Raw genomic sequence first — 71,428 nt, forward strand, 5'->3', positions numbered from 1 at the left:
ATCATTTAAATAATAGATGTATTGATAATTCATTCAAGTATCTACATTTATTGCTTAAATGAATTACCAAAACATCCCTTATTAAATCATTTAAGTGAAGATTTCTTCTACAGACTTACAGAGTAGGGATTAAAAAACTAAAATACTCTCACTCATATTGCATTGGAAAAAGTGCAATGCAATATGGGTGATGGCATTTTAGTCTTTTAGCTAAGTTTGTCTGTCAATCAGTCTATCTCTTAAGAATTTTTCTTAAGTGAAAGATATATTAATAATTAATTGATAGGGTGTTAATATGGATGTCAACTTGAATTTACAACTAGTATTACTGTCTTTGCACATTTAGTTGGAGATGTGACGAAACTGAAATGGGGTTAAACAAAAATATATATATTACTTAAAATTAATAATTATAAATAAATTTATGGAGATCTAATTTAGCATAAACATTATTTTAGTGTAGTATTTGTAATTTTATATATTATATTTTTTAAATTAAAAATGTATAACCTTTGGATTTGTCAATATTTGGGTGTAATAAAAATAATTTAAGTAGCAAAATTATAAAAAAAAATATATAAATATTATTATTTTTTAAAAAATAATAGTACAGCCAAATAATAGTTTATAAGTTGTAAAGCTTTTTTTTCTTTAAGAATATGTTTGATTGTACATATTTATTATAAAAAAATGTGTAATTATTATATATATTTTTTATAGAAGTAATCAAACACTCTTAATTTTTCTATGATAAATATGTGTATGGTACAAGCATTTAAATTTTTTTTTCCATAAAATTCATTTTTTAAGGGGGTTGGGTAGTTTTTATTTTCTAGAAAATCATTACCTAGAATTTAATTCTAAGTAATGCAATCAAACACACCCTAAATGTTTGACAACCTTTGTCAGCTTAAAAGCTATTATATGAGCGTTTTGGAAAAATTTGGACTTCCTGGCTTTTCCACAACATTGGTTGAGAATTATATGCGTTGACCAATAAAATTACCTATTTGCCCTCACACAAATTTCATATTTCCCATCTACCTATCCCTTTTGTCTCCTAATCTTCGTCATCGCTACCTCTCTCCAGCTCCTCCTCGCCATTGTTGCCTTCCTCCATCTTCGGCCGTTGTCGTTGGTTGCCGCCTCCAACTCCACCGTCATCAGTGATCGTTGCCTTCAAATTCATCCACATCCCTATCGGTTGTCACCTTCAGCCTCAATTGCCGCCTCTTCCATGTCCGTCGTCGTCGTCCACCGCCTGCACCTCTATCGTCCACCACCTCTTCCATCGTCGAAGTCTCCGATTGCTATAAATGTTGTATATATATACACATGTAAGTGCATATATATATTGTCTATATATTAATCTAATTGTAATATTTTTGAAGGAAAAAAATAAAAGGTGTATATATATTGTATTAATATATTTTTTAATAATTATATATAATTTATTAATATTTAATGATAAAATTTTATATCATTCAATAACATATCTATTTTTGTCTTTTTATTAAGTTTTAATAGCTAATCAACTATTTCAAACTAAACATTTAACTATTAACTAATAATTTAAAATTATATTTATCTAAACATATTATCAGTTTAAATGTTATCTAATTTTTTAATTTTAAACTTAAAAGTTAAGGAGCGTTTAAGCTGTTAAAAAAAAAAAAAAGGATAAGCCTGACAACCCCTAAATTGGTTCAGAAGGTATGAAAGATTTGACATGACACATTAGCAGTGGCACAGTACAAGTTGATTTAATTAAACCGATCTTACTATAAATTACCTTATTTCACACACTTACTTTTATTCAATGTTTATTTAAATATTTTTATAATTAAAACAACAGTGATAACGTAAGCCTCTACTACCGTCATGTACACATGTACATGGGTTGTTTAGGAGAAAGGCAGATATCTGCCCTGGTCTCCATCAGAAGCAAAATTAATTAAGCTGTTTCATGAATATGAACAATTTTTGATCGACGCTCAAATCATTCGCCAATCATCAATTCACCATGTCAATAGCAATGCCATTCTTTGAACCCACCTTGACTTGGCCTCAAATTGAATCTCTCTTGCCACGGAGATTGCCGTCCGTTTTCATGGTTGAAATCGAAGAAGAAGAAGAAGACAGAGAAACCAGAGTAATAATCGGACCTTCTTTTCCAGTTAGGCGTTGAACAAGCTGCATGAATTCTTGAGAAGTGGTGTGGATGATGGTCAACGACCTCAAATGCATGAGAGCAGGCGTTCGACATCTCTTTAGTACGAGTCTCTTGATTATCGAGAAGTTCCTGTTCTTATTTGCCATGCTATGTTGGCGACAGCAGCAATGACTACAACAATGACGAACGACGATGGAGGCGTCGATGGCAGCGATAGTTGCATCAGAGGCGAATGGCAATGGAGGCATTCATGGTAGCTGCAACGGCGGTGAATGGCGATCAAAAGGATAGGAGAAGCCGCAACTGAAAAGGCAAATATAGAGAGAGAATGAGGAAAAGGGTTTTATAGGGAGTTTGCACTGAGACATGCCAACATCTTATTAGTTTTCATCGCACAATTATCGTGTGAGTTTTTTTGTTTCCCACATCAGAGTCATATCACCAACTTTGGTAGGGGCTTGTCGAAAAATTTAAAATGCGATCACTTTGCAAAGAAATTCAAACATTAGTGATCATGTTGTAAAGAATTAAAGTTTAGTGACCAAAATAGAAAAGACACCAAAATTTTGTGATCTTTGATGTGATTTACCGACCTAAGTTTAAGCTATTCTTGAGTTCCTCATTTATTAGCACAAGTAAGTGAAAAAATGCTTGTTGAAACTTGGGAAGGTAGTTATCTTCAACCTTTATACCAAAATATTTTCTCCAAAAGGTGAAATCTATCCTTTAAGATAATGCTTAGTACGCCTCAAGTAATTGTTTTTTTCAATTTGAATCATTTATTTTCAACAAGAGTTTTATAGATGGATTAATAGGTATTTGGCTCACAATTTGAATTTTCTTTCACTTGTTTAAACCAAATGGAAATGGAAGATTTTGTAATTTTGTCTATTTAACACTTAAAAGGTATTGTTTAAGTGAACTAATAATTAAAATGAGTCAGCTCACTCAATTTTAAATTTAATTAATCAATACAGGCTAAGGGTCATCACATCAGCAATTAAGATATGATACGTATTAAAAGGTGAGGGGTATTTTTGTAAATTAGAAGGGAAGTGATTCAAAGATTGAAATTACTATTTTGAAAAGAAAATATATAAGAGAGACTCTAAACTAATTCAACATTTTGAATATTCAAGCAAAATTAAACACAATTTATCTCTAGCTACCAATTATATTACACTATCCATCATTGTTGTTAAAATCGCGAGTCGACTCACACGATCCTATGATTTTATGAGTCAAAAGATATAAAATGAGTTAGCTTGAGTGTAGGATTGAGTTTAGGTGGAATAGGCCTAGGATCGCGATCTGACTCGTCAAACTCAGTGAACACGATAAACTCAAATTGAGTTTATCGAATTTACAATTTAGGTTATTTTCCATGTTAGATATGAAAATGTTTGTCTCTAATAGACCCATATATATATATATATATATATAACACTGTTACTCTACTTAGTACGATTTCTTCTCTTTTTGCAAACCCTATTCGGCTACTAACCCCTACAATTGATCGAGGTCTCCCTTGTTGTGAGCTTGCAACGTGGTTGATTGGCTTTCTTGATCGATGTTCTCCCCTGTAATTGTGTTTCCCTCTTGTTCCGACATGGTTCATTGGTAAGTTTTTTTTTTTTTTTACAAACCCTCACTACCAACTAAGTGTGATGTGTATTGATTGATAAGTTTGCTTCGACTATCCAACATGTGTTATGTATTGCCAATGATAATAGTGAATGTGCTCAACTAAGCTGGGTGTGTGTGTGTTTATTTGTTTTAAGAATAATGTTTGTTGACAATGATGGTAAAGTTTGTTATTTGAAATTTTGATTATAGATGAATGAGTGATAAATTAATGATAAATGATAGACTTAATATTTAAAATATTCAAATTATTCAAATTTTTAAAATTGATAGGTGAAGTAATTTTAAAATATGTACATATATTTCATTTATAATAACGATTATATCATTATAAATATATATTTACATAAATTAAAATATATTTTTAATTATTCATAAAATCTTACAATTTTACGATCTGATTTTATGAACTCTCTTATAATTCTACTTAAAATCTCGATTTTAATAAACTTATTATCATATTATAGTTGACTTAGGCATTTAAGGTTAAATTTAGATGCGGCTAAACAATTTGTTCTATTTTTATTTTATGCTTGCAAGTTATTTATAACAAAAAAAAACTCAAGTTTGAAGGTGAAAAGTCAGATTGGACCAATTGACAATTTAGATTCGACAAATTCTATTAATGTGAGATCTCCAACCGTACCAATTTATGCCCACCGATATTAAGCTTTTGGTATGATATAAAATCAATTAACAGAGGATAATGATTTTTTTTTATTTTCAAAAAATAGTAGCTTAGGTTTTGTTTACTTGTGGAAAACTAAAGTAGTTTTCCCAAAAAATATTTCTATAGACATAGAAAATTACACACTGTGTCCAATTTTTTTCCTAAAAAATTTGAGAATAGAAAGTAAGGCTGCCTTCTTTTTTATTTTTAATTTTCAGTTTTGAATTCATTTTTAATTTTTTATTTTAATTGTCAATTTTTAGAAAATTGAAAACACGTTCTTTTTGTTATTTTAAAAAACTATTTCTGAAAACAAAAAATTATAAAATATATTCTCTTTTAAATTTTGAAAATAAATTTTTAATAATATTTTATACAAAAAAATTTAATTATCCAGTAAATTAGAAATATTTAATATTAATATATTATTAAAAATATATATACATTTTAAAGTTAATGAATTTTGTAATATTTTTTCCCATTATAATAGTAAAATATGAATAAATACATAAATAAATGTGTTTTGAGTTTAGAGTTTGTTTTGAATGAAAACACTCAAAATAATTTTTTGTTGTTTTGAGTTTTCTTTATAATTTTTTTTTTATTTTCAAAAATACATTTTTAAAAATAACAAAGAGAATACGTTTTCATTATTTTAGAAAATTGAAAATTAAAAATAACTTGAAAACAACAAAGAGAACGTAACTTAAAATTTTTATTTTTTAAAATTATACTAGACTTTAGAAGCATTTTAAAGATATTCTCGAGAGAAAATATGTTTTTTTTAATTTGAGTCTTACTTCAAATTCTGTCAATAATAATTTCTTTTCTTTTACTTTCCTTTTTCTTAATGTTTTTGCATCCATCCACCTATTCATCACACTTTATTCTCTTATTATTTGCTGGCTTCTACTATTGTAACAACACACAATTGAGCTTTTCTTTTGTGTCTTCATCCCTATTATTATAAAGACAGACCATCGCCAATACCCTCTTCTTTATCTTTCTCTTCACTTGTCGTCTATATCACTCGACTAGCATTGTTATTTACGTTTCTCTTTGTTCTCAATTTATATATATATATTTTTTGGCATCATTTTAAACACATTCTTTTATTTTTTAAAGTCTAAAAGTGTTTTTTTTTATTTTATATAAAAAATAAAAATAAATAAAAAACAAATAATCTTTTTCACAAATGAACAGGCCTTTCTTTCCGGCAGAATAAACTTTTTATTGCCAAAAACGGCAAAAATGGAATTTCAACTTGGCAAAACCATTCGTCTCGCCAGACCAAGATAACCCACAGTTTTCGCTTAAAACAGGCAGTACATCACCCTGGCAATAGTCCGTCTGCCCTGGCAATAGTGCTACCCAGAATATCTGCGCTACATATCAATCCGTGCGACTATAAATCAAATCCAAACCACACCCATCTGACCATCTGTCGGCTTCCTTTACCCTCTTTACTTCTCTCCGCGGAATCGCCTGCAGGTATTATTAACGTCTAATTGCTCGATTTATTTGAGTTAATCTTTTAGGGTTTCGGGGTTCTTTCTCTGTTTTTGTCGTGAAATTGATCGCCTCTGTTCAGGGTTTTTCTTCGTATGTTTTGGTTCTATCGATGGGTTTTCGTATTCCTTCGCGTCGATTTTGTGTTCGGATTTGGGGACCTGAATTTCCCTCAAATTGTGCATGGTCTCTGTTTTTCTTTATATGCTTTTTCTGTTTGTTTGGTTCCTGATTATTTGCATGAGGTTTCTTGATTACCCGTATCTTTGTTTATGTAATCAGCTAATGCCAAGTTATCCGTTGATGTAAATATATGTGGTCTAGATGGTGGAAATAATAAACCTTTCCCTTTCTTTTCTTTATTGCTCGTTTTGGGAATTGTTTTAGGTATAAGATCGTGATAAAATTCTTGAGCTGCATAATTCCGAGGCATGAGCTGCAGATAATGTTCGTGTTTTATAGCATTTATTTTACATTATCTGGAAATTGCGGTTCATGTGCTAGTATGTATGTCCTATGCGAAGATAGACCAACACAAAAATGAGGATATAGACTGAACTCATAACACTAAAGAACATGGACCTTTGGCCATATAATAGTTACCCAAATTTTTTATGATACGAACTTGGCACCTTAGGATAGAAGCACCATGTTGAAGAGACCTGAATGGGGGTAATATGACCTTCTCTCTTCTCCTCACTATTATTCTCATTTTTTTCCTACACATTATTATGCTTATTTTATTGATGGAAAATTGTATAAAACTTGATTGAGTGAACAGATGGACCTTAGGACCCCCAAAATTTGAAATACACCTTAAGGGTTCTACCAATCAACAAATCTACTAAATTTGAAGCACTTAACCTTTCTAATTAAAGAATAAAGATTATAAATCTTTAACCGTACATGATTATATTTTCTAAGAGTTAATAGGAGTAGGAGGCTCATAATTTTTGTTGTTAAAGATTATGAAACCTCAACTTTGCATGAGTCTATATTTAAGAGTTAATTGGAGGCTCTTAATCCTCCACATGGAAGATTCATAAAGTATATTTTCCAAGATAAGATTCATGCACTTCATGCAAGACTATTCATGCATTGTGAGATTCATGTACAAGTAATGATATGTTTTTCCAAACAAGATCATACATGTACATGCATTATGAGATTCGTGATTCAAAAGTCATGATGTCCATAATATGCCAATACTATGACCATTTAACATTAGATATGTTTTCCATGTTGAATGATCTGGTAAGGAGGGTGCTTATTTTGTTCTAAAGAAGAAAGGAAAAGAGAAGAAGCATCTCATTGGAAATGAGCTTGAGACGGTTCTCTTCACATTTATAAAAAAAAAAAAAATGATGACGACAACAATATATTGAGTCTTAATTTTATTAAGCAGGGTCAGATACATAAATTTTTAATTTGCTAATTTACTTTATTTATGGCTATCATCTTTTAGAAGGCCATTATAACTCATATTATACCTTAAGAATTTTGTAGTCCTACCAAATTTTCTGTGTATTCCTTTGGTCTTTTGCTGTTGACTTCCACCATGCCACCTACTTTCCTCTCATGAGTTTTTGACTACTTTCTTCTCATATGTTCAAATCCATATTACTTGTGTCTCACACATCTTGTCTTCAATAAGCGCTACTTTTGATGTTATTATGAATAACCTCATTTTTAATTATATTCTTTTTATTTTGTATGACCACATTTACTATGACATCTTCATATTCATTATTTTCCTATTTACATGTGTTGGTGCTTTATTGTCCAATACTTCAAGCCATACAGTAAAGCTGGTATTGTAGCTGTCTTATAATGTTTTTTTTCTTTTTTATTTTTAACAGAATATTACTATTAATAAAAGTTAAATGCATTATATGTGAACCAATATGTTTTTTTTTGGGGGGGTGACTTGATAAGGTCGGATGTCCTCTAATGAAGATAAGATGCATCTGATACAATTAGAGAAATAAAGGCTTAATGCATATCTTTGATGCAGTTCAGATGTAATTGAAATTGTTTCAGTATCTCCTCTATTTTGCTAACACATGTTTCTTCTTAATGATGCGTGTCTATAATAACTTGTATATTAACAATTTAGACTCTTTTCTTCTCTAAAAAGTAAAACCCTTCATAGGATTTTTCTGAATATTTTATCGTAAGTTTTTTTTTCCTTTTTAATATATGAACAACATATATGAATAATTTTGCTCATCTCTAGATCTTTCTATTCGGTGTTCCACTAAGTATATTCGTTCCATTATTACAGCATGTTTGGTACACTGCCTTAAGAAATGGTATTACCACATGAAGTGGTAATACTTTGTTTGGAACCAAAAGTGAGGAGGGACAAAATAATCCCATGCCTGTGGGATAAAATTAACCTCCCACCACCTTGGATTAGTTAATCCAGTCTCTGTGGGATAAAACATTTGCTATTGTTGGACAATTTTACCCCTTCATCTCCTATTCTTGTTCTTCTTCCACCGCCACTGCCATTGCTACTGTGACTGCCAATGACCGCCACTGTAGGCCATCCCGCCACCGATCTCTCACCATCACCACCATTGCTTCTGATTTCTCTCTCTCTGTCTCTCATTCCAGTGAAAATAGATTGCCATTTACAGTTCTATGTATTTTTAGTTTAATATATAGACATTAGAAAATGTGTTTTAAAAATAAAGCATATATTTTTTTGATTTAAAAATATAAATTGTAATTAAAAATATATATATTTTTGGTTTGAAATTAGCTTTTAAATATACTTTTATGATAAAGGGCAGTTTGGTCATTTTTCGTTTAATGCCAAGTAATACATCATTCACATTTTCAAACACCAAACATAGAATAGTTATTACCTAGGTAATACTTTAAAATACCAAACGTGAAACAGTAATATTGAATCCCATCATTATTTTATCTGCAAACAAAACGACCCATTAATCTACCAGGCTTGAAACCAAATTAATTTTTCTGACACCTTAATTTTTTTTCTTGACATCTGCTCAACCAGTTTTTCTCAAAGTTTCATGGTGTAGTTTATTAACTTGATCCATCTGTAATTTCCACAACTTTAAATGTCTCCTTTGTTCATATAAGGATTACATTGAATAATTTCATTAACTACAAGGACATCTTCTACCATGCATTCTATGCCCCTATCAAAACATTATCCAATCCAACTATTTTACCATTTTTGGTCTTTTTTATGACTTGTTTTGTTATCCTTTTTGTTAACCAGAAATACCATACATGTTGGTCCTTACTGATCTTTACATCTTTTTTTTTTTCTTTGTTGTCATCACATTGTCTTTGCTAGAAGGTCCACATACAATTTTCTTTTCCATTAACTATCATCAGACAGAATCATGCCAATTCTAACTTTGTTCATTTGTCTGTAACATCTCTTGATTCTAATTCACCTTTTGTTCATTTGTTTGTTTATATATTTTTCTTTTTCCCTTTCTTGTTTATTTGATTTTTTATTTAGTCCATTTGGTTTTCTGCTCAATTTACTGTGAAGCTACTAGTAACTCACTGATCATGTCCAGGTCACAGAGTTGTTGCCTTTGTTGATGCTAGTTCAACTTCTATCTAATTATTTGTTTATTGTTTTTCTTGTTCTGCTCGTTAATTTTTAATTCTTCTCGAAAACATGTTGTTAGGGATTTTGGTTTTGAAATAGTTGTCTTTGTTGGATTTTCATTGTCTACTTAAGTTTGAATAATCTGGTCGTTTGTTGAGTTGTTGAGTTTCATCTGTTTTTGGTTTCAGCTCTCTACAAGGCTTATTATAGTCGAAGCAAATTACAGATCAGTACTCTTCCATTTTGAGAACAAGTTTCATGTCTGAACTAGACGTCCAGATTCCAACTACTTTTGGTATGTTATAGGTTTTTTTTACTCAAATGATTAGAAGAAGTTTGGACTCTCCATATATTGAAGTAATTGCCTTCTTGTGGCTTGGCTTATGGATGGTTGTGATGCCTTGAGCAGATCCTTTTGCTGATGCAAAGGCTGAGGACTCAGGTGCAGGGACAAAAGAGTACGTGCATGTGCGTGTACAGCAGCGCAATGGAAGGAAAAGCTTGACCACTGTGCAAGGGTTGAAGAAGGAATTCAGCTATAACAAGATACTGAAAGACCTCAAGAAAGAATTCTGCTGTAATGGTACCGTTGTGCAGGATCCTGAGTTAGGAAAGGTGCATTCCCCACCCTTTCACTTTTTTCATTTCCCAAGTTGTGCTATTTGCTCTTTGATCCCTTCTTAATTTGGTTAAGAAAAAATAAGTTACTTGGAGATCCTCATTTTGCAAATAAAACATATGTTAAGAGTGTGTCAATTTATATACTCAGAGAGAGAGAGAGAGAGAGAGAGAGAGAGAGAGTATTCTAGGAAAACCAACAAATTTTTGTACCCAATATGAAACGTGTTAATTTTGGAGTACTTCGATGCAGAAAACTAACTAAATGATAACTAACCCTACAATTATATCAACAGAGCAAGCAAAAGATAAAATCTAAATCAACTTCTCTGCGTTGATGCAGGTGATTCAACTCCAGGGTGATCAAAGGAAGAACGTTTCCACCTTCTTGGTGCAGGTGAAATTGCCAGACCGCCAGACTACTATATGCTATATGATGTCGTTTCTGGTTATTTTAATTTATGCAATGTTTGTTCCTGATCAACAGGCCGGGATCGTGAAGAAGGACAACATCAAGATACATGGTTTTTAAACAGCACGAGGACGCTGTCCCATGTGCGGTTCAATCGCCAGCCAACCTGTGGCAAGAGTAACGACAGGATCTGAAGTTGGACGTACTCTTCTAGTTTAGTATATCGATCAGCTCGATACAGCATATCTATCGATATTAGTGTCTCCGTTTAATAGTTCTTCCGCGACCCATTGTGCCGTTAAATGAGGACGGATACAGATTGTGGGTTGTTCTGAAACTTGTTATCATGATTGACAATGAAATTCTGTTCAGTGTTTCATTTGGTGTTTCTATGGATTGCCTTCCTTAATAATGCCGAAAGAAAGGAATTTGGTTCATCCATGGATTTCTTCTGCTGCTTGATGTATTTTGCAATCGATTTGCTAGTAAGGGAAAAAGAACTCTCGAATGTGGATCATAAAATATTCGGTATAACATTGAAATTATATTGTCTAAATGAAAAATAATTATGAAAAGTTGGGAAGAAGTGTAGGCATAAAAGGCTTGTTGTATTGTAATTGACAAATTATTATTATAATTAATAATCTCAAGGTGTAACACGTTCTGTAGTAAGACGCACACAAAGTGATGGTAGTTTCTAGAGGTGTCAAAAAAAAAAAAAAATCTAAAAATTGGTGGATCGGATCAAATCAAACCGATCCATGCCTTTTAGATTGATTCTATGGTTCAACGGTTAGGTTTTGGTTCTAAAAAATTAAGAATCGATATATTTGGTTTGGTTACTGATTTTTCTTTTTAAACCGTGGTTTGAACCGAATCGAAACTGATATTATACTTGTATATATATTATAATTTTTTTGATATATATATACATACACATAAATATATTATTATTTGTAATTTTAATCTGCTAGTTTTTGTTTATTTCTTTTTTGTTGTTGGTTATTGTTATTCATGAATTCTTTTATTTCTAAACTTTTATGCGCTATTGCTATATTAAATGGTCGATGTAATCTTATTTGATAAGATAGTCTATGAATTATTTTGTTCTACTTTTACTTCAAGATTTGAAGTATTAGTGAAGTTATGAGTTTATTTTAATTAACAAATTTGTTTTTAATTCCATATTTTGAGAAAATATTTAGAAGCTAAATATTAATTGGATAGAACCGAAACCGAATCGAAATCGATCCGATGTGACGAATTGGTCATAATTTGATTTTATATATGTAATGGTCCGATTATGATTCTTATTTTTTTGAAACCATTAAAATTGGTTCGGTTACTGAATTCTTATAAAATCGAATCAATCCGAACCGTTGACACCCACTAGTAATTTCGTCCCCATTGACATTAATTATTACTTGGAAGAGTTAAAAAGTGCCACCGCATATTCTTGATCATTTCGATATCTCCATTTAATTATAAAATGTATATATAAAAAAGAAAAAAAGAAAATGGATGGAGGAGTGAGCACTGGCTGAGGCTGGTGGGCTGGCGTGGATCCATGCTTCCGTTTCGCCTTATTTAAATTGCTTTCCGCCTGCTCAGAATGCTCTCCCTCTGTTCCTACCTGCCTGTCTGCCTTTTTAATAATTAGCTTCATTAATTAATTGATCTTGTTTAGAGGATGAGATCCAGCATCTACCATTACTCTCTCTCTCAGGTGATTTTATGAAGAGACAAGACAAACGAAGGGCAGGGCAGGGCAGGGCAGGGCCACGGGGGAAAATGAGACAAGAAAGGGGTGGGAGCAATGACGCGTAAGACGTACTCCTGTTTTTAACCAAATTGTTTGGTAGAGAATTGAAAGGGGATGGAGTTTTTTTATATTATATTTAATATTAAAATTTAAACACCAATTATTGATGACTCGGTCCCAACTACCCATCAAAGGGGGAGGACCCCCCCCCCCCCACTGTGGACTGCAACTACCATTCCTCCTTGTTTTTGGACTTTCTTCCAACTCCCATTCTTCGTCTCGTCTTTTTTTGTTCTTCCTTCCTCTCTCTGCCATAAACTTAATAAAGCATCTGCTTTTTTTGTCCTCTTCTTCTTCTTCTTCTTCTCCTTCTTCTCCACCTATAAATGCTGCTTCCACTCCACATCCGTTTTCAGCCCCCCGCCAACAGTGCTCCCTTGCTTTCTGAAGCTGTCTGTTAAATTAATCGGAGCTTGCTAATTTCTTCCATGGCCGACTCTGATCAATCTGTCTCTTTCGACTCTGGAGGTATTTATACATATATCCTTGGCTTCTCTCTTCTGGGTTACCCCCCCCCCCCTTCCCCTCTTCAGATTCAGCCTCTAATCTTCTTCTTCTTCTTCTTCTTCTTCTTCTCTCTCTCTCTCTCTGTGTAGCAGGCGATAGAAGTGAAGACTCTAAGCTTCAATTTTCGGAGGATGAGGAAGCTCTGATCGCAGTGATGTACAATCTGGTTGGAGAAAGGTTGGCTTCCTGCCATTTTCTTTCTCTAAACAATGAAATTTTTTATACTAACAATTAAAGTAAGGTTTGTTAACTAAGATCGGGAGTGTAAAACGTAAGATATGGGAAATATTTTAAATTTTTATTCTTTTAAATGTGTTTATTAGATTTCTTTGACAATTCTTAAAAAAATTATTACTCAGATAAATTTATTTTATCTTTTTCTAGATAAATTTATATAAAATTTTACATATAAACGTAAATTACTCATATATCCCTTGTATAAAAGCGTCGCCCATTTGTTTTCTCACCTGTACATCTTCTTTCTCACGGTTATTGTTTCACTGCTGCGGTTTATGCTTCACATCGTCAAAATAACGTGACATTTTAAATAAAAAAGTTGGTTCATTATGAACGACCCACCCTTTATATTTTTATTGGTTATAGATTATTATGGTTTGTGTTGATGGGGGGGTTGTGGTATGTGAAGGTGGTCTCTGATTGCTGGGAGAATTCCAGGAAGGACTGCAGAGGAAATTGAGAAGTACTGGGCTTCAAGGTTTTCCACCACCGAATGAAATGAAATGAATTGTCATCCAAGTACTTCCGGGGGCATTTTAGGCATGCCAGTATTTTTTGCAATGGTTCAGTCTCTTGTATATCATCTTCCCCTGCTGCCTGCTGCAATGAGCAAGACCAAGTGAACAACTATCATCAAATTTTCCGATTATTATTATTATATATAGTTTTTAGCGCTGTGAAATGTCAAGTTTACCCCTAGTATAGATTTGTATTATATTTGGAAAAATACCGAGTTGGCCCTTTAACTTTTTCCTAGCTTCTTTTGGCTCAAAATCACCTTGAACTTTTTTGAATAGCTTATTTATAGGGGAATTTGAAAAAAAAAATAACTAGCAGTTCAATTTTGAAGGAAAAAGTAAATCAAAAATTAACATTTTAAAAGTGAATTTGAATTAAATAAAAATTTAAGGGCTAGCTTGACAAAAATGGAACAGTTAAGGACCAATTTGGCCTGTTTATCCTTTTTATTTTCTTAATTTCTTTGTAACCAAACAAAAGAAAACTCAGCCCAATAGATATTCTTGGGCTTGTCCATAAATAGGCCGGGCTGAGCCCGGTGTGATCCAATGGAATTTAAAGCTTACAACCCAAGTATGAGCCTAAACCTAGCTCAAGCCCAAAAATAGTAGAGCCTTTATTGGGCCAAGTCAGGTCGCTCAGGCCATTGGGCCGAGAATGAACAACAATTTCTGTAATATACCACAATTTTTATATAAAAATGATCAAAAAATGAAAAGATAATGACAAGTTGGAGATTATAAATCACCAAATGCTTCATTTGTTCCAAATTAATAAACTCAAGACTATCAGTATCATAGCGTATTAAGTTGTAACAAAGTTTTGAGTAACGCTAATAAGTATTCCTGTCAAATTTGTTATATATATTAAATAAATTTTATTTATCTTTAATAGAGATAAACAGTAGTGGTATCAAAGTATTTGGTTAGCATTATAAATTTATTTAAAGAATATAAAAATTAAAATTTATTAATCACCTTTTTATCTTCTGTCACCTTATCGTTATTTATTTTTACTAAAGATAAATATCATTTCTTTATTTTGCATATTTCACGAAGAGGCAGCCAAGGCAATGGACACTTCACAAGCCATTTGCTTTGCTTGCCTTCTTCAAACACCATTTATATCAAGAGTTTTGAAAAAGGAAAAGGCTCGATTGTAAAATAAAATAATGTCAAAACACTTATAAATTAATAATTTTCTAATGAGAAAATTTAATTATTGAGGAAACCCAACTTATATTGATATAATTTTTTTTATAAAATTTAAATTTAAGTTGTATTTTTTTCTAAAATTTAAAAAATAAAGTAAAAAATAGGGATTTCTGGTAGAATAATGACTATATTTTTAGTCCAAATTGAAATTGTTGGGGTGAATTAATAAGAAAAATAAGATCATCCAATAAAGAGTCTATGAGATAAAGACTCCTCTGTACGTTTAGATAGGCAGAAAATCCAAACTCCAAACACATGGCAAATAGTGCGTCAGCTCATCCATCATTATCTTTCTCCCCTGTTGTGTCCTCTTCTATTTCTATTTCTATCCTTCTGACGTCTCATCCAAATCCTCCCATCTTATAAATAATAATAATAATAAATTCTCATATTAAATAGTTGAATCATTATAAATTAAAATTCGTACTCATAAATTGTGAATTCAATTCTTTATCCTATATAATAAGATAAAATTTTCACCTGTAATTTATCTCTTTTGTCAAAATTAAAGACACAAATAACAGAATTCGCACAAGAATAATCATTCTAATAATAATAATAATAATAATTAAAGTGAAGTGTTTAAATTTTTTAATTTAATAATAATAAAATTAAATTAAGGTGGAGTGTATAAGTTTTCAAATTAAATTAAAGTGGCTAACCACAATAACCTCAATCAAGGGCTTGTCAAGCTTTGGATTTAAAATAATAATAATAATAATAATAATAACTCAAAAGTGATCAAACAATATGATCAGGAGAAAGTAAAAGTTTAATTTATTCAAATTAATCAAATCGAATCGATCGAATTTATCAATTCAATCTAATTTTTTTCTTACATCGATTTAGTTCAATTAATTTTTTGGTTGAAATAACCGAACCAACTGAATCAATCGATATTAAAAGGTTATTATTTTCTTTGATTTTGTGTGTTTTTTTATCGATTACTTAAATTTTTTCATATTTTTTTTTATTTTTTCAATTTAATCGGTGTAGTTTATATAATTTATCTTCAATTTTTTCAGTTATCAACAATTCAATTTTTTTGATTAATCAGTTAGTTCGATTCAGTTTTATTCGTCGATTCAATTTAATCAATTAATAAATTTCGATCAATTACTATTTGCACACTCCAAAATATAGCATGATCAATGTATATTTTTAATTTAAAAGAATAAAGTAAAAATATGAAAATGGAACCTTTGTGAAATAATAATACCCCATAATAGTTGGAAACAAATGGGGCTTCGGCTTCTCACTTTGTGCACAATATAAAGTTCAAACTTAGACTGCTACCAAGGAAGTATCCAAAATGCTAACGCTCTCTTTATGGGGACTTGTAACTGACTTATCTTATTTTATTTTTTATTTATATTTAAAATTAGTAAAGATAAAAAATTTATCTTTATTAATTGTCATGTATTTAAGATTTGAATATATGATAATTTGTCATTAAATTGTGATATCACCTCAATGTAATGATGATGTAACATTGATAAGAATATGTTAAAAGAGATTTTATAAATAATAGAGGGTGACGCGTATTTTAGAAAAAAAGTTTTATGGCATCTCAAATTTTTAAAATGTCCTATTAAACACCTCTACTTAAAAAATATTAAAATTATTAAATATTTTTTAATTCATATTAAATTAAATATATCTCTGTATTTTTCTTAAAAAAAAATCTCGTAACATCCTAAGCTTTTTTAAAAAAAAATTAAGAAGTGAAACTATTAAACATTTTTTAAACAAGTTCTAGTGCCACATGCCATTTTTGGTAAAGTATAAAAGTGAATTTAATTTAATATAAATTAAAAAAATTTAATAATTCTATTTTTTAAAACTAGAGATTTCTAATGGAACGTTTTGAGAGTTAAAAGATTTTTTTGCTAAAGTATAAGGGTGCATTTATACCTTCACCCAATAAAGTATTTTTATTGTATTGTATGTTTTACATTATAAAATTTTGTTTTTAATATAAAACTTAAAATAATATAAACTTGTTCTATCTTATGACCACCTTTAATTTTATTTAAATGTGACAATGGAAACGTCACAAGTGACCGTGGGTTGACACTCTAAAAGCAAATGTAACTTATTAAAAGTTTTTGATCAAAATTTCTATTTAGCACTTAAAGTTGATGCTTGGCAACAAACACTACTCACTGCAGATCATAATCTGATCAACCCAAATGAAAGAAAGATAACAACTGTTGAAAATATTTTTTAATTTTTTATTGAATTTTCAATTAAAATAAAAAATTCAATTTTTTTTGTGACCCAATTCACGGGAAGTACCTTAAGTATTTGAAGTATTTTGAAGAAAAAAGGCACTTAATTGGACACTAAGAGTCCGTTTGATAGAGGTAAAAAATGAGGGTGGAATTCGAATTTCATTTAAATTTCAAGAAATTCTATCAAACAGCTTTTCAATTTCATGGAATTCAAATTCCATTTTAGTTCAAAAAATGAAATTTATTTTTGAAATCAAGGAATTAGAATTCTGAGGGTTGGGGTGAGAATTGAAATTCCATGAAATTGAAATTCATTATTATTTTTCATCTCTATCAAACGCACCCTAATAGTAATATAGAAGAGAGACCGAAAGACATAAACTGTTACCCCCAATTCAACAGGGTGAGGTCACCCATGGCAGAAGAGTACATTGGCCGCATTGATGGCCGGAAACCCGCCGCCGCCGACGTGAGGGAGAGAGCCCAATAGATAGGAGATAAACATTAGTAGTTGAAGAAATCTATCCCCTTTTCTTATCCATAAAAATGGGCTATAAATAAGGGGCCTATTGGCAGCTCCCTGCACTGAGCTTCTCATATATAGCTGTTGTGCAGACATATATATAGCTTATAAATTGTTTACACAACAGAACCAAGTGTTCCTGGCCATGGCTGCATCTTTTTCTGTCCCTTCAATGGTGAGACCCCAATTTCTTTCCCTAGCTAGCTCTCTCTGTACGTGCATTTAGAGAATAGCATAATCTCTATATCGCGTTATTAAATTGGTGTGGTGTCAAATATCGATTATCTCTTACCAAGCACATAAATTCTAAATATATGGCAATACATAATTTTTGTTATGTGTTTATATTCTATATGCATGGTGACACGTGACTTCCAAGTCATAGTTATATTAAATATTTCTTCACGTTTCTGTGTACATTTTAATTGTCCTTTATTTATTTATTTATCAGTAACTATATTTGTTTAGCTAGTTATTATAGACCATGCTATTGGTACTCGTTAGGCTACATAATGCATCATAAATGACAAAAATACTCCTCTTGCCTTATCACCCCTCATTGCTTTGGATAAAGAGTATTTTAGTCATGCGCTTCACCATCTCATCTCACCGCTTTGAGTGATGGGTATTTTAGATATTTTGCATTAAAAATTCATTTTTTTGTGTGACCCAATTCACGGGTAGTACCTTAAGTATTTGAAGTATTTTGAAGAAAAAAAGACAGGTAGTTGGACACTAAGAGTACGTTGGAGAGGAATGAAAAATGAGGGTGAAATTCGAATTCCATTTAAATTTTAAGAAATTCTATTAAACAATTTTTCAATTCTACGGAATTCGAATTTCATTTTAGTGCAAAAAATGAAGATTTTTTTTTGAAATCAAGGAATTAGAATTCTTAGGGTTGGGGTGAAAATTAAAATTCCATAGAATTGAAATTCTATTATCATTTTTCATTTTTATCAAACGCAACCTAATAGTAATATAAAAGAAAAACAGAAAAACAGAAGCTGTTACCCCAATTCAACAGGGTGAGGTCACCCAAAGCAGAAGAGTACATTGGCCGCATTGATGGCCGGAAACCCGCCGCCGCCGACGTGAGGGAGAGAGCCCAATAGATAGGAGATAAACATTAGTAGTTGAAGAAATCTATCCCCTTTTCTTATCCATAAAAATGGGCTATAAATAAGGGGCCTATTGGCAGCTCCCTGCACTGAGCTTCTCATATATAGCTGTTGTGCAGACATATATATAGCTTATAAATTGTTTACACAACAGAACCAAGTGTTCCTGGCCATGGCTGCATCTTTTTCTGTCCCTTCAATGGTGAGACCCCAATTTCTTTCCCTAGCTAGCTCTCTCTGTACGTGCATTTAGAGAATAGCATAATCTCTATATCGCGTTATTAAATTGGTGTGGTGTCAAATATCGATTATCTCTTACCAAGCACATAAATTCTAAATATATGGCAATACATAATTTTTGTTATGTGTTTATATTCTATATGCATGGTGACACGTGACTTGGAAGTCATAGTTACATTAAATATTTCTTCACGTTACTATGCAGATTTTAGTTGTTCTTTATTTATTCATTTATCAGTAACTATATATATTTAGCTAGTTATTATAGACTATGTTATTGGTACTTTTTGGGTTACATAATACATCATAAATGATAAAAATATTTCTCGCGTCCCCACTATCTTAGGTGAAGGGTATTTTAGACATTTTAATTATATTACGTAACACAAGGTGTAAGTCATGATGAACAAATAGAATTTTCCCTTATTATATGCCTAAGTTTTTTTTATTTAAATTTGTTTGATATTTATCCATCTATCCAGTACAAATACCTGTATTGATATGCTTAACAGAAAAAGGGTCGAGAAGACAGATGAAATAGTAACGTTATAGTAAATATAAAGTTAATACTAAATTTAAAAAATGTTTACTTTCTTATCCCTTTTAGCTGAAAAAAAAAAATTACGGTAGGAGGCAGTAGAATATATGTTGATGAGCAATACAACATAGAATGTAACAAAGATTTGTAGGTAGGCTAGCTCTTAAAGATTGGAGGTTGTGTGGACAGATTCTGGAGGAAGAAGGGAGGTTTGAAGCAGAGGTTGCAGAGGTGCAAGCCTGGTGGAACTCCGAGAGGTTCAAGCTCATCCGCCGGCCATATTCAGCCGGAGATGTGGTGGCTCTCCGCGGCAACCTCCGGCAAAGCTATGCCTCCAATGAGCTAGCTAAGAAGCTATGGAGGACTCTCAAGACACACCAAGCCAATGGCACTGCCTCTAGGACCTTTGGTGCTCTAGACCCTGTCCAAGTCACCATGATGGCCAAGCACTTGGACACCATCTATGTCTCCGGCTGGCAGTGCTCTTCCACCCACACCACCACTAACGAGCCCGGCCCTGACCTCGCCGACTACCCTTATGACACCGTCCCAAACAAGGTCCAGCAACTCTTCTTCGCGCAGCAGTACCATGACAGGAAGCAGAGGGAGGATCGGATGAACATGGGTCGAGAAGAGAGGGCTCGAACCCCTTATGTCGACTACTTGAAGCCCATCATTGCTGATGGTGACTCTGGCTTTGGCGGTGCCACTGCCACGGTCAAGCTCTGCAAGCTGTTTGTGGAGCGCGGGGCTGCTGGAGTCCACATCGAGGACCAGTCCTCCATGACCAAGAAATGTGGCCACATGGCCGGGAAAGTCCTTGTCGCGGTCAGTGAACACATCAATAGGCTGGTGGCTGCTAGGCTGCAGTTTGATATCATGGGGGTTGAGACAGTCCTGGTGGCTAGAACTGATGCAGTTGCTGCCACTTTGATCCAAACCAATGTTGACACCAGGGATCACCAATTCATTTTAGGCTGCACTAATCCAAGCCTCAGGGGCAAGAGTTTAGCCACCATTCTTAGTGAAGCAATGGCCGGTGGCAATGCAGGGGCCGAGCTTCAAGCCATTGAGGATGGTTGGTTGTCAACAGCGCGGCTGAAAACATTTTCAGACTGCGTTGTTGATGCCATCAAGAACTTGAACATTAGCCAGGCTGAGAAGAGGCAGCGACTGAGCGAGTGGACGACTCTTTCAAGCTTCGACAAGTGTCTATCCAATGAGCAGGGCAGGGAGATTGCTGAGAGACTAGGGGTTCACAATCTCTTCTGGGACTGGGATTTGCCGAGGACAAGAGAAGGGTTCTACAGGTTCAGAGGCTCAGTAGAGGCGGCCATTGTTCGGGGCTGGGCTTTTACTCCCCATGCCGACCTTATCTGGATGGAGACTTCAAGCGCTGACTTGGTTGAGTGCACCAAATTTGCACAAGGGGTGAAGTCAATGCAGCCCGACATCATGTTGGCTTATAACCTGTCTCCATCCTTCAACTGGGATGCATCACAGATGAACGATGAACAGATGAGGGATTTCATCCCCAAGATTGCCAAACTAGGCTACTGCTGGCAGTTCATTACCCTGGCTGGCTTCCATGCCGATGCCCTCATCACAGACACGTTCGCTAAGGACTTTGCAAGGAGGGGAATGCTGGCTTATGTGGAGAAAATTCAAAGAGAGGAGAAGAAGCATGGAGTTGACACACTTGCCCACCAGAAATGGTCCGGTGCCAATTACTATGACAGGGTCCTTAGAACTGTCCAGGGAGGCATCACCTCCACTGCAGCCATGGGAAAAGGCAAGTTATTAATTTCGGCAACTATGAACTGATTATCCAGTTGAATGCATTTCTAATTGCTCCTTTTCGCTAACTATGAACCCAATTATCAATCTGGGTTTAATTCATGAAGGTAGGTTAGTATACTGAATAAAGTTGGAAATTGTTCTTGCTCAGGAGTGACTGAGGAACAGTTCAAGGAGACCTGGACTAGGCCAGGAGCCACGCATCTGGGCGATGGCACCGTTGTGATTGCCAAGTCAAGGATATAGGAGAGATATTCCGGACTGGCGCCGGAATTTTCTGTTGTTCTGAATCTGTGGATCGGAGCAAGTATAACAATAAATATGCTTCAGTAATGCTATTGGTGATTCTGGGCATTTTCTGGGCATTTTTGAGCCTAGAGATTCCAGGATAGTTATTGTGTAATAGCTCTCTGAAAACTTCATCAAAGAACAAATCTTTTGGTATCTACTGTGTACTCAGTTTATGAAAATAAACTGTATTGTGAAGACTTCATTATCTTTTTGACTTGGTTAAGGAGAGAAGGCACTTCCAAGATCAGCATAATCATCACACAGCTTCCAAAAGCATAATCAAAATCAGTTTTTCATTTTGTTTATTTTATTTGATTTTTAGGGTTTATCAAAAACACTAAATGAGAAATGAGATTATAGGCAGTGAGGTTACAGTGGCATTTATTAAGAACAAGATGTGAGAAACTAAATTAAGATGATCTAGACATAAGAGAAGAAGACATTACATTAGACATCAAACTGTAAGATAAGTGGATAAACAAGGAAAGAAATTTATCATAAAATAGGGAGAGAAATTTAGACAAGAACACTTGTGCTCAATCTCTGTTCTCTTTCTTATGTTATTCCGCTTGTGTATTTTTGTTTAGTATTTGGTTTCACGAATTGTCGAATTTGGAAGTTGTTTAAGAAAAAACAAGCAGCCAGGAAACTGAACTGAAGCAACATAAATATATATATTTGTTGATGAAACACCCTCTAGTTGAATTTAACAATCCAACTTCCTAGCAAACATCCACTTAAAAACATCCAAAGTCATGAATGAAGAAAGGCTCTAGCAAACCTGTCGTCTCTAGCGGTGTTCTAGGACTTATCAAATGTAGTGTATTTCTTCTGTAGTTTTATTTCCTTCTTTGCAGGCTGGTCGTGTCCTATGACTATGAGTTTCCTGCTTGTGTGTTTGTGCGGCTATGTCAGTTCAGCATTTTAATTGGTTATGGATGCTATTGTTTACTGTGATTGATACATGCCTCTTGAAATAATTTAGAATCCCAGACTCATGGCTGTTATGTATTAATTTTCCTTCTATCTTTTCAACGCCATCTCATAATAACCCTTTTGTTTCACCATGTGGGGTCCTAGCATTTTACTTATTTATGTAAGGCGCTTACAAGTGTTTCCGATCAAGTTTTTCTTACTCTTTCTCTCTTTACAGGAGCCTCTTTTGACTGGGGGGCGGGGGACATCTCATAACAATAAAAATCTACTTTGGAGCAGTCTAATAATTAACAAGGAAGATGTCGTTTGATATTCTTTCAAGAAACACTAACCTTTCAGGTTATCATAAACCTTTAAGATGACACTTGCTTAGACTTGCCAAGGCTGCTGGATTTACTCGAGTAAGAAAGAAGATGACAAGTGAATGCAATCACACTTGCAAATAGCACCAATCCAGGTATGAACATCTTTTTTGTGTTTGAATGAATGAATGAATGAATCTTCATAAGCAAAGATTTATCCCACCTTCAAATCAACTTTCCTGTAATCATCTGGCAGACTCATGGTTGTCGAATCAAATATGCATGATGTGAAACGGCTGAGAATGTACTTCGGCTGTTTTAAGACAATGAAAAAAATAGCTCTGGAACTGAAAATATTGAGTTTGCATCGCGATCGAGCAACAAAAACACCAATTGTGAAGAAATGAAAGTCACTCCCGTCTTTCCCTCCTCTGCCGGTCACTTCTTCCACGGTTTCAGAACAGATAGTACGATAACGAGTGCAATAAGCAGGAGCAAGGTAATGGCGATCATCATGCATTTTCTTGATCTCTTTTGCAAGCTCTTGGCCGTCTGGAGGGCGTCTGTGCCCATGTGCACGTGTTCCACTGCGTTTGTTACCTGTAAAAGAAGCCAAGAGCAGGTACTGGTTGGTGGTAATTGATCACTGAAATTCATCCTTTGCTAATGCTACTCACAACAATGTCAATGTCATCTATTAATGTGAATCTGACTTTATACAAGTTAGGTACTTGCCAATGGAGATCATTGCCATTAACAAATAACAATGTTCTCATTCTTCATTCAGCTTCTCAACTTATCTGAACAAGATGGGGCTTATGGGGCATTTCATGGAGCTTGGACTTGTTTGTAACAACAATTACAAGTCTTAATTTTGCTAAATAGTGTGGACTTTATGCATTTTTGTTGGAATGTGTGAGATTTTTCTAATATGATTTTTTGCAGTCCAATTCTAGGAATTATGGTGAAGAATTCTAGTGAATGTGTGTATGTTCTTAAATCTAGGAACGTTGTCTAAATATCCTTAAATTTAGAAATGTTGTCTAAGTAAAGAAATGTTTTAGTTATTGTGTTAGGTAGATCTTGTCAATCAGCTATCATATATAACAGTCTTTATTAATGAAAAATTTGAAAAAAAAAGTGTATTGAATTTTGTTATCTCAATATTTTTAAAATTTTTGTCTTTTGTAAGTTGTGCTTGTTGTGTGTGAGATAAGATTCTAACAATTTTAGTATCAAAAGAAAATAAATCATAAAAAAATTGCTCTCGCATAGTAATGTTGCATAAATCTAGCAATGGGAATTACTAAAGTTGGTCTTTTATCGATCATTATGTATTTGTTTTCTTTCTCTTTTACTTTTTATGTCTTGTTCTTTGTTCATTTATATCTTTCTCTCAACTCCCTTATAAATGAAGAAAAGGAAGAAATCAAAGATAAACATAGAAATTAGAAACTTGGTGATCGTATGGGTGCAAAGCCCTATTAAAGCCTGAACTATCTCTATTCTGCCCTAAGTGTGTTGGGCCACAGCCCAAGATAATGGTGGACTCAAAGGCGTTCGATTGTGTAGAGGGAGGATGCTTATCGGCCTAAACGGGAAATGGACAAATGGTGAGAAACAAAACCCATGAGTCATGACAATCAAAATAAGACCCACTCAAAATTCACTATAAAAATTACAAGCACTTAGCAAATAATAATTGATATGATAGCAGCCCAAATGCATGAAAAGACCACATTGCCCTTGAGTGTTGATGCAGGGGCATTGTAGTCTTTTTAAGTGTTCCGATTTCCGTGAGTGTTAAATGGAAGGGTAATGTAGTCATTTAACGCATTTACCCCGCCTACCCGGTCAAAGACTCCGATTTCATTATCTTGCTATGGTAGAGAATTGGGCCTCTTATAAAAAAAAATATTTAATTTGATACAACTATAACACCTCATGACGTCGAATTTATTTTTAGAATTTTGGGCTTTAAGAGATTTAAAACATTTATTTTTTTTTTCAATTTTTGAATGCCTCTTATCATTTTCTAAAACAGAAGTATTTTGAAATTAATTTTTAAAAAATAGCTTGTTGCACCGTTGAGATTATTTAACTTCAAACTCAAAAACAGAGACTTCAAAGCCTTACCGCTGTTCTGTTAGAAGAAACATTTTCAATTTAATTAAATAATAATAAATTTAATTTTAATATTAAAAAATATTTTCTAAAAGCAAATGAAGGTTTACTAAATCCTATTTGGGTTACTATTACATGTCTAGTAAATCAGTTTAAATATTATGTCAAAATACAGAAATAATGAAAAACAATAATTACTAAAAATACAAAAACCACAGACAAAATCACTCTTAGATTAATCGTATGGCATGGCGGGCCCAAAATATGGCAAATAGTGTGAGGCCAATGGCTATCATTTTTACAATTTTGCCCCCTTCGCGAAGGACCAAATGATAGAGACATGGAAATGGGAGAGGCAAGAAGACACTTTTACCCCTGCACCCCATCCCCAATTTCGACATCTCTATCATTATTTTTTTATATAAAAACTTATGGATGATGGGCTCACACTTTTGACCCATTTTCTGGCCGTCGTATCAGCATTCAATTTTGTCATAACAATAACCAATAAATAGTTTAAAATATAAATAAATATAAAGCTCAAAACATTTGATTCCGACCCTAAATTAAGGCACAAAGCTCCCCCCCTTTGCATCATCAGACTCGTAAATGTGAAATAACATATAAAAATGCCAGTAACAATGATTACATCAGACCAAATGTGTAGCAAATCAAGCACCCCATCCCCCCCCCCCCCCACCCCCCCAAAGGAAAAAAAAAGGCAAAACACCATATAATATCTTAGTCCCAATTTCTCAACACATCCCTGTTACCAAACTGAACTTTACACTAAAAATTAAAAAGGGGAAATTAAAAAAAAAAGGAAAAAAGAAGAATTGCAATGCACATAATAAGCACACCATGCAAAGGCTAAAACTAATGATGCTTTCTCAATCAACTTAAGACCATGAAAATGCCACATTGGCAACGCAGATGAGAGCAACCAGAGGTGAAAAAGACTAAGAGCACCCTTAGCTACTCTTCCAAGGATGGAGGACGCCTAAGACTATGACTGCTACTATTATTAAGAGAATTATAATGGCAATGCACATCCATTTTCTGGAATTCTTCTGAAGTTTCTTTGCAGTCTGAAGTGCAGTTGTACCTGATTGGACGTGGTCGACTGCACTCGAAACCTGACACAAGCCTTCAGTTAAGACGCATGCAGGCGACGCAAAACAGTAGTATCCTTTCACAACATCCATTAGCAGGGTAGGGAGAGAGTGGGTGGAGAAGCATACCTGGGTCTCAATGTTATCTAGTATGTCTCCCTGAGCCTCAACTAAGACCGCCATGTCAAGGTAAATCTGAAATGAAATATCTTGTTAAGCAGGTTGGTGGGTTTGGAGGGCGAAGGATGGGTTTTGGTTCGGGTATACCTGATGTAAGTCCAGAAGCTTTTTCTCTAATTCCTTCACGGCATCATGCCTCTCCTGAATTTCTTCCAGAGTGTTCATTACCTGCAACCATGTCCGTGCATATTACAGGTAGACAAAAATGCCAAGTTCCTCCATGTCATTTTTTCTGGTATTGGAGTTTACTACTTTTAATCACTCTACATTCATCAAAACTCACAAGGCTATAAAATCCTATACATTATCGAGGACTCTAGAACATTACAATTAAAAAAGAAAAAAAGGTAAAGAGTTCTATTTCTGTTCAACCACTTGAATGTAGCAAGTATTCTAGATTTGAACTTTGTAAGTCAAACTGGTTAATGAATATATTCATGTTTCACAAATTTCCAGGTTTTTTGGTTGTTTTCCACTCTGCTTACCTTGTCATTGTAATTGACTGTCACGAGTTCTTTTGTGTGGCAATTTGGGCTAGAAATGTTTGCATGTAACAAAATAAACCATCCTTCTCTTAAAAGAATATATTACTGGTACAAAACTAGGTGGTGGAAAGTGATGGATGCTTGCCATGAGGAAATCCTGTTATCTGAATCAAATTTACTGTAAGGGAGCAAATTCATGGTTCACTAATCATGTAAAAAGAGGAATATCTTGTCTAAACATGTTATTGTCATCCTATGTTGACTACCAGTTGATTTGAGTGGACTACAGCCTTCAACCTTCCAAGAGGTGAAGGTAAATCATTTGGCAATAGGCAAAAAAAAAAAAAGATCATGTTTTAACCATCATAAACAATAGGAGTAATGAAGAAAAATTGCTTCTCCAGCCATTTGCTGGTCTCGCATAATAATGGCTACGTAAAGGCCACGCAACAAACATCCAATTGACATCTATCTCATGGGAAAAGTGGAAAATGACCAATTATTTTTCTGGTGTAGAGCTTAGTTTAAATAATTAAATATAAAGAAAAATTACACTTGCTGGACCACCTAGAGATTTTTATCATGAATAATATTTAGATTAATACAGGCAGCTCGAGAGAAAACAAAATATGATAAGAAGTTAATTAATCAAAATGGAAAATCAAGAATCACTAATGCAGTGAAAACATAGATTAATAAATCAAATGTTAAGGCAAAAATTCTACTTGATGGACAGAATAATTTTTATCCTGTGCAATTAAACGAGATGACAGGTTGAAAAAGAAAAAGAAAAAGAAAAAGAAGAGTGTGTGTGTTTGCGCGAAAGCATTGATAAGAGAATGTGTGCTTGCAAGTGTGCAAGAGTAAGTGTGCATGCAAACACAGAAAAAAAAAGGGATAGCCAAAGGTATATGGAGGTTTTATAAATCAAGTTGCTTGGAGAATCCATAAAGCTTCATGGAAAACAAAAGTAAACAACTTTAGCTTCTCATAGACCTAAAACACATATATTTGGCTAATACATTGTACAAAGTTCAACTAATGAAGGTATCAGAATAGATCCAAAAATCAGATGAAGATAAAATGCAAAATCTCTTCCCTGACATGAACTCAAATGTAAAAGTGTCCAGAGTCTTAAAACCCTTAAGAATGAGGAAATGGGAAACTAGGCTCTTTACTATTCTGTTCTTATCCCACCCTGAGTGCATCTAACTGAAAAGGAATAACTTTTGGGATCTAATAGTTAGCGAAAGGACATACTTAAAACTCCTTGTCTTTTGCACATAGAAGGAAATAGTTCTGATTAGACGTGCCCACAGGAGAAAGCAAATGCAATATGAGAAATGCAGAACAAATCAAAGTACCTGTCCTCTTCCCATTTCTTGCATAGCTTTCTGAAAGATTTGTTCACTGTTTCCAGTTTCTATCAGGTTGTCAATCGTCTAACACAGATATCAAATTGCCAGTTAAAATAACATAAATAGTTCCATGTAAATATTGCAACCCTGGTACTAATTTCAGCATTTTGGCTCACCTCTTCATCTGGTCTGGTTCCCGTGACTGCTCTCAATCATGAAAATTTAACACACAGAATGGAAGATAATGAAAAAAAAAAAAACTAGATCAGCCAGCAATAAGCAAGAAAATGGCACACTGAAGCCATCAGTTTGAGTTTTAAATTTCTAATTTTTGTTAACATGCAGAGATCAATATTTATACCGGTTATGACCCTTCTCTCCACCACCTCACGATATTCATCTTGAATCCTCTGCCTAAGAGTCTGGTACAAGGAAATTTGATGAGTGTATGAAGAGAAACTGACGACAAAATGAACATTTATCCAAATATACCTGAAATTCAATCATTAGGTCCCTGAACTTTTTGGTCAAGGCACTGCAGTTGAAGAAAATAAATAAGATTCTAAAACAACAAAAGTTCAATAATCTGAGACTAGATCATATACTGCAGAAGAAACAAACTTTGTCATATTTGTCCTTGATCGATCAACAGCTGATCCCTTTCCACATCCAGGCTTCTGTCGATTGGCTAAATTCTAAGGGTGAAGAAGATGAAATCAGTATATGCTGTTATACCAGGGTAACTACAATCAGATGCGTTGATGGATAGGGAATGAATAATACATCTTTACTTATTGCTTCAAGTCTTGTTTTGACATTCCGTGCAATCTTTCCGACTTCATCAACATCTTTTTCCATATGCTTTTTGATTGCTGAAATAGAGAAATCAGTACTCTCAGAGCTGTCACACAGAACTACAGTAAATTTGAGCAGTTGGCTAATTAAGCCTAAAATAAAATCTGTTTATTTATTTATTTTTTTGCATATCACCACAGGACAAGAAGAATTTAGTAGTTAATGTGATTGGTCCAACAGCATTTAAGTTGCTCTAGACTGATTTACTCAGCATGTGGCTGATGCACAGAACATCTGCTGTGAGATACACATTCATGATAATCAATTTGCATCCAGAAGATTTAATGTAAGGGTGTGTTTGATTGGCATGGAAAACATGGAAAAGAAAATATTTTCCAGCCAAATTCCAACTTTGGGTGTTTGATTGGAAACTTTTTCCATGGAATTTGTTTTCCACCCAAGTACAAAAATGGCACATTTTCCTCAAAATCAAGGAAAATCAATTCTTGGGGGGGGGGGGGGGGATGTTGGTTTTGATTTTCCTTGGAAGTTGGAATTTATTTTCTTTTCCACCTTGTGCAATCAAACACACCCTAAGGGTGAAAAGGACAAAGATAACCTTTCATGGCAGATGCTTTTGTAACAGACTTTGACTCCTCATTTGCATCCTGCCAAAAAAAGCCTCATATGTTGAGTCTGAAAAGCAGAAGCGTGAATGCTAGATATAAAATACTCATCCAGTATCACTTGGTTCTAGTGTAAGAATAAATGAGCATATAATCCATGCTAGCTCTTACTTTTATAAACCTCAATTGTAAAAATTGTGACTTGCACTACAATTACTGCAGTACGGAAGATTGAGAATATCAAATTCAGGTTTATTAACGTCTGCTAGACATCGAAAATCTTATTCTAATTCATGCTACCCCAAAACAAGAAGACATAATAATGCACCAAGAAAGTAAATGATAAATCCACCGATAAAGTCATATGGAACCCAGAGAAAATAAGAAGAAAGATATCCATCCATCTTTACTTCCCAATTCTGCTTTCACTTCCTTTCTCTTTTCATTTAATTTTTCCCCTGCCACAAAATAAATTAAAAATGTAACCCACATTCCAACCTGTAGTTGGTTTTTGAACACCCCCCCCCCCCCCCCCCCACAAGATGAGCCTAGCCTTCAGAATTCATTCAAAATTATGAGATAAGATAACAGATAATTCTATGACAGCTCCATTAGGAATTGGTTTCAATGTTTATATATTTCTTATAGTTTCTCCTTTTGATTCCAGTAAATTAACTCCAAAGAAGTTTTATAAAATTATAAAAGAAGTCCACAAATTCAGATGGATTAGGTATAATCTTATTTCGGACAGATTAGTTACTTTAGTTTGTTAATCATTAAAAGTAGTAATAAGTGCCATTGCTACTCTCTTTTATACTCAACTCCTGCTTTTCTTCTTTGTAACTCTCCCCTTAAATCTCCATATATATATATATATAATTAACGTCATTTTCCTTGGTAGCCGTCAAATATGATATGGTTTCCCATTACTTCTACTCCCTCTTGTCTTGTTACAAGCATCAAGTTCCAAGAGTATTGAGTGGCTAGAATAGCACTTATAACCAGTTAAGTTCCTGAAAACTAGCAAAATTTCAAGAACTCAAGGGCCATGTTTCAAATGCTTCCTATTTCAGCCAAGTGATAAGTACTAGTTACGGCTATATTAAATTATAAAGGCACAGAAACAGATCAAGCAAAACCAAAACAACTGATTGCTTGATGAACTCTTCTTAATTGCCCCAATCCACATAAATACAAAAATAAAATAATTCATTGGCATATCCCAAAAACCACAACTTTACCAGGGGACATTTCTTTATGTCAGGATGTAACATTACAAGGAGAAGAATCCAGTTCATACCTTAAGCTTCTGAAGTAACATGGAGACCTTATCTACTTGCTTATTAACATCTTGTATCTACAAAATAGTTAAAGAAACAACAAATAAGTTAGCAAAAGTGGCCAAATTTAGAAATAATATGAGAAAAGTAAACAGAAAAGAAGATCCTTAGTAACTTTAGCTTTCATGTGGCAGCTTTATGGTAATGATAGCTTGGTTGGGTTTCAGGCAGGCTGGACCCATTTATCAGAGACTTCTATTCGCATTGTAATCTCCTGAGTAATCAAATGCATCGCGGGTGTGTGTGTTGGGTTGGGGGAGGAGGAGGAGGAGGAGGAGGGGGGGGGGGGGGGGGGGGGGCGCTGGGCTATTGGTCATTTTTACATGGCTTGCAACCCCCTTGGTGCCTTTGTTGACAGATCAAGAAAAGGAAGAAAACATTTCAACAGATAAGAGCTCACAAAGGAAATGATTAATCAACAAATTTTTCAGTTGTATAGCAATCTGACTTCCTTCAAGTTATCCACAAGGCACCAAATACCATAATACAGCATCATGAGATGGTGTCTTCATTTCATGAGGATTTATAACATTAAACCTGGTTGGGATTATACCTGCTTATTGAAAGCTTCCATTCCCAAATCAGAATTACTCCTAGGGACCCGAGTTCCCATCTCAATATCTGGTTCTCTAGATGGCTGATCTCTGGCATCCCCAGCAAATGAATCCTGAAACAGATTAATATAAGCTTAAGCATGTGAGACACTTACTTAAGAAGGGGAAAATTAGTCAAATATTTATATTAGAAATGTTCAAAAATTGTAGAATAAAATTTAAAAGTTCACCATTAAAGGATGAGTTTGACACTTAAGGAGCTCAAATTCTAGATGGAATATTTACATCAGAGTACTAATGAATCGTTTACTTCCTTTTTCAAGGGCTACTCTAGGTGGGGGATGGAGGGGCAATGGATTTGGGGCAAAAGGAGTAGGAGGAGGGCTGGCGAGCACATTCCCCTGCCCCCATCCCTAGTTAGAGGTACTAAACTCATGAACACTTGAACTAGAATAAAATATTTTACAGGGACTCTAGTGAATGTGACTACACAAACCAATTCTATCCAAAGAAAATAAATTGGGAAAACATCTAAATGTCTGATTATTGCCGAATGGCCTCCAGATCTTGGAAAACAGCATCCCCCTAAAACCAATTATATTCATTTCCATTCAAGTAGATTAAAACTCATCTCTTTTTCTTCACAAGTGGAAATGAAGGAACCAGAAAAGCAGATCGAAGTCAATTTTACATACCCAACTATATGGAAATCTGAGAAATTCCAAAGATTCCAAAACACTTCAAAATAAATTAATTCGATAGGACTAAATGACCTACTGATGATCACTATTTCCAATCACAAAAACAGCAAACGTGAGACTCAAAAACCCTATTTTCCTAAAAAAATGCCCCTTATTGGCACATGGGTATTCTCAAAAGGCGCTCAAATGGCAAAAATATCACCCAAGCACTGATCGACAAATACTGAAGAACAATTATCAACCTTAGGGGCACCAAATTGAACCTGGGTAGTACCAATCCTATTTCTGGGTATTACAAAATCTGAACCAAACGAGCAAATTCACCTCTCAAACCATTCAATAACGTCGCTAATCAATCACACAGATCAGATGTCAATACAAGAGGTAGAAACAAAAACAGTTAACAATTAACAGGAATCAAGTTTACCGTGAGTAAGTCGTTCATCCTGATGGAACTAACAAGAGCTCTAGAGTGAGAGAAAGCGAAGGCGATGAGGTGATGTTGATTCGGAGAAAAGCGGAGCTTGCGAACAAATTTTGGGTCCGCTATTTATATCCGAAAACAAACCAACACAAATAGTTACAATTGGTTGGGCCGGCGACAACGTGAGACTAAGAAACGACAGCCAGGCGATGAACAGCAAATGCCTTCTCGCTGCTGCTCTCAGGCGTTACCAACAAACATAGAAGTCTTTGTTTCTTACAAACTTTTTTTCTCTTCTTTTCTTTTGGGGCTCTGTGCCTTCAATGTGGTTTTATTCTTGAGAATGTCACTTGCTTTGTTTTCCCCTCCCTTCTCTATTTAAGTATAATTAACGGATCTTTAAGAAAAAATAAAATATAATCAGAAACAAAATAATTGTGACATCAATTCACCATTGATTTTGTACATATTTTGGGGAAATAATCCTTTTATAAAAATAAGGGTGAAGTTAGTTAAAAAAATAATAATCTTTTGATTCTCGTAAAATAAAAGTAAGAGAGAGTTTTGTGTCATATTATAATGATTAATTCTTGAAAATGGGCACAAATTTTATATATTTAAATTATATTAGCATATGAAATTGTATAAAGAAATCCAAATGATGTATATATAGAAAAATTATAGAAAATCCTATGTTTAATTGTATACTAGAAACAAAAACATTTGTTTTACTTTAGTGGCATTTTTATTAAAAATTTACAAAAAAAAAAAATAATATTCATTTATTTACCCCAAAGTTGTGAAAGCAAAGCCCATGGGCTGCTTCATTCCTTTGTAGTGGGCCTCCAATTCCAGGAGCCCATGGGAATGGGCCAGGATGCTACTGGGCTAAATATGAAACCGAAAGGCAAAAACTAAAGACAAGTAATTTCAGTACCAATGCTAAATTAGCTCTTTTATTTTGTGAACAAAGTTTTCATAAATATATATGTATATATATATATAGAGAATTGATATGTTACCCGTATTGCCCGACACAAACTAGAGGGGGATTTGGGCCTCATCACACCCATGAGCCGATGCCGTCTCTTTCAAATTGCTTATATTAGACAATTATTATGTTGTTTGACGCAGATAATATAATAATTCTACATGTATATATAAATCTTAATAATTGTAAAGCATGGACTATCTTTTTAAAGTATAACAGTACAGATTAGAAAGTAATTATACACTAATTTGTCAACTTTTGCTTGTACTATTATTCTTGGCAAAAGCACCATTAATTTTGCTTTAGTTCTGAAATCAAGTGCCAACACCATTGGAACAATTCATATCTCCAATTTTTTGGAACAAAAAAAAATAAAATAAATTGTGCAACTCATGAAAAAGAAAAAAAGGAAAGTTGTGATATTATCAAAATACACACAAGTGAATGATTTTAGTAAATTACAACGATAGACGTATAATCAGGGGTGAGTAACATTTCGGGATTTATTAAATTACAAATCTTACCTTTATATTTAGATTTTTTATTTTTATTTTTATTAAGAGTGTGCATAATATTAGAACATTTTAAAGACAAACATCATCAAAAATACTATTATGCTTAAAATATTTGTTTAGATACGTACACAAACTTAGCTTCAAGATTTGCATTGAATGGTGACAAATTTTATGTAACTTTTATACCATTCAAATCATGATTTAAATTGAAAACTTTTAGTTTTTACTTAAATTAGATGATGAACAACTAGTTAATTAATATATGATGATGGACCTAAGTATATATTCTACACTAGCTAGCTTTCTATTAAGACATGACTTGAATAACATTTATTAAAATTTGTTAAGTTTGGAATACCCACATTACAATAAATTTGTCTTTTATAGATAAATAAGTAGAGTTAAATATAATTATTAGAGACAAAAGTTGATAAGTGTTTCTAAATGTAATATTATGTGACTCTCATTATTTAATATGTAATTTTAATAAAAATAAGTTATTAATAAAGGTACAATTAGTGATACAAGCAAGCAATGTAGATTATTTGCCATCTTTATTATGTATGAGCATATTTATTATCTCTACTTACGTTAGTGTCAGTTATTATTATTAGAGATGCTTAATATTTTATTTAAAGACATTTATTAATATTTATCTTTATTTGTCTCTAAAAATAAATTTCTTTTAATGTCACAATCCTACATGCACTACAAAACAAATTAGTATTTCGCGATAAAAAAATTTGTTGCTAAATGCCTAAAATTTCATTCGCTAAGTAATTAGTGACATAATTAACGACATATTTTAATTCGTTGCTATAATGGGTGTCGTTAATTATAAACGAAAAAAATTATTGCTAAAGCGAAAAAAATTGGTCACTAAATTGTTCATAGTACCGATCCAAATTTGATTTAAGAGATGGAAAAAAAGTCCTAGAGATGGAAAAATTCTATCACATAATTGAAAATTCTAACATGGTTCGCTTAATCATAGAGCTATGAACCCAATTAGTTACATATTCGTCTCAAATTATCAATAAGCTAATTTTTCCTACTCTTCATTATAAAATTCGAACTTCTCGTCTCACTCTTGATCCTATCACCAATTAATTAATTATTATTAAATTATGATATATGAAAAATATTAATTATTTTATTATGAAATAAAAAAATCCATAATATAGAGTTGAGATCTCTGAACTTTTCACATATAATAGAATATAAATATTGTTTATATTTATATTTTAAAATATAAGAATCAATTATTTTATATTCTAAAATATCAATTATTATTGGTTGTATGCTTTATATCCTAAAATATCAATTATTTTAATAAAACATCATACCAATTATTATTGTGCGCGCACTTTATTTTCTAAAATATTAATTATTTTATATTTTAAAAATACTAATTATTATTGCACGCATACTTTATATTTTAAAATATAAATTGTTTATATTCTAAAATATTAATTATTATATTATTACGCGCATGCTTTCACTTTTGATTATTTTTATTTTATGCTTTTTAATTTTCTACAAAATATTATATAAGAATGTCATTTTTTACAAATTTTTTATGTTGGAGGGCAGCTGTCTCTCAGGGTAGAGATGGAAATTATTCCGTCTATACTCTTTAACTTAGAGACAAAAATTTTCTATTTTGAAATCAAATATGGAAAAATTCTATCAATGGTCAAAGAAAAACATATAAAGACAAAAAATTTCGTCTCTAAGTAAAAAAAAAATAATTTAAAAACACATTATTTTCATCTCTAAAACCATTTTTTCAAACCGGTCTTTATTAGAGATTGAAAAAAATTCTCTCTTCAAAATTCGTTTTTAAAATCAATTTTTTTTTTAATTGATGTGATCCCAACTAAGGAATACAAGTTGATGAGATATCTCTTATATTGCCGTAATTAGATAAAAGAACTACCATACATAGTAAGCAAGTTTGTCTCTTTGACCACGTGAGGTAAGTTTTACACACCACTCTTTGAGTTTTTAACTAAATTGGATGGATCACTCTTTATGTTTTTTAAAATTACGTGCATCTCCGTTGACTTTCTAATTAACCTGCTTGTACCATTAACTCCTTGCATTAAAAAACCACTATTATTTTTAATTAAAATCTCAAAATACCCTCCATAAATGTCTGCATGATAATTATACAAAAACAAAAAAAGAAATTAAAAAAAAATATGGTTAGCCAATAGCTTATTTGGAAGAACCCAAGTTGATTGGGTTTCTTCCTCTATACAAAGAGAGAAGAGAGAGAGACCAACAATTTTAAAGAATCAAAATTTTTAAAAAATCCTTTGAACTTGGGTTTAAAGGCTAGAACTCGAACCTAACTCATAAAACCTTCAAACCTAGAAATATAGGTTGAAAGGGTTTCTTCCAGTTTGATTAATGCTTTAAACCCATGTCCAGGTTCTTTCCACACCTAACCATTCATGATGGGTCTTTGGTATGGAGAGAAAGAGAGGGAGACTTATGAACCCACTTTAAAAAAAATACTTGTCATCGGTACAATTTAGTCAAAATTCAGTGTGTAAAATCTAACCTAAATTATATTTAGATGAACTGATAGATAAAGACATGAAATTTGAGAACAAAGATTTTATGCTTTATTTTGTATGTTGTAATTGTGCTTTTGGTTAACATTGGAGGAGGCCGACAGGACCACGTGAACACATATGAAAATGAACATTGGATTCATACATATATAGGACAAGTGAGAAAGATTGGGATCAGATCAGATTAATGGCTTTGTGTTTTTCGTCACCCAAATTAATGAATTGAGAGGATTGTTCCTTCCTTGCTTGTCACGGGAATGAAGGCCTAATCTTATTCTTATTCTGTCTAGCAGCATTAGTTCTTTCAAGTCAATGCACAGCATAATCTATACACACAGAGACACATATATTAGCTTTTAAGACTAGAATTGTCCATTGTTAATGGTTAATACTAAAGTAAGTGCATACAAGTGGCATTTTGATGGGTTAATCAACGAAAATTTGCCCCCTTTGATGGGCCATTGGCTTCCCATCTCTTTTGTCAAATCCACAAATCACGCTATCTTTTTCTTCAACTCTCATGTTTTCATTACATAAAAGAGGGCTTTATACATTATTAGAATAAGTATCGACTCGGATGGGGTGCAAAAATAAAGAGACCATGCAAAAAATAAGAAAGATATGATACAACACAAAAACATAAATGTAATTTTAAAGGGATAGAATATACTTTAAGATCGTGTTTGTTAATTAAAATATAAATTAAAAAATACAACATATGAAAAGTATTTTAAATTTTTATTTTTTTAATATATTTATTAAATTTATTTGATGACCATTAAAAAACAAGTCATGTAACTTCTTATTTGGTATTTTTCATATAAACCTCTCTCCTCCTCCTTTCCTTAAGATAAACATATTTTGAATTTTACAGATAAAAAAAAAAACCTATATGTTCTCTAGTGTATTTCAAAAAATTTAACAAATAATTTGATAAAAATTTTGGAATGTTTTTCACCTTTATTTTGATCATTTCATATTTTAGTCTGAAAAATATTTTAATTTTATTTTACTCATTTTAACAAATACTATCTAAAAAGAATATATACACCGTTTTGAGTATTGTAAAATTGAGTAAAAGAAATTCTTTTGAAAGAGATGAAAATTATTGTTGATGTGAATATAATATTATATATTATTTTTAAGACTATTATTGTTTTGATTTTTTTTTTTTTGGGGGGGGGGGGTGGAGGAGGGGGGGAAGGGGTTACTTTAATTAAAATGGAAAATTTTTGCAAATGTTTCTTTTCATTTTGCAATGATTTTGGTGCTAGTTATATATAAGTAATATGGTTAGTTATTTTTTTAATTAACTTGGGATATTTTGGGCTTCACCCCCGACTAGTCTCTAAGAGAGGTAGACCTCATCCTAACCCAACCTTAATAAATCATAGTATAATCTTCATATACTGCCTCTAAAAAATTTCAAACCTAACATCTCATGAGGTGTAACATGATTAATTATTTAATTGCATGCATGTTACGGTGCTCATTTGATATTTCAATCGATTATGCAAAGATTAGGAGATGGAATTGAATTAAATTATCATAAAAAAAGAACTACACTAAAATTTGAAAAATAAAAAATATTGTTTAGCTGTATTGGTTGAATTATAATCAAAATTAATGGTGAAAATCTAATTACAATACTTGACCAAAAGAAATACAGAAATTGTTATGGCGGTGGTGGGGCCACAAACCCCCCCCCCCCCCCCCCCCCCAAGATCATCTCCCTATATATGTACATAAACTATATATAATTAGGGGTATCTTTTGTAGATTAAGAATCCAAATACTAGTGTTATGACTAAAACAAAAATTAAAAATCAAAGTTTCCATTCATTAGAACCATCAGTTATAGACTAACCACATCAACTAACATGGTTTCACTTTTATAATTTAAAGTGACCTTTTGTCATATATTTATTAATATCGAAACAGTAGCAAGTAAATGATTCAACCAATAAATTACAATCCTTTCTAGATGGGCCCTCATTTGGTTGGGAACAAAGACAGGCAAAAGCAATTTTAATATTAGGCCAACCATCAAATTCATTGATATTAGCAGCTTAGATAATTAGTGGTGGATGAGGTACGTGTATTATTTTTGTTAGAGTTCTTTTCATAAGATTAGTAGTTTTGTTGGTTGTAATGTAAGATCATAGTCCACTCTCTTAACATTTTAATTAATACCAAAAAAAATAATAAAAAAGTACTAACATAAAATTGGATCGTGACATTTAAACTAACAGTAGCACGGTGGAGTTAATTTTATGTGGTCAAAATTTTGACTTTGATTAAAAAAATGTGTAAAATAACAATAAAAATAAAATACATAATTATAGAAAAAAGGTGATTTGAAAATAAAAAATAAAATCAGAATGAGGCGAGGTTTGCCGAAACAAATTTCCTTAAGACAGATTTCGCCCATTGCACTAGTGCTAACAAGATCAATAGACGTCTGTTTCCAATGATATAATATTTTTTTTAATAATTAGTATAACACAATACTAACTTTGTCGGGCGAAGTAAAAATTGATTGTAATCTTCTTAATAAGAGGGAAGAAGTAATCAAAAACTCGTGCATTTAAAAAATAATTGAGAATTATTTTAGTAAGAAAAATATTTTAGAGAAGGAAAGAAAAAAATCAATTAATTTGAATTGATTTTTGGATGGAGAAAATGGAATCAAGGGGTTATATTTATAGATTTCAAGTGTCTAATGGTAAAAGATGATATTGTTTGATTCAGATTAATTTGGATTGTCAAATTGCTTGCGTTATTTTAGATTTGGGTTCAAGACAACTGTTATATTGCCCACTATCGGGCAACATAGCAGTGCCCTTGAGTACTTGGGTTCAATCTAGTGGTTCAAATTACACTTCCGGCGAAGGTCTAGTCTCTTATCATGCACCTTTTATTTCTAAACAAATGAAAAAAAAAAGAATTTTTTTTCTATATTTCTATTTTGAGGGTAAGGAAGGGTTAGTAATGACTTGTACAATCATCTTGTCAAGTGAAAACAAACACACAGTTCCTTTCAGTCCTTTCCGAATTCAACATCTCATAAAGCTAGTGAGGTAGAAAATGACAAGAGTATTTTCTGGTGGGATTATTAATTAACTTTTGAAACATTCATTGAAGGAGCTCGACTTGTTCAGTACAGATGCCATTCACTTGATTAGAACGGTTGCCCACTTTTCTAGTTAAAAGAAGTAGTGAACTCCGTCAAAAGCTCCATGGCTGCCAATGGCATTGCACTTCTGAACAGCCCTTTTAAGTGCGATTCCAAGTTTTGCTAGCTATGTATTGGTCCAGTTCAACTTATATTTGTTATTGATGAATTTTATGCACTGTTACAATCCAAATTAAATTTAATACCTCAACGGTGATACACTATTTAAATAAAAAAATTAAGATTTGCATTCTCTTTGCTATTTTTAATATGTTTTGAGTTTTTAAGTTTTCAAAACACTTAAAACGTGTTTACTTTATTATTTTCAAAAATATATTTTTGAAAATAAAATAAAAATTATAAAGAAAACTCAAAACAACTTTTGAGTGTTTTCAATCAAAATTCACTCAAAATGCGAAAAAGCAACCCCCCTTCCCTTCCAATCTCGCACACCCAACTTCTCTTCTCTTCCTTGGTCGTCGATCGTGCTCGCACTTGCCACCGCTACTGCCGTCGACCACGCCAGCCATCGATGATGCGAGCCCTTGAGTGTCAGGTTTTCGAGTATGTCAGGTTTTTGGAAAGGTTCTCCTATCTTCTATATTCCTTTGTTAGTTTTTTGGTATGTTAGTTGATGGCTCCTTGGGTGTCGAGTGGTTGCCTTTGATTAGAAAAAATCACCGGTCACGGTGGCCGATAGTGAGTAATAGTGTATGTATAGGCAGGTGGGTCAAACATTTAAGCTTAGATCAAAGGAGATTTGACCATTGGATCTTACTATTTTTTGGGTATATTGGTCGATGGGCCTTTGGGTGTCGGGTGGTTGCCTCTGATTGTCAAAAATCACTAACCACGGTGGTGACTGACAATGCATTTTGAGTTTTGTGACCAAAAATTAAAAATTAGATTTATGAAAATTCAGTCGTTAAATCTAACCTATTTTTGTACATATTAACCCCCTTGACTTGGAATTTTTAATGGTAGACTCTGATTGTGTGAATATTGAGCCAGCGGTGGTCACTGGCGAGGGAGAAAATGCAAGGTGCCGGAGAATAGAAGAAGAAAACAGAAAAAAAGAAAAAAATATTTTTAAATTTTGAAAATATAGGATATCTATATTATAATTAAAAATATAGGATAATATATAATATATTATTAAGTGTATTACACATATTATGTATAATAATATTTAATATAAGTTATTGCTAATATCAATTCAATAATTAAATTTATTGTTTTATTTTAACAGCGGAATTTTATTAAAAATAATTAATTTTATTATTTAATAATCAAATTCATTGAATAAAATATCACAAAATATATTTTTTTCAAAATAGCAAAGTAAATGCATTTTTCTAGTTTTTTGTTTTAAGAAATAATTTTTCAAAATGACAAAAAAAAGATACGTTTTAACAGACACTTAAAACATAAAATTAAAAATAAATTTAAAACTTAAAACTTAGACACGAAAGAAAAGGCAACATAAAAATTCATGCCGCTTGGGGAGGATGATGTCGATGTACACTATGTATGTGGGTAAGGTTAATATGGGAAGGTTTCCATGTGCAAACAATGAGAGGGCCAAATGAATATTATTGTGTAGAGGCCACGAGACAATTTGGAGATTTGATCCGATTCTGATGGAAATATGCATATCTATATATGTACACATATATCCAGTTTTGGAGCAGTGGAGGTTCAAATTGATTTTCAGAGGAGTGACTTTGAAAAGGGACAGAAGCCTGTTTGATTCCTTTATGAGAAGCAGTGGCTGTGGGGAGCGACATGGACAAGTGAGCTACCACTCTCCAAAAATATATGCGCGCTCCCAGAATCACACTGTTTTTGATGCATATATAATGAGACTGATTACCTAATTGATTTGTTAATCGATCCAATACTGGTGGTTTCTGAAATAATCTATGGGCTAGGCCCCAATGCTAATTGTGGGCATTAATTAGTATTGTACCACATTACTACATTTTCTTTCTTTTTATATATCTAATAGAAGAACTAGCTAGCCAACTTGTGGCTTAATGAATATGCAAGTTTGTGCGCTCTCTCTCAAGGCCTGAGCCAATGAAGGGATATCAACACAGTTGAGTTGGAGTGACCTTGTCATGCACTTGTTATAAAATAGTTAAAAAAATATCTTAAAAATATATAGTTTTCTGATGAACTCTCTCTATATTACTTAAAGTTAGTAATTATTGCTCCTAGAGCACAGATTAAATAGTTAGATTATAATAAGTTGGGATTTACACCAATAGGTTGTGAGTTCGATTCCTTATTATGTGCAGTGAGACAAAATCTCAACCTATGATTTATTTTCTCTGTCGAAATTAAGGGCACGAACGACGAAAGACCGCGTAAGAACGATAATCTCAAGTTAGTAATTGTCAAAATCTCCAAAAGAATAAAAATAATGAAATGAGAGTAGACAATTTAGGATAATCTATATATACATTTGAATCTCGTCTGAATTTTAGTTCAATTTTGGAGAATCGCATCTTCCAAATGTTCATTTCTAATTAGAAATTTTTTGTATTTAAACAAATTTTCTAATTTTATAGAAAATTGAGATTGTTTTCGAACAAATAAACCAACTCTATTATATTTTATCTTCTCGTATCGATGCGATTTTAATATGTTGGAATGCATCAAGCTTATCTAAAAGATTAAATCATACTAGCCGAGTTCAATAATTTAGGATATGTTGACCATATTTTTGGTGATAAAATGGCCTTAATAAGCAATAATCAATCTGATGCAAATAGGACTATATGTTAAGCATGATATGTTTCTTTAGGAAAGTAAACGTGTGCATCCATCTAATTATTAAATTTTCCCATTTTACTTAATTTTAGGAAGATTTGGTGACATGTTGACTATTTTTGCTAAACCTTTGATCCAGGAGGAATAGAATAGGGTTTTCTAAGAGAACCTTCCTCTTTTTATGAGTTTTATTAATCTAATTTGCTTTATAGAAGAGGAAATCAAACGAAATACGTAGCTTGTATAAGTTATTCCTTAGCTCACTTTAACAATTTTGTTAATATGTTTGTTTACAATTAAACTTAAGAGAATATTCGATACTCTTGCCATCATTCTTTCTCCTCGTCGCTGCCAATTGTTTCTTACTCAGTGCCCGTGTCACCATCAATTCTAGCCTCACTCCTCTCACCATCGTTCCTTCTTGTCATCATCATAGATTGCTTTGTGCTTAGTGTTCGTGTGGGAGTCGATTTGGTTGCTCGATAGTTGGTGCTTTATTCTGTTGGTACCTCTTGTTGCCATCGATTATGTTTGAACTATTTTTTTATAATTTTTTATATTAAAAATTATATTTACAAAAAACTCTTATAATTTTTTAATTTACACTTTATGTGGTGTTTTTGTTCCTTTTTTTTTAAAAAAAAAAATCATTTTTTTTGTTTTTATGTTGTATCGAAAATACTTCATGTTCCTGTTTCTATACAACCTAGACTACTAGCTCATTTCTCGTTTTGTGTTTGGTCGGGTCTAGGATTTTTTTCCTGTGTAATCAGTCGTCTTTTTATTATCTCTCTATTTGATTTAACTTCAATATTTTTATTCCAGCAAAGAAAAAAAAAGGAGTAAACTTTGCCTCCACTCATTAAAATTAAAAAGTCGATCTATAATAACTTTTAAAATATTTTTTTTTCTTTTTCAATCAAACTCTATCATTTGAGATTTAGTGAAAAAGTAATTAAGATTGGCAGGACCCAAAACTGTTGAGAGTTTAAATTCACCAATTTTACTACTTATCAATAAGATGTAACTCTTGATAATAACTTTTGAAATATTATTGTGACATCACTTAGATATATAGTTTTTTTTCGGGTAAATTAAACAATAAATTGTCTTCAATTGTCACCAGCTGTTTGAATGTGGGTATTTTTTTGCAATATAATACATAAATAGTAGCTAGCTAGCTAGGACCCTCAGAAATGATCCAGAAGAATATTTGTGATGGGAGAAAGAGTCAACCATGAGAGGGATTTATGGTGGGATAATTGCCGAATGTCCTAAAACAAACTGTTTGTTCTTCATCTACTTTTAGGGCTTTGGCACATGGAGGGGTCTTCCATTGCACCCCTTTTCTGAATATTTTAGAATGAATGGCCTGCCATTGTTGGAGATACGCCTATATTTAAACCTATCAATCTACTACTTCTGTTTCTTCTTAATTATTTCTCAGATAATTAAACTTCTCCTTCCCATGGACCAATTTCTTTGTGGGTACCAGGAACTTGAGCCACCATCCCCTTCGGATTCTTCTCTCCTCTAATATGGTTCTCATGCATTTAATCAGCATTAATTTCAAACCACTTTTTCTTATTCTTTAAGCAACATACGCAAGCATGTTCTCATAACATTAATGAAAAGAGTAATGTTAGAAATTTTACCTAATTATGGTGTATTAGTCATGTGTTATATTTTCATTAAAAGAGGTGTTAGGCAGATGATAATGACACATAATTTCTTTAATATCTTCTAATATTGGGGAGGTGTTACATAACTAATGACACCGTAATCAGTCATAATTTATAACATTATTCTAATGAAAATGTAAACTAACTAGCCTACCCCCAGTTCTTTGTGGGCGTAAGTGATTTGGTGCGTGTGACATGTTGATTATTAGATGATTTTGACTATGTCAGTCTAATTAAAATAACAAATTAAAGTCATGCAGACTATGAGAAAAGAACTATAATCAAAGAAATGGAAAAGATGAGGAGTAAATAAATTTCTTGGATACTTATGTAATTTTAGCAAGTAACGCGACTCAATAGGTAAGATTATACTAATTCAAAATCTAATCAAAGAACCATTAAGACTTGCAAAACTCCAACTTAAAATCATAGTCATTGATCAAATTAAGGTGCTTTTGAATCTGAAACTATATATATATGTCCTTTGGAGCTTCAAGCATATCCCTTGCCCAACCAATTAGCAAGGCTCATGCACCTGTGACAAGAAGATCAGCAGTTACATTAATTTCTCCTAGTCTTAATTAATTAGTTAGTCTAACTTGCCGGCAGCAATAGGTAGTGCTTGCCAAGCAAGGTGCTAGCTAGATTTTTGTCTTTTCACTTTGTACGCTCGAATTAACAGGCCCATCTTTGATGGCCCTATGGCCCTTTCTAATTATCTTACTACTTAACAAAAAGAAAAAGAATTAGCTTCACTAGTACTGCCATCTATTAATGGTTTGAGAAAATAATATATATTCACTTTCTTTGACACTATATATGTTTTAGATATTTTCATCAACATGATATTCTCAGCTCAGCCGGCCGTACAAGTTGTTCAATTATCATTGTCGATTTAATTACTTGTAATTATTATGAGTCTTGCCGTGCTCATCACCATTAACTTGATTGGTGATTAGAAATGACATGGGATCAAAAGCCATTAATTTGTCGCCTAATTAAACACAAAAGAAAATGCTTTGTCTAGACGGTTCAGTTCATCTAATCTTAATTACTTTCATTGCAGTCTAATCTAATCTAATCTAATCTTCTCTCTCTATCTCTCTCTCTCATTTATCTTCTTGGCCATCACTACTTTAGGTTTTGTTACTTTATGAAGAAGTTATTATGGGTTGCGCAAGCTCTATTCTTTCAGAGGTCTTTTCCGGTTGTTCTTTGAACATACATGTAGAGCTCTGATTCAAACAACCCATTCTCGGATGGATTTGTAATTTGCAACCTCGCTGACTAGACTGTCTCACTTTCGGTGTTTTGCTTAACAAAAAAGGAAAGGAAATAAAGGAAGAAACTTCTTTAATTTCGTTTGAGATAAATTAATGTACAGTAAATGTAAGAAAGGAAAATTAATTAAACGTACGGAAAAGGATTACTGTAGAGAAGAACAATTTAAAGATCCTGGGTGTTCATTAATTATTAATATATATAATCAGAGGGAATTTTCTTTGTACATTTGAACTATTCTTGCCATTGAGAGAGAGGGGGGTGGGGGGAGATTATTAACCAAGGTAGTTGACTAGCATGGAGAAAGGAACCAAGCACAGCCCTCTCTTCTTCAGTTCTGTATATTCATCAATGTTCTTGTCTTCATAAGTCATCTTGTTTTCTCGATCATCTGTGTAAAATTCTGAACAAAAACCAGAGCCGCCTCCTTTTCCCTGCAAGATGATAATTATTCAGAATTATCATGCACTTCATAATATCCAACCCTAAAAACTTAATTATTATCCTCAACAATAGTATACAACAATAAGAGCATATATATATATATATATATACACACCCACCCACCTTTAGAGAGCTTTCTATATTGTCTTCTCTCTTTCTGGGATTGCTCTCCACCGGCTTCAAGCTGCTAACCTAGATAAAATTTGAAAAACTTTATCAATATGAAAATTAAAAAAAAAAATGTGGATGAATGAATAAATACAAGCACCTTTTATATATATAAAATGTATATATATAGATGTATATATAGTTAACCTTGGGGCTGTTAACGGGAGAACTAGCAGTATCCTCCAAGGAATCATCTCGAGAAATCTCTTTGGTTCTTGTTTTCTTGAAACTCAATTGCTTTGGCTGCACTGCGACTTCAACGGGAGAAGATGAGAAGGCTTGATTGCTGCTTCTGTTGTTGTTGTTGTTGAGGATGGCGTTCCATGGCGCACCAGAAGCGGCATCAGAAACCAAAGAAGGGCTGCCAAAACTGGCATCAACCGAGAAATAAGTCGGCTCTTGTTGGTGGTCTTCATCTCTTGAGAAATCTTGCAAGTAGGATGTCCATCCGCTCTCCTCGGGAGCGGCATCTGGTGCGGCCATGGAGGCACTGGCTTTGTCTGCTGACGAATCCTCCATCAGCGTAAGAGAGAAGAAATCAGAGAAAGAGATTTGTTTTGCAGAAATATTAGAGGGCTTTTCCAAGAGACAGATATATAACAGAACGAAAAGGTTGGCCAGAGAGTGGAGAAAGGGACCGCCCATAATTCAGAATCTTGGGCGGGGACCAAGGGCAAGAGGAGAGAGAGGGAGTCGAGAGAGAGAGAGAGAGAGAGAGAGAGAGAGAACGTGCTGGGAAGAAAACAAACTAATAATTGGGCCCAGGTTTTGTGTGTTTTTTAACACACAAGTTTCAACCTTACGCACTAAATTGAGGGAATCCATTGCTGTTGGCGTGCATCCATTGATGGAGTTTAGAGGGGGGCTCGTTAAGTTTGTGTTTGAGTTGGCTTATGGGTCCAATTAAGATCATATTTTCCAACCCTTAAAAGATAAAAATTAAAAAAAAAAAAGAAGGAAATACCTAACTCTTTATTTGTTTATTTTTGACTTGAACCTGCCAAATATAAAGGATGGCTGCACTTAGACAAACTCAAGCCAACCCACGGACTAGGCTAACACAATTAATAGAATATTAACCCAACAATTAGACCTAATTAGCATCACAGCAACAAACTAAACCTCAAAACCTAAAACATATATAAAAGTTGAGTAACGCCATAAGAAGCAAATATATTCAGTTTTGGTGGTTCACCATTTGTATAATACAAGTCGCAATATTTAAATTAGAAACTCGTTCAAATTTTAATATTCTTTTTTAATAATTTAATTTGTGGATTACCTAATTAAATCTTCACACTCCACCTTGCACAAAATCAAACCCTAAGCTAGAGCCCATCGCCCCTACTTCAATCCTGGACGGGGTAGGTCATTCATGGGCTGGGCCCGCTGGGCCTAACAATCATCATTAAATTACAGGCTGTTTGGAACCTCAAAATGATTAGCCATATATATAATGCCAAGTTGAGTCCAAAAACAAAAGCTCATAAGTGTTTTTTTTTTCAAATTAAAATTAAATTAATCATTAATTGTATTCAATTTAAGTAATTGCAAATTCTCTTGCACAATAAGAATAAATTTATTTTACTATTTAAAGTTTCTTATTTTGTGATACATTTTATTAGTTGTTTGCTTTGAAATTTTTTCTAAGCAATTAAAATATTCTTTTATTTTACCAAGAGATAGGCTAAGTCGCGAATTTAGCTGCATATTTTTTTCAGAATTAAAAATAATTTTTATTTTTTATGTCTATGATGAACAATATATGTCTCATTGAATAAAGAACGTATTACATGTACTGACAGGATGACAAGCCCCATAATCGAATCAAATTTTATCCAATGATAAAGTCCAATAGAATTTCATAGATCGAACTTCATCATCGATTATCAAGGAGTCACGAATGAGAAAAGGCTAAACTTCATGAACCCTGATTATAAAGCCCGATTGGAATTGGAAGAAGCCCAATCGATCGAGCTTCATAGATCGAATGAAGTTCGATTTGGTCGTCAGGCTTATAAATGAACCCCACAGAGGCAGCAACGACAAATTAGGTGAGGACATTTTTGTCATTTGGTATTTTCGTTCATTCTCTCGGTAATCCAATTGTTTATACAAGTAACCATTTTTATTGAATAAATGATTTTTTTTTTTTACTTATAGAACAAAAAAAAGAATAAATGGTTTCGGTCTTTGATGAAAGGACGTGTCAATTGGATAAAAGATGTGTCCATTGGAAGATTAAAGGGTGTGTAGATTGGCTGCATGGACCCAATGGTTGCATTCGTTGGTTACTCTTTGCAACGGTTCAACAAAACGTTGCTAGCATGCAGACACATATATATTCAAAGCTTCCTACAACTTCAATGGCGGTTGGGCTTCCCTCATAACACCATACTCATTAATCAACAAATGGAAAGGAAGCAAGAATGTGGAGATGTCCTCTCCCGGTTGCCAGACTCGCTTCTCGTTGCCATCATCTCCTTCCTGCCATTCAAAGAAGCCGCAAGAACTTCTGTCTTGTCCAAGCGTTGTCGATACATTTGGCACGAGACCAAGAACATAGAGTTTAACCAGGCATTCTTTGGTAAACCAAATGAGAAATTCAATGAGACCCAACGAAGCGCTTTCATCAATTTTTCCTTACAGTGGATTGATCGCTATCGCAATTGCACCGTAGACAGATTTCGTCTGGCATTTGCCAACCCCCGAGGAGAGGAATTTCAACAATTGATTCAATTTGCCATGGCTCACAAAGCCAAGTGCCTGGATCTGGATTTCTCGGATCCAACTTGGGACGAAGAAAGCATGGAAAATCACGTTGCTTCATTTGAATTGCCATCGCCGGACGTTTATCAGCACAGGGAGTTGGAAGAGCTCAGGTTGTTTTCCTGTAACTTTAGGGTTCTTGAATTCAAATGCTTCAAAGCACTCAAGAGCCTGTCTTTGGGATGGACAAAACTGTCTTCTTCTTTTCTCACAACCTTGTGCTTAAACTGTAAGTTCCTGGAGAGTCTGAGTTTGAAGAAGTGTTGGGATTTGAAATATCTCGACATCTCTGGGTCGAAGTTGAGGACATTGGTGATCGACAGGTGCCTGGATCTTGACAACGGTGTCGTGATTGACGCTCCAAAATTGCAGTTCTTTAAGTACTCTGGGCGCTTGGTCATTTTTATGATCGAATACTTGAATGCCATGGTAGAGGCCGATCTTAACTTTGGGTTTGAGTTTGAGTTTGGTGAATTTGGTGACATTATTTGCGACCTCCTCAGAGATCTTTGGAGCATTAGGGTTCTTACTGTGTGCAGTTACATTCTTCAAGTATCATCTCTTCTTCTTCTTCTTCTTCTTCTTCTTCTTCTTCTCCTTCTTCTACAATTGCACGCTTTATTTCTTGATGTTATCTTAGGGTTTGAGTTTAATGAGATTAATTTTGATTTTGATTTGAGATTATTATTAAGTTTATCTCTTTTATAATCCCTTATAAATGCATAAACAGACCTGCAAATGATTGTATCCATCGCGATTAACTTCTTGTTTGTTGATAGGTAATTCCGAGTGCCGAAGAGTACCCATTACTTAGGCCCCCGCTCGAGGGCATCCGCGAGTTGACAATGAAGACAACATTGCATGCTCACGAGTTTCATGGAATATCATTCTTCCTTAACAGTTGCCCCCTCCTGGAGCGTCTCACCATCGACATCGGCAGTCGTCCGACAACCATATTTTCGGTTAGTGCGCCCAATAATTTTTGAAACCCTACCCTAAACAAATTAACCATCCATTGCTTAATATTAACATGCACACACACACACACACACACATCTATATGTTGTGTCGTTTAGGAACGTGGAACAACGCTTGATCTGAATGAACATGAATTCTTAAGCAAATACAAGTATATGATAGTGTACGGATGCTTGAGAACAAGTTTGAGGGTGATAGAGATAAAAGGGTTCAAAGGAGGGCCAAGCGAGGTGGCGGCGATTAAGTATTTTCTCAGGTTTGGGCTTGTATTGGAGGCGTTGTTCATCTGTGTCTCGAAAGAAAAGGGAGCCGACGGCGTGGACATGGAGCCACAGTATCGTGAGAATGCAAGAAAGTTGCTGCAGTTTCCAACAGCTTCGAAGTCACTTGCTATATTTGTTGGTTGATCGGAAAGACAAATTTATTATCTACAGCATGTGTTGTAATCCTGTAGACAAATTAAACTGCACATGCATACTGCATACACATGCTAATCTTCTGTATGGATTGTCTTTGCCAATGAGCAATATATCATCGTTCATGGTGAAGTAAAGCCATGATATATATATATATATATGGATATACATAATATACTTATGGATAAGCTAATTTTCAGTTTTCATTTTTACTGTCATGGTTGGTTTTAGTTTTTATTTAAAAAAAAAAGAACTTAACTACTTTAACTACCATTTTTTTTTCAATTTTGTGTTTATTTTTTTAATTTTAAAAAAACTTTTTCTCCTAACCACACATGCCACCGATATTACGTGATGTTTCAATGGCTTCTATGGCTGGTTTCAAAGGTGGGGGAATGGAAGAAAATGAAAACGAATTTAAAATTATGAAAATGCCTTTTTTGTTACTTTCAAATTGGATAAATTACGAAAAAAAAAAAACTAAAAGCTAAATCTAAAGTGTAAATACGTCGTGATATGTTAATTAACATATCACTACATGTCTTTTGTTTGTTTAATTGTGACAAAATATTTTGAAATTTTTATTTTGTCATTAGATTACTATTTTTATGCCTAATATGACTTATTTTTATGAAAAAAAATGAATTCATCAGAATTATTTTTGTCATTAAAATTATTTTTATCACAAAAAACTGAATTTCTTGTGACATATATACATATTTTTGTCATAATTTTTTTTATAATACCATGTTGTGACAAAATATTTTTATAGTAAAAATTATTACTTATTGTGACTAAAAAAATTTGTAATTAGATCTTATATGAATACATACTGTGACAAAATTTTTTGGTGACAATTATTTTGTCAATATTATGTAAGTTGAATTGACAGCAAAATTTTGGCTCCAAGTTGATGTGGCAAAATTTTGTAATAAAAATTATTTTATCATTATAATTATCTATCTCCTTATATTATAATAAAATATTATGTCAAAATATTTTTTTTGGTCACAACTTCACTCACTTTTTGAATTTTATATAAAAAAAATACTTTTCGTGACAAAATTTAATCTATCACAATTATTTTTTTCATAATATACTAAAATTATTGTAGTTAATTCGGTCTTTTATTGGATCATTTGATTTTTGTAGTCCCAGGGATTTTAGGGCAGTAGCTAGGTTGTCTTTTTCAATGTTCTTTTACTAGCAAGAAGAAAAAAAAGAGAAAAAAAGAAAACGCTTTTACTTCCATTAGAAGAGCTTTTAAATGTGGACAAAAACATGGTTAGGGAGGCGCGGGTACAAGGATGTTGAGAAGTTATTTTTGAAGCGATTGCTCTTAATTAAAGTGGTGGTGGAGGCTATCAATAATGTGGATGAACATTTGCTTTGGGCTTATTGGACTATTATTTATGACATATTCTTATTCAAAAAAAATCTCTTGAAAAGTTTTTTTTTTGTTTTGTTTTGTGTAAATAATAATTATATTAAGTGAAAAAAGAGAAATTAACAGTCACAAGAGTAAGGCGTACACCACAACAAATAACTAAAAAAGAAAAAATGTATCCTGAATAAATGAGGATAGCCACACTAACAAAGACACATGAACTACAAACAAAGAATAAAATTAGATTCAAGTTGGGTCTGTAATCAGAGGCCGACTCACAATATTAATCTGTTTAGCCCTGAGAAACGCATTAAGTTTCTTTTTCTCCCACTTTTTTTGAAACTTGGTCTTAACCGAAACATACTTAGATCCCAAGCTTTCAAGTCTGCTTGACGAACTGTCTTCATCTCCAATGCAATCTCGCTTACCATTATTATCATCAATTACCATATCTAGCTTCTCCAATACCCCTTTTATCTCTTGGCACCAGCATTAAGAATGAGTATTCATGTCCACCCCTAAAAGTGATGATGAGGTGATTAGTCATAACCACCTCATCATCACTAATTGGAGGGAAGTGAGGAGTGGTTATATAGTCTATCTTTTCATTCAAATGCTTGCAAGGAACTCTTTTACCACCTTAGCCATTTGTCTCATCTCAAGCGACTGTTCTCACACCTTGTCAATTTGTCTGTGCATCGACTGGGAAGGCTAGGTAGGCTAGTTTGGACATCTAGTTAGATTATGCCTAAACACATGACAGTGAGAACAAATAAAAGGAATCCACTGGTACTCCACAAGCATGCGCAACAGTTTGGGCTCGCCAGTGCTCTCATCAATTCCATGGTCCAAATTAATATGTCTAGGAAAACCAGATAAGGCGTCCATTTGAACACATACTCAGGCAAATTCTACACGATTCTTATCCTCCATCGTGAAATTCGCATGGATAGGCTGACCTAGGGCACTAGCAATCGTAATAATACCCTCCTCATTCCATCATTCCAATGGAATATTGAAAATTTTCATCCAAATTGACACTGACGAGTGAACCTCCTTTGAGAGATCGGTACCCACCTCCCAAATTTTTCAAAATTAATGGATATCGCGTGAAATGCGAGAGCCCCCATCAAACACTTTAATCATATTCGTCTCACTATCAAAATGAAATAAGAAGCAACCTGAATTATTTGAAATTACCTCAATAAGACCAAAATGTCTTAGCGAGCTAATTTCAAAATGAAAGAAGATACGAAAACATACAAAAGCAAAAGTTCTGCTTGTTTTGCAATTTGCAAGAGAGTGGAACAACAGAAAGTTTCCCAACTAATCCAGAAATTCAATCTGCCTGTCTTACATGCTTCACAAGATGTTTGTGTTTGATTGGATAGTGATGCATCATCAAGGGAATGAGGTTTTTCTGATTGGGCTAGACAGATTAGAAAGGAATATAATTTGTTGTTTGGTGATTAAACGTGGTTTGTCTTGATGCCATTATATATGGAATGGAGATTAAGGCTTTGCACTAACTTTAGCTAGGATCCTTTTGGATGCGTAAATTAAGTCTTATTTTCCCATGTGTAGTGTTGGTTTTCTCGTCGGGGCCTTGGAGTGAGCTTCTTGTCTACTTTTCGTCTTGGACGTCCTTTTGGGTGGACATATTGCATGTAAATAATTGATAAGATTGCACTAAAGACAATTTATGTCAATTTCAAAAATCAATGTGAGATTATATCCAAAACTAATGTAGGAGAAAAAAAAAACTAAAGAGAAAGATTGAGAATTCTAAAGAAGTGGAGAAGAAAATTGAAGAGCTTGGTATATAGGGCTATGTATGTGAATCCATATTTGATTTTTTCATATAGCCCCTTTTGTCTACTAATTAACGTACTCCTATTGTTATTGATTTCTTTATTTTGTCATCGTCAAAGTTCACATTTTTATAAAGATTTGTATTTTTTTTAGTACCTGTAATGTTGCATAATATTTTATGAGAGATCGACGACGAATAAAACCATTTCTTTTTAGAACAATTGGTAAAGTAGATTATGTACATAACCTTTTTTTTTGAAATTTTGATTTTTTTTTTATAAACACACGTTTTTCCCATTTACATTTTTCTAAACATATCAATTTTAAATGTCAAAATTGCATATGAAATAATTTAAAATGTGAGTATTTAAGATTAAAACATTTAGTTGATATATTTAAATAGGAGAATCTCAAAGAATACCATTTTAATAAATACATTTGGAAACATATATTTAATATTGATTATTTTAACCAATTAAAAATAAAATTAAGAAAATGATATTATTTTAAAACATATATTTGAACAAGAAAATTTCTAATTAAATACTCAAGTCCCTTATGCTTTCTTTTAAAATTCTTTTCTAAAATTTAGTTGATTGGATAAATAATTAAATATAAAATAAAATAATTCCAAATCAAATTATTCAAAAAATTAAAATTATATTTATTTTTCAAAATATAAAATCACTATAAGGACAATTTATGATATCTTTTCAAATCTAATAATTATAAAATTAGTAGCGTTAAATTATAAAATTTAGAAATATGAAAAATATATTGTCAAAGATCTTTCATATTTTCTCATAAAATAAAAAGAGCTTTCATATTTAAATTTATCCAATATCTCCAATAAAAATAAAATAAAGAAATCAAAACCAAAGATTTAATGGAGAAGGGAGGAAACTACTCAATGAATATACATGAAAAAAACCAAAAACAAAATCGATAATTTATGAAAAAAATTAGAGAAATTATTTCATTACAAAGACCCAGTCTGAATTTTAAAAGTGACAATTTTTTGAAAAAAACAACAAAAATAAATTATCCAAGGAAACATCATGCATTTCATGGATCAAATTTGGAAATGGTTTTCTTTAGTAAGTTTTAAATGATAGAGAGTTAAATTGTTCAAGAAAACATCGACACAACCCAACAATCATGAACTTGATAACTAAAAAACCTTGCAAAGTAGGCCTCAATCGAAACAAAAGGTGATAACAAATAAAATTTGGCATTCATTTGCTGAGAATTGATATGTTACCTGCATCAGATAACATAACGTAGATCATATGAAAAGTGGCTGAGGTGGGGTGACGCACACGACAAAAGAGTATTGGAGTGGGGGTGGGGCCACGTAAGACAACATATCAATTCCGTTCGTTTACAATATTTTAGTTAAAACAATATATTACTACCTCCATAATTGGTTCTAATCATCAAAAGAAGTTATATTATATATTTGTTTTATTCTCGCATCAAAACTAATTGAAGTTGAAAGATATTTTAAAAAAGAAAAATTAAATATATTTACTATTTGTAAAGCTGATTATATTTCCCTGCATTTTTGGCTAACAAGACTTCTTGTTTAAGCTAACTCTTGCTAAATTGTTGTTTTGGGGGGCAATTCCTTTTCTTTATCAAGCAAAGATAATATTTATACATACACATTATTTGACCAAAGTTCTTAATTTGTACATAAAACTTTAAAAAATCATGCTACTTGGATAAAAAAAAAATGAATACTTCAATGATTTTTTTTTAATTTTTTTTAACCATTTAGCATAATAGTGCATTTACTAGTGAATTTATTAGGCCCTGACAAATTTACAAATTTTCTTCTAGAGAGAAGCTTATCCTCATCTTTGACTTTTGCTTGTCCTTAAAATCTAACTAATCAAAAACACAATGTGTTACATTCTACTTAATATATTTAGCATAATAGCCATCCATGGCATTTAAAAGATGCCTATTAAATGTTTATCTCTATTTTTAAATTTTGTCTATGTTAAAAATAGAGATGATCTGACAATGTGTGCCTTTTTAACTTAGTAAAATTAGCATAATAGTATCTATGACATTTAAATGAAGCCTATTAAAAGTTTATTCCCATCTTTGACTTTTGCTTATGTTAAAAATTCATGTGATTAAGAACGTAACACATTATCAATAACTGTCTAACTTGGTAGAACTTGAAAGATATGCTTACATTAAGCTAGTACTGTAAGAGATTTTTATGACTTTTGAAAATATACTTTTTCAAAAACATGTAAATGTAGCGAAAATAGAATAAAAAATCTTTTACTCACTCAATTGTTTCAATAATGTGCATATTTTTCATTCGAAATGAAAATGGATAATAATAACTTTTACTCTATGGAGAGATGTTAATGCCAATTGTTTCTTTGTGCTTTATCCCAAACCCTTCAATCCTCCTTCACAAGCTCATTTGTTCCTCTTCACAAACAACTACTTACCTTAGCTAACCAAGTCTCCTTCATAAGCATAAAGGACTAACCCAGTTCATACTAAAACTGCAACAAACCCTTTGTTGATCACTTATTCTAGTTGAGACTAAGTAAAAGTGATGTGAAGATGGTTATAATGTTCTCCTCAAAGATAGCATAGAATGTTTTTCTCACTCACGTTAGAGGTTAATGGATTTCATTCAATTAATCATTTATCTCCATATATCAGTAGAAGAAAGACTGCATAGAGAACATTTCCACCCCTAATTAATGGTTCTACTCAATGTCAAATCTCCAATATTAGTGTACAAGACAATTGTGTTACGTTAAGTTTGAAAATCAGTTATACAATCACAACCAATAACAAACCATTATCCCCTCATCCATGTAATCAGTTATTCATGTCAAATTTGGTGTGTTTTCTCCAACACTCACTCCCATGTTTACTATTCACATCTTATAAAATTTAATATGTGACTTATTATCATTTATCATTAGTATCTCATACTAATTAAAATAGTAAATTGTGAGATAATTCATAATCAATTAATTAAAATTTGTCTAAGAATCGAAAACTATTTAAGATTCATGTACAATTGTACTAAAAGATCACACTCATATATTCTTAACAATTTAAGAAAGAGATATTTAACAAGATATTTAGGGACTCATTCATAAGAATAAAAAAACATAATGAAGAAATGACTATTTTATTAATGATAACAAGAATATATCATATGTTTTTATGACATCATTTAAATATAGTATTAGTGCATAACAAAATTATCATAATAATCCTTCATAACATTTAAAAGATAGCTACTATAGCCTTTAGAGATAACAAATTCAAAAATTTAGCCCTTAACCACATCGAGCATGTGGCAACAATCACCCCCCCCCCCCAAAAAAAAAAAGATAATTACTTGGAGTCAAAATCTGTTTGTTAGGTTTTTTGATTTATCTCTCATGCTGAAATCGTGATATCGAACAGCGGAGACACTTGTGATGATACATTGATAATAAAAAAAAAAATCACCCATGTAGTCCATACCTAAAAATGTATATAGGAAGTATGAAAAGATTCCAATTCACAATTTTATACTTTAGATAAGGTGTGCTCACCACCTAAATCACTCTTAAGAACTATCCAAACACAAGTTTTAAAATTATAATTTAAAAATAATTTAACACTATCAACCTAGTAGTTAGTTATTAATTTTTTAAAAATAATTTAAAATTTTGTTCTTAATTATTTTTATTCGTAGAATATAATATTTTTCTTGTATATGTTCACTAAATTTACATATATACCGCCTCAGGGAATAATTTTTAAAATATTATAGAAGCATATACATAAATTTGATCTTTCCCCGTATAACATGCCAAAGCGTGGGAGTTGTTTTAAGGGTAGTGTCTACATTTTTTTTTATATAATAATAATAAATTTGCAACTAATATTTTTTAAATACATATTAGGTAATTTTTTTTAATGATAAAGACAGGTAATGGATATATCTGAGGTATCATATTCAAAATTTTCTACAAACGCTATATAAAAATTAAATCATGATTTATCTAAGAGTGAATTGGGATGTGGTCCACCTCCATATAATAGAATCAGTTCTACATTTGAATTATTAAAAAAATAAAAATAATTTTTAAATAAAATTAAGAGACTAAGACCATATTGATGTAACTTGAGAAAATATATTATTATAATAAAATATAAATTATATATAAAAATTAAAAAATTATACATAGTTGAAAAGAAACTATATGGATAATATTAACCCATTGAATAATAATTAGTATTTAAAATATTTTATTACTTAATAAAATTATTTAAATATTAAAAATAATAAATAATAAATAGACGTTACTTTCTTGGCCTTCACATCATTTTCCATCTATATAACATCTACTCGAATGAACTGAGGAACCAAACTTGTTCGTATTTTTATCCGAACATCGCTAACGCTTTCTCTTTCTTTCACTCTAGACTTCTTAGGTCCATCAGGATGAACGACGTACTGACGGTAAACCTGACTCCTCTCTCTATCTTGTTGATTGTAACTGTTATTGTTTGTACCCTCTGCTGTATTGACATCTGATCTTATCGATTTATTAGCAACATAATCGAATGCTTTTAAGAGGTGAACTTGTTTGTATGGTTCAGATTCTGTAGTACTTAATTTTAGTTTGGTGCTTTGAAAATTGATAATTGTTTTTCACTATTTATTGATCAGCTGTGGTTCACCTCTAGAGAATACCCATTTGTAAACAAAAGGGCATTTTGAAAGAAAATAGGGTTTTTGAGTCTTGTGTTATCTGTTTTCGTGATTGGAAGGGTGATTATCAGTGGGTCATTTAGTAATATCGAATTCTTAAAGTCGATGTGTTTTGAGTCTTTGGACCTTTTGTCCTTTGGTTTTCAAGTAGTTGGAATCCTATGTTATCTGCATTTTGTTCCTTGATCTTTCAACTGCGAAGGAAATGAGATGAGTTGTAATAATACTTGATTGTAAATGAATATAATTGGTGTTATGGGAAAGTTGTTTTCCGTGATTTGGACTCATCCAGAAATAATCAGGCATTTAAGATGTCTTCTCAACTTATTTTCTTTGGATAGAATTGATTTGTGTAGCTACACTATCTGGAGTCCCTGTGTAATATTTATGGTAGTTTAGATATCCATGATTTTAGTACCTGTAGCTCTAGGGTCTGGAATGAGGGACTGCATGTGCCTGCACCCCCCCTCCTGCTCCCTTTGTCCCTCCATTTCCCACCCGGAATAATTATTTGACTAATGGTCCCATTCTTAACTAAGTGTCTCACATAATTTGTTTCAGGATTCCTTTGTTACTGATGCCAAAGATCAGCCTTCTAGAGAACCTGATACGAGTAATTCTGATTTGGGAATGGAAGCATCAGTAATCAGGTATGATCCCAACCAAGTTTTAATGTTAGAAATCCTCGTGAAATGGAGACAGGGTCTCATGATGCTGTGTTGGAGTACTCTGTGTTGAGGATATGTAAGTGGTTTGGATGAAACTTGAAGGAGAGGGGTTTCTTGCTTGTCAACTGCAGAATTTTGTCAATTAATCATTTGCTCCCAGACCTCTTATCGGCTGAAATGTTTCCCTTTTTTCTTCATCTGTAAACAAAGACTCCATGGGGGTTGCATGCCATGTACAAAAAGATCAATACCCACAAAAAAATTGCCAACTCTATGCATCTGATTACTCAAGAGACTACAATACAATAGAAGTCTCTGATAAATGGGTCCATCCTACCTGAAATCCAACCAAAAGGGGAACTTAAGCTTCATGATGAGCACTTGTGCATCTAGGGGGGAAAAAAAATCTGTTCTGTTTCCATAAAGCAGCCACATGAAAGCTAAAGTTACTAAGGATATTCTTTTCTATTTAGTTTTCTCATATTCTTTCTAAATTTGGCTACTTTTGCTAACATATTTGTTGTTTCCTTAACTATTTTGTAGATACAAGATGTTAATACACAAGTAGGTATAGCTCTCCGTCTTACTTCACAAGCGTAAGGTGTGAACTGGCCTCTTCTTTTGTAATGTTGCTGCCTGATGTTAAGAAATTTCTCTGGTAAGGTTGTAGTTTCTGAGATATGCTAATGGTTTTTATTTATTTATTTGTTTATGTGATGTGGGGGGATTAAGAAGAGCACATGGATGGTGGTTGTAGTTAATCGAGCAATCAGTTTTTGGTTTTCCTTGACCATTATAATTTGACATAGCCATAACTAGACTTATCACTCAGGTGAAGTAGGGCACATTTGAAACATGGCCATCGAGTTCTTGAAATTTCATTAGTTGTTGGGAACTTAACTGGTCATAACTCATAAGTGCTATTCTAGCTACTCAATGCTATTGTAACCTGATTCTGATAGCAAGCAAAAGTAATAGGAAACCATATCATATATGATTCGTGTCTACCAGGGAAACTGATGTTAAGTATATTCATATATGGAGATTTTAAGGGGAAAATTATGAAAAATAAAAACAAGAATTGAATATAAAAAAGAGTGGCAATAGCGCTCATTAGTACTTCTTTTAATGCTTGACAAACCGAACTAACTAATCTGTAAAGTAAGATTATACCAAATCCATCTGAATACGTGGACTTCTTTTCTAGTTTCATGTAACTTCTTTGGAGGTAAGTTGCCAGAATCAAAAGGAGAAACTACAAGAAATATAGAAACATTGAAATCAACTCCTTATGGAGTGAGCTGTAGCCACATGCTTGTACAGCTCCTATCTTATTAGTTCCATGAGCTCAACATTTCTCCAAACGGCATCACCATTTCGTTCTTTTTCTCCCACTCTAAACTTGTTATTTGTTCCATCAGGATGAACAATATACTGACAGTAAGCTTGATTTTTCCCTGTCTTGTTAATTGTAACTGTTATTGTTTGTACCTCTCGACTCTCATATTGGCATCTGATTTTATTGATTGGTTACCAACATAATCTAAAAATTTTAAGAGGTGAACTGTCTCGTTCGGTTCAGATTAAGTAATACTCAGTTTTAACTTGATGCTTTGAAGGTTGGCAATTGTTTCTTTGCTATTTATTGATCAGTGTGTTGGTGATATTTTTTTTTCCATTTGATCACCTTTAGAGAGTGACCATGTGTAAATAAAGGGCATTTTGAAAGAAAATAGGATTTTTGGGTCTCATGTTATCTGTTTTTGTGATTGGGAAGAGTGATCATCAATAGGTCATTTAGAATTATCGAATTCTTTAAGTTGAAGTGTATTGAGTCTGGACTTTTTTTCCTTTGCTTTCCAAATAGTTGGAATCTTATGTTACCTGCTCATTGTTCCTCGATTTTTCTCACTTCTGAAGGAAAGGAGATGAGTTGTAATATGCTAAAAGTGAATACAATTGGTTTTATGGGAATGCTATTTTCCCTGATTTGGAGGTCATTCAGAAATAATCAGACATTTAAGATGTTTTCCCAATTTGTTCTCTTTGGACATATAATTGATTTTTGTAGCTACACTCTCTAGGGCCCCTGAATAATATTTATGCTAGTTTAAATGTCCATGATTTTAGTCCTCTAGATTTGACTAATGCTCCCCTTCTCAACTAAGTGTCTCACATGCTTAAGCTTATATTAAATTGTTTAAGGATTCCATTGTTGCTGACGCCAAAGATCAGGCTTCCAGAGAACCAGATATTGACATGGGCACCTGGATCCCTAGGAGTAATTCTGATTTGGGAATGGAACCTTCCAATAATCAGGTATAATCCCAACCCCAAATTTTAATGTTAGAAATCCTCATGAAATGGAGGCACCATCTTGTGATGCTGTGTTGGAGTACTCTGTGTTGTGAATAAGTAAGTGGCTTGGATGAAACTTGAAGGAGGGGTGTTGCTGCTCAACTGGAAAATTTTGTTGACTAATTATTTGCTTCCTGACCTCTTATCTGTTGATTTGTTTCCCTTTTTCTTTTGATCTGTAAACAAAGGCGCCAAGGGGCTTGCAATCCATGTATAAAAAGATCAATGCCCACAAACATTGTCAACTCTATGCATCTAATTACTCAAGAGACTACAATACGGCAGAAGTCTCTGATAAATGAGCACATCATGCCTGAAACCCAGCCAAGAGGGGAATTTAAGCTTCATGACCAACACTTATGTGTCTAGGGAAAAAAAAAAACTTCTGTTCCATTCCATAAAGCAGCCACATGAAAGCTAAATTTACTGAGGATATTCTTCTCTGTTAGGTTTCTCATTTTTTTTTCTAAATTTGGCTACTTTTGCTAAATCATTTGTTGTTCCATTAACTATTTTGTAGATACAAGTTGTTAATACACAAGTAGGTATAACTCTCGATGTTACTTCAGAAGCTTAAGGTATGAACTGGCCTCTTCTCCTTTTAATGCTGCTGCTTGATGATAAGAAATTTCCCCAGGTAAGGTTGTAATATGCCAATGAATTTTGTTTTATTATTTTTTTAAATTTATTTATGTGATGTGGGGGATTAAAAAGAGTACATGGGTGGTGGTTGTAATTAATCAAGCAATCAGTTCTTGGTTCTCCTTGACTGTTATAACTTGACATAACCATAACTAGACTTATCACTTGGGTGAAATAGGATGCATTTGAAACATGGCCCTTAAGTTCTTGAAATTTCATTAGTTGTTGGGAACTTAACTGGTTATAAGTGCTATTCTAGCCACTCAATGCTGTTGGAATATGATTCTGATAGTAAGCAGAAGTCATAGGAAACCATATCATATATGATTGATGGCTACCAAGGAAAGTGACGGTAAGTTTATTTTTGTATGGAGATTTAAGGGCAGAATTACAAAGAAGAAAAACAAGAGTTGAACGTTAAAAAGAGTAGCAGTAGCACTCATTACTATTACCTTTAATGCTGTACAAACCAAAGCAACTAATCTGTAAAGATTATGTGTGGACTTCTTTCTAGTTTTATATAACTTCTTTGGAGGTAAGTTGCCAGAATCAAAAGGAGAAACTACAAGAAATAAGGAAACATCGAAACCAACTCCTTATGGAGTGAGCTGTAGTCACATGCTTGTAAGGCTTTTAACTTGATGCTTTATTCATAGAATCATCTGTTGAAATTTTTCTGTCTCATAATGTTGAATGAATTCTGAAGGAGAGGCTTGTCTTGGGGTCCAAAATGGACTATGGATTAGAATTTGGGTAACTTTTAGTTGGTGGAAGAAGATAAAGCTAGGGCTGGCTCGTGCTAAAGAATAAAACCGAGAGATACCAGATAATCTCATCCATATCTTCTTATCTCTTGTTGATAATAATCTGTTTCTATTTGTAGTTAATTATCTGTTTAAGTTTGATTATTTAATTTGCTTATGTTGTAATCTAGAGCTATAAATTAGGAGTTATCTAAGAGCTGTAAGTTAGGAGATATTTTAGGAGTTAGAGTTGAAGTTGAATTAGTAATGAGCTAGGAGACTTCTGTATTTATACTCAAGGAATAATCTGAAATCAATGAGGTAGAATTCATTCAATCTACCTAATTTTATCATGGTATCAGAGCCTTGCTCGTGGGATATTTGATTAACAAGAGTTCTTCTTGTAAGGGAACTCTTATACAATGGCGGAAAAACCTCAAACCAGCGAGGTCTCTGCATCAAGTCCTCCTCCGGCATCCAGTAGCCGAGTTCTAGCAGCAAGGAATATTCAAGCTCCAGCGGCAGCGACAGGTTTTGATGGATCCTCCCTACAAATCACTTTCCATAAGTTGAATGGAACCAACTTTTGCGAGTGGTTCCAATCGGTTATGCTTGTGATAAAAGGCAAATGCAAGGTTGGATATTTGACTGGTGAAACAATGCGGCCCAGTATAGAATCTGCAGAATATGGATTATGGGAAGCCAAGAATGCCATTGTCATGGCATGGCTTGTGAATTCTATGGAACCAAAGGTTGGGACAGACTTATCTCTTTTATAAGACTGCTAGTGAAATTTGGAGTGCTGTCCAAGAGATCTATTCAGATCTTGCAAATACTGCTCAGTGTTTCTAAGTTAGATCCACTATATGATCCACCAAGGAAGGTAACAATTCTGTAACTGAGTATTACAATATCTTGATGATTATCTAAATGAGCATGGTATTGTCCACCAAAATTCTTGTCCATATAACCCCCAATATAATGGTATAGCCGAGAGAAAGAACCGGCACCTACTTGAGACAGCTCGAGCACTTATGTTCACTCAATCGGTTCCAAATTCATTTTGGGGAGAGGCGGTACTTACACCAGCTTATCTAATCAATCGCCTTCCCTCAATGCCCCTTCAATTCAAAACACCTTTGAGTGTATTTCTAGAGTCTTTTCCTCATTATACCAGAGCCGTAAATCCACTTCCTCCTAAAGTATTTGGGTGTACCTCTTTCGTACATCACAACCAGCTAAACCAGTCCAAAGTTGATCCAAAAGCACTTAAGTGTGTATTTGTTGGCTATTCCCCAACTCAACAAGGATATAAATGTTATCATCCTCCTACCAGAAAATTTATTGTGTCATGCGATGTTTCCTTCTTGAAAAATAAATCCTTTTTTGCTGACACCAACTTAAACAGTGTACTAGTAGATACTTGAACTTCAATTATATCAGTTCCTCTCAACCTATCCATCTCCAGGTCAGTTCCTGAATCCCATCCAAGTTCAGTCCCAGCCACTGAAATTGATTAGCCTAACCATAATCACTATTCAAGCTCAAAATCCATCTCTCAATTCCTAAATTAGCAAGAGGGGGAGAAAGAGGAAACCGAGATTCAACAAGGTGGTGCAAGCTTGCACAAACCTCCTCTTAAGGTATATTCAAGAAGACCACCAGCACTTCAGCTAACCAATCCTTCCAACCGGGAGGTAAGTCCAAATCAACAACTTACTGACATCGTTATTGCATAACAGTGTGAAGATGATCTAGGTATTCCCACTGCCTTAAGAAAAGGGAGAAGGACATGTACCAAGCATTCTATCACAAATTTCCTCGGGTATTCTAAACTATCTCCTACTTATAAGGCATTTACCCTCAGCCTTGATAATGTTGTTATCCCAAGGAATATCTATCAAGCACTGCAGGATAGTAGATGGAGAGAAGCAGTTATGGAAGAAATGGCAGCCTTGGAGAAAATAGGTACATGGAGAATTGTGGATCTTCCTAAAGGAAAGAAGGCTGTTTGGAGCAAGTGGGTGTTCACATTAAAGTATAATTCAGATGGAAGCCTTGAGAGATACAAGGCAAGGCTTGTAGCTCAAGGGTTCACTCAAACCCAAACTTTTGCCCCTGTGGCAAAACTGAATTCAATCCGAGTATTGTTGTCCTTAGCAGTAAATCTGGACCGGAAGTTGCATCAATTTGACATTAAAAATGCCTTCTTGAATGGAGAATTGGAGGAGGAAATCTATATGCATATACCACTCGGATTTGAGACCAATCACACAAGAAGTAAAGTATGCAAGTTAGAGAAATCTTTATATGGGCTAAAGCAATCACCTCGAGCTTGGTTCAAGAGATTTAGCAACATATTATACAAGTTGGGATATACTCAAGGACAAGCAGACCACACTTTGTTTACTAAGATTGGGAGAGATGGGAAGAGAACAATTCTAATTGTTTATGTAGATGATATCATCATCACCAGAGACAAACTTCAAGAAATTCAGCAACTAAAACAGCAGCTCAAACAGACATTTAAAGTAAAAGAGCTAGGGGAACTGCGGTACTTCCTTGGATTGGAAGTAGCAAGAAGCAAGGAGGGGATTTTTGTATCGCAAAGGAAATATACTCTAGACTTGTTAAAGGAAACAGGCAAGTTAGGATGTAAACCAACAAGTACACCATTTGAGCCTAACTGGAAGAATAGAGAAGGAGAAGAAGACAATCAAGTAGACAAAGGCATGTATCCGCGGCTGGTTGGCAAACTCATTTACTTATCTCACACGAGACCCGACATTACATACGCTGTAAGTATTGTTAGTAAATTCATGCATCTTCCAACTAAAAGACACTTGGAAGCAGCCTATCACATCCTTAGATACCTAAAGGGAACACCAGGCAAATGGCTGCTATTCAAAAAAAGCCAAGACAGAGGAATAGTTGGTTATGCAGATTCAGATTGGGCAGGCGTAGTGGAAGATAGTAAATCAACATCTGGATATTGTAGAAGGCTATGGGGTAATTTGGTGACTTGGAGAAGCAAGAAACAAAAAATAGTAGCTCACAACAGTGCTGAAGCTGAGTATCGAGCTATTACTCAGGCAATCTGTGAAATAATATGGGTAGAAAGGCTGATGGGAGATCTTTCTATTTAAGTATCGTCTCCTAAGTTACTCTATAGTGATAGTAAATTAGCTATCAATATAGTCAATAACCCTGTTCAACATGATAGAATGAAACACGTCCGAATTGATCGATACTTCGTGAAATAGGAAATGGAAGAAAGAGAAATCAAGTTAACCTATATACCCACTACCGATCAGCATGCTGATATTCTGACTAAAGCAATGTAGAAACAGAGTTTTGAATCAATTCGAAGAAAGCTGGGAATATTTGATATATATTTCTCAGCTTGAGAGGGGGTGTTGGTGGAAGAAGATAAAGCTAGGGCTGGCTAGTGCTATAGAATAAAACCGAGAGATACCAAATAATCTCATCCATATCTTCTTATCTCTTATTGATAATAATCTGTTTCTATTTGTAGTTAATTATCTGTTTAAGTTTGATTATTTAATTTGCTTATGTTATAATCTAGAGTTATAAATTAGGAGTTATCTAAGAGCTATAAGTTAGGAGATATTTTAGGAGTTAAGAGTTGAAGTTGAATTAGTAATGAGCTAGGAGACTTGTGTATTTATACTCAAGGAATAATCTGAAATCAATGAGGTAGAATTCATTCAATCTACCTAATTTTATCACTTTTTAATTTATTTTGGGTGGGGGAAAAAATTAAAAGAGAGAGAAAGGAAGTGAGAGAGCAGGCTATCACTGGAGTCAGGAATTAGAAGATGGGTGGATACCTTTTTCCTTGTCCTTTTGGGTTCTATTAGGGCTGCAAGTGATTAGAGCTGCTTATGAACAATTCAAAGCTCAACTTGGTTAGGGCTTGTTCAAGCTCATTTATTTAATTACATAAACAAGCTTGAGCTTGATTTTTAAGCTCATTTAGTAAATTAGCTGAGCTTGAGCTTTAATGTGCTTGACTCTTTTGGGCTCATGAACAAGCTCATTCGTGGCTCGTTTGTAAGCTTATTTATAGGCCCACTTATAACCTCATTTATAGGTTTATATGAAGTGTATTTTGAAATAACGTGGTGTTTTTTATAATTGAGGATTTTTTTGTTGCTATATTATTTATATTATTCAAGATTTAAAAATATATTGGAATGCAATAATTCTATGTCTTCTACATAAACAAGTCTAGAATGAATCTTATAATGGCTTTTAAATTTAAAACTTATAAAATGGCTTGTATGAAGCTCTCTTAAAACTCGTTTGAAGCTTGTTTAAAGCTTATTTAATATAAATGAATTGAGCTCTAGCCTAGGCTTGAGCTCAACAAGCTTTTAGACAAACAAGCTGAAGCCTTATTTTTGAGCCAGACTCAAACTCGGGCTAGAGCTCGAGCCCAATAAAATTCTTAACAAACAAGCCTGAGCTTTTATGAGCTCAGCTCAGCTCATTTGGAGCCTTAGGTTCTGTATGATTGTATCAGTGGATCTTTCATTCTCTTTCTTGAGGCATTATGTCTTCTAGTTTTAGAGTAGCATGAATAAGGAATAAGACTTTCAATGTCTATCAGACCTTAATAAACTTGAATTTGATATTTTCAATTGTCCATACTGCAGAAATAATTGTGTGAGACAATTTTGTGTTCAATTGAGGTTCAGAATTTGTTAAACCACCAGCCTGAACAAAAATTCAAATTACAGAATTTGTTAATGGAAAAAAAAAAAAAAGAAGAGTATGTAGCAGGTTATTTTCAATATATAGCTCTTCTCTCATTCTAGCACCAACCTCCAACATTTCCACTAAACTGTTGGCCCTCCATGACTGCAGCAACATAAATTAGATTTTGACTAAGAAAAAGTTATTTCTAATCAAACAAAGAAAAACAGTTCACTCTCAGTTGGCTTTGCTTGTTTTGAACCCAAAACTTGATCTTCTTTAACCCTAATCTGCTGCCCAATTCTCTCCTTTGCTTGCAATCCAGATGTGGAAAGTCCTTGAAAAAACTACAACAAAAACAAAATTTATTAATTTATCTGAAAAGGCAGTCTCAAGATGAACCCAAGCAAGCTTCTCTTCAAATTTCAGACCAAAAGAGAAGAGGAACCTTACACTTCCATTTCTTGAATCTGATATTGAATGTGCTGTATAGCAGCTTCTCCTGGATTGTCCTTCATAACAACTAGATCTCTGGAGTTTTTGTCGATTTGGTTTTCTCTGGTCATTCAGACACAGCCTTGGCAGCTTGGGCTGGATTCAGTGAGTTTTACTGCTAGCTACTCGACATGCTAGGCTGCAACTCATCTGAGTTGTATGTTTATGTACCTACTGGTTTTTCCAAAGAAAGCTTAGAATTGAAATAAATGGAAAGGGAAGGTTCACGAATAAAAAATTAAAGACTTAAGCCATTGGAATCAATATGGTCATAACCTATATCCATGCTTCTGCAAGAAGACCCATGTCTAAAAGTAGTTCAAATGATAAAAGGAAGCAGTTGACCTCTAAGGATATCTCTCTCTCTCTCTCTCCACACACACACATATTACCACTTGTAAGGCTCCATCATAGTTTCATGCAACTCTAGGTGTTAGGGCTTCATGAGTGATAGCTCTTGCCACAATTCCAGCAAAAACTGCAGCTCATTGGAGGTACCATAGAGGAAGATTAAAGTTAGGCTAACTAGTTATTTATAGAGGCCACCAGTTGCAAACTTATGTAAATAAATAATAATGATACCTTGTCCATGAGGATTTCAACAAGTTTAGGAGGGTTGATCATAATAACAGTAGTTTTATGAGGGGATTTGCATTTGAATCTGGTAAGCATTGATTATATTGCTTGTGGAAACATTCTGTGATATTCTTCTTCCTTTATGACATAGGTGTTGCTGCTAGTGTTGTCATCGATCCGTAGCGGTGCGCCAATGCAGGTCATTTTGGTTAGCTCTTTTATTGCAGAAACTGTAGTCAGAAGTATCAATTACTTTCTTGCATGTTCCATATGTCCAGTACCTGGCCAAACTGGTTTTGCTGCTATGAATAGTTGTTGTCTAGTACCTCGTTGTGCTATGGATCTGCTGCAGCAAATTGAAGCATTACCTGAGTTTAAACTACCAGCCTAAACTCATATTATGAATTAGAGTATTTGTTAGCTTTGAAACAAATACAAGAAAAAAAAAGAAAAAAGATCAAGCAGGGTATAATCTCTCTCATTCTAGCATTATCTTGTAACATTTCTGCTAAACCTTTTGGTCCAGCATAGATGTGGCAACATAAATTCCTTACAACTTCCTTTAACCTTGTGATTTGGGAAAGCAACTGCTCAGTTTTAAAATGGGCTGATGGTTCCAAGTCCGTGAATGATTTAAAGGATTGCCAAAAACAAATGGAAATAGCATGTGAATTGTTACAAGTAGATTTTGACGAAGGTAAAGTTATTTCTAATCAGACAAGATCCAGAGTTAACAAAGCAAAGGCATTAAATGTTCATTGTTATATTTAGGAAAATGCAGGATATATAGTTTGAGGAAAAACTGTGCAAAATAAAGAAAAATGTTTCACCCTCATGTAGCTTAAGCAAATCTCCTTAAGTTCTCTTCAATGGATGCTTGGAGGAGATATGCTGTGAAGAAGGCGAGAAGCCTCTCGGAGAAACCAAAACAGGGGGCAAAATGAACAGATCCAAAGGAGTGGAAGAGGGGAGATCCACAGGAAGGGCAAGGTGACCAGATATGAGGAGCCTTCTCATGTAGCTTTATTGTGTTTGTGTCTTTCTTTTTCTTGGATTTTCTTTTATTCTGTTGTCCGCTTCTTTGAATTTTTTTTTTTTTGTTCTGAGAACTTCAATGAATTTTTTATGTTGATTTTATTAACAATAAAGCAATTTTATATTTTTTTCTTCTAATTTCTTATTTGGTTTTTGTAACATTTAGGTTTGAATTAAATTAATATTGGTTGTTATTATAGTAATATAGTGTTGGTTATTTGTAATTAGAGTAATATAGGTATATATCGAAAACAATGATGTATAAATATTTTTATACAAATTTTGAATAAATATTCACCTCACTTCCAAGAGGCTTGTGCCTACACCTCATGCCTTGCACCATTGTGACTCATTGTGCCTTGTGCCTTTTGACAACCATTTTCCCTAGGCTATTCTTTTGGTGATTTCAGCCAGCAAATGAGGTTGACAATCTTCAACCTCTTCTTGTTCGACCATTGACCAGGTCAAGGCTTAATTTTGGTGATTTTTAGCATCACCTATATATTCCTATGCAAGTCAAATATGACAATTTTCAATAATGAAAACGTGGTTAATTCTATATAGTTTACTTTTCTATAATCATATAAATAAGGTATCCTCTTCTTCTTAGTAGCTTTTTATGTTGCTTGGATAACGTTTGATTGAATTGTTGCATCTTTCATAATAGTCAATTCTGTTCCGATAATTGGAACATCATTTTCCGAACAACTCCCTTAAAGTAATGTTTAACAAATTGGGTTATGATAATCAATCATATTCACAACTTAATGTCTTATATTTCAGTATATATTTAAATGCTATATTCCGCCTTCCTATCAAGAAGCAATAAAGCTTCTGTCTGTTATAGAAAGTGATAGTCATCTTGATTTAAATGCTTCCTGCTAGTTTTTTTTTTTTTTTTTTCAATTTTTTTTGTCAAATACTTTTTCTACCCATTGTTATCTTTGATGGATTCTAGCCATTGTTTTCCATTCCAGCTTTCTTAGGTCACGTTTAGTTGGATGGAACTGGAGTTGATGGAATGGGAATTGGAATCTGCCAAAAACTTGTTTGGTTGGTTCTAGGGAACGGAATTCCCAATTCCCTTGGGAATTCCCATTTTCTCATATGGAAGAATGGGAATTCCCAATTCCCATTTGCTCATATGGAAGAATGGGAATTCCTTCACAAAGTGGATGTAATGGAGATCTATTCCATAGAAAAACATCGCATTTTACTATTTTACCCTCATTTTGTATATGAAATTACCAAATTCCATGAAAACTAGGGCTTGCCACTTCTTCTTGATCTACCCCAATCCTCTGCACACTCCTTCCCTAAAGTTGCCACCATTGTTGTCGTGAACTTCCGTCCGTCATCGTGAACTACTGTGAGGTAAGCCTTCCTCTTCCATCTTCTTCCTCTGTCTCCTCGTTTATGTTTTCAGATGGACATATTCTGTATCATCGTTTTTGCCTTACCAACCTTCTTCAATGCCACATGTACCCTCCTTCACCGTTGCTGCCTGTAGCCTCCTTCATCATTGCTGTTGGACCCTCGATAACAACCACTGTGGACCTCATTCTCCTCCTTCACCCACCACCATGCCCCCCCCCCCCCCCCCCTCCGCCACCGATGCCCCATCCCTCTTGCTAAGCCATCATCGCCATCCATCATTTTTCTTAACAGTCCTCCATCGCCCTAACTCACCGCCTTCTACTCTACACTAAACCTCCTCCAGTGCCCACACTCATCCTACTCTGTCATCAGCCGTTGCTGCCTTAAAATTTTATGTAATTAAGTTATTTTTCCTTATTTGGGGTGGGTGATTTCTTATTTTATCTGCTACATATATGTTTTCTTTTCTTTTTTTCTTTT

The 71,428-nt window shown here is 33.4% G+C and overlaps 6 protein-coding genes across 10 annotated transcripts in view; 4 read left to right on the plus strand and 2 right to left on the minus strand.

The window, feature by feature from the left end:
• The first annotated feature begins 5,815 nt into the window (after positions 1-5,815).
• LOC127792624 (protein translation factor SUI1 homolog 2) lies at positions 5,816-11,064 on the plus strand. The gene is made up of 5 exons (XM_052323208.1): positions 5,816-5,978; positions 9,786-9,892; positions 10,007-10,212; positions 10,559-10,612; positions 10,703-11,064. Exons 2-5 carry the CDS (start codon positions 9,856-9,858, stop codon positions 10,745-10,747), a joined length of 342 nt encoding a protein of 113 aa, XP_052179168.1. The 5' UTR covers positions 5,816-5,978; positions 9,786-9,855; the 3' UTR covers positions 10,748-11,064.
• Positions 11,065-17,756: 6,692 nt separating this feature from the next.
• On the plus strand, positions 17,757-23,602 carry LOC127792486 (isocitrate lyase). 4 transcript variants are annotated; one of them, XR_008021139.1, is made up of 4 exons: positions 18,905-19,006; positions 19,772-21,374; positions 22,824-23,063; positions 23,165-23,602. XR_008021139.1 is itself a non-coding variant. In XM_052322985.1 (3 exons), the coding sequence occupies exons 1-3, from the start codon at positions 17,829-17,831 to the stop codon at positions 21,623-21,625; spliced, it is 1,728 nt and encodes a 575-aa protein (XP_052178945.1). In that variant the 5' UTR covers positions 17,757-17,828; the 3' UTR covers positions 21,626-22,285. The 4 variants fall into 4 exon arrangements, 3 of the variants coding, with proteins under 3 accessions (XP_052178945.1, XP_052178946.1, XP_052178944.1); XM_052322985.1 differs by lacking the exons at positions 18,905-19,006; positions 22,824-23,063; positions 23,165-23,602 and adding exons at positions 17,757-17,858; positions 21,531-22,285; XM_052322986.1 differs by having other exon boundaries at positions 22,824-23,602.
• A 2,225-nt stretch (positions 23,603-25,827) lies between these two features.
• LOC127792487 (syntaxin-132-like) lies at positions 25,828-32,926 on the minus strand. Its single transcript, XM_052322987.1, has 13 exons — positions 32,611-32,926; positions 31,482-31,595; positions 30,889-30,945; positions 29,582-29,630; positions 28,951-29,039; positions 28,789-28,862; positions 28,660-28,702; positions 28,529-28,589; positions 28,344-28,369; positions 28,174-28,251; positions 26,412-26,492; positions 26,274-26,339; positions 25,828-26,168 (listed from the first exon to the last, which is right to left on the minus strand). The coding sequence occupies exons 1-13, from the start codon at positions 32,626-32,628 to the stop codon at positions 26,004-26,006; spliced, it is 921 nt and encodes a 306-aa protein (XP_052178947.1). The 5' UTR covers positions 32,629-32,926; the 3' UTR covers positions 25,828-26,003.
• Positions 32,927-45,695: 12,769 nt separating this feature from the next.
• Positions 45,696-46,985, minus strand: LOC127792458 (vascular-related unknown protein 1). The gene is made up of 3 exons (XM_052322946.1): positions 46,368-46,985; positions 46,176-46,244; positions 45,696-46,042 (listed from the first exon to the last, which is right to left on the minus strand). The coding sequence occupies exons 1-3, from the start codon at positions 46,863-46,865 to the stop codon at positions 45,884-45,886; spliced, it is 726 nt and encodes a 241-aa protein (XP_052178906.1). The 5' UTR covers positions 46,866-46,985; the 3' UTR covers positions 45,696-45,883.
• Positions 46,986-48,632: 1,647 nt separating this feature from the next.
• Positions 48,633-61,938, plus strand: LOC127791681 (putative F-box/LRR-repeat protein At1g56400). Its single transcript, XM_052321661.1, has 8 exons — positions 48,633-48,807; positions 48,937-49,541; positions 49,769-49,951; positions 50,066-50,365; positions 58,897-58,985; positions 60,425-60,443; positions 61,209-61,322; positions 61,882-61,938. The coding sequence occupies exons 1-8, from the start codon at positions 48,633-48,635 to the stop codon at positions 61,936-61,938; spliced, it is 1,542 nt and encodes a 513-aa protein (XP_052177621.1).
• Positions 61,939-65,951: 4,013 nt separating this feature from the next.
• Positions 65,952-71,428, plus strand: part of LOC127792460 (homeobox-leucine zipper protein ROC2-like) — a 10,188-nt gene continuing 4,711 nt past the window's right edge. The window contains exon 1 of one of the 2 annotated variants that reach the window (XM_052322947.1): positions 65,952-68,744. In XM_052322947.1, coding sequence (XP_052178907.1) covers positions 68,730-68,744 — 15 coding nt within the window. In that variant the 5' untranslated portion in view covers positions 65,952-68,729. The remainder of the gene's footprint in view (positions 68,745-71,428) is intronic. The other variant, XM_052322948.1, reaches the window with a different exon arrangement.

The sequence above is a fragment of the Diospyros lotus genome, chromosome 15, assembly GCF_014633365.1.
Source record: "Diospyros lotus cultivar Yz01 chromosome 15, ASM1463336v1, whole genome shotgun sequence".
Taxonomy (NCBI): Eukaryota; Viridiplantae; Streptophyta; class Magnoliopsida; order Ericales; family Ebenaceae; genus Diospyros; species Diospyros lotus.

What these genes read in the sequence shown, in the direction of transcription:
- LOC127792624 (XM_052323208.1), top strand. Translation starts at nt 9,856, where the DNA reads ATGTCTGAACTAGACGTCCAGATTCCAACTACTTTTG. An exon ending in CCAGATTCCAACTACTTTTG is followed by an intron (nt 9,893 to 10,006) that starts GTATGTTATAGG and finishes TGCCTTGAGCAG; the next exon opens with ATCCTTTTGCTGATGCAAAG. An exon ending in TTTCCACCTTCTTGGTGCAG is followed by an intron (nt 10,613 to 10,702) that starts GTGAAATTGCCA and finishes CCTGATCAACAG; the next exon opens with GCCGGGATCGTGAAGAAGGA.
- LOC127792486 (XM_052322985.1), top strand. Translation starts at nt 17,829, where the DNA reads ATGGCTGCATCTTTTTCTGTCCCTTCAATG. An exon ending in CTTTTTCTGTCCCTTCAATG is followed by an intron (nt 17,859 to 19,771) that starts GTGAGACCCCAA and finishes TTGTGTGGACAG; the next exon opens with ATTCTGGAGGAAGAAGGGAG. An exon ending in CACTGCAGCCATGGGAAAAG is followed by an intron (nt 21,375 to 21,530) that starts GCAAGTTATTAA and finishes GTTCTTGCTCAG; the next exon opens with GAGTGACTGAGGAACAGTTC.
- LOC127792487 (XM_052322987.1), bottom strand. An exon ending in TGGAAGCTTTCAATAAGCAG is followed by an intron (nt 30,946 to 31,481) that starts GTATAATCCCAA and finishes ACTATTTTGTAG; the next exon opens with ATACAAGATGTTAATAAGCA. An exon ending in TAGATAACATTGAGACCCAG is followed by an intron (nt 26,169 to 26,273) that starts GTATGCTTCTCC and finishes GGCTTGTGTCAG; the next exon opens with GTTTCGAGTGCAGTCGACCA.
- LOC127792458 (XM_052322946.1), bottom strand. Translation starts at nt 46,865, where the DNA reads ATGGGCGGTCCCTTTCTCCACTCTCTGGCCAACCTTTTCGTTCTGTTA. An exon ending in CTCCCGTTAACAGCCCCAAG is followed by an intron (nt 46,245 to 46,367) that starts GTTAACTATATA and finishes AATTTTATCTAG; the next exon opens with GTTAGCAGCTTGAAGCCGGT. An exon ending in ATATAGAAAGCTCTCTAAAG is followed by an intron (nt 46,043 to 46,175) that starts GTGGGTGGGTGT and finishes ATCATCTTGCAG; the next exon opens with GGAAAAGGAGGCGGCTCTGG.
- LOC127791681 (XM_052321661.1), top strand. Translation starts at nt 48,633, where the DNA reads ATGGAAAGGAAGCAAGAATGTGGAGATGTCCTCTCCCGGTTGCCAGAC. An exon ending in GTTTAACCAGGCATTCTTTG is followed by an intron (nt 48,808 to 48,936) that starts GTAAACCAAATG and finishes ACCCCCGAGGAG; the next exon opens with AGGAATTTCAACAATTGATT. An exon ending in TGGAACCTTCCAATAATCAG is followed by an intron (nt 61,323 to 61,881) that starts GTATAATCCCAA and finishes ACTATTTTGTAG; the next exon opens with ATACAAGTTGTTAATACACA.